At 36.9% G+C, this 60,948-nt stretch overlaps 3 protein-coding genes across 8 annotated transcripts; 2 read left to right on the plus strand and 1 right to left on the minus strand.

Annotated features, from left to right (window-relative positions):
- Positions 1-13,603: 13,603 nt before the first annotated feature.
- On the minus strand, positions 13,604-25,572 carry LOC130654430 (uncharacterized). 3 transcript variants are annotated; one of them, XM_057457007.1, is made up of 5 exons: positions 25,396-25,572; positions 20,960-21,149; positions 19,556-20,328; positions 17,346-19,245; positions 13,604-15,664 (listed from the first exon to the last, which is right to left on the minus strand). In XM_057457007.1, exons 2-5 carry the CDS (start codon positions 21,126-21,128, stop codon positions 14,118-14,120), a joined length of 4,389 nt encoding a protein of 1,462 aa, XP_057312990.1. In that variant the 5' UTR covers positions 21,129-21,149; positions 25,396-25,572; the 3' UTR covers positions 13,604-14,117. The 3 variants fall into 3 exon arrangements, with proteins under 3 accessions (XP_057312990.1, XP_057312991.1, XP_057312989.1); XM_057457008.1 differs by having other exon boundaries at positions 20,960-22,505; XM_057457006.1 differs by having other exon boundaries at positions 20,960-22,624.
- Positions 25,573-35,355: 9,783 nt separating this feature from the next.
- LOC130655235 (uncharacterized) lies at positions 35,356-39,546 on the plus strand. 4 transcript variants are annotated; one of them, XM_057457965.1, is made up of 12 exons: positions 35,356-35,461; positions 35,741-35,828; positions 35,933-36,391; positions 36,548-36,751; positions 36,934-37,044; positions 37,186-37,248; positions 37,457-37,540; positions 37,624-37,733; positions 37,831-37,889; positions 38,146-38,193; positions 38,447-38,583; positions 38,662-39,546. In XM_057457965.1, exons 2-12 carry the CDS (start codon positions 35,750-35,752, stop codon positions 39,399-39,401), a joined length of 2,094 nt encoding a protein of 697 aa, XP_057313948.1. In that variant the 5' UTR covers positions 35,356-35,461; positions 35,741-35,749; the 3' UTR covers positions 39,402-39,546. The 4 variants fall into 4 exon arrangements, with proteins under 4 accessions (XP_057313948.1, XP_057313946.1, XP_057313947.1 ...); XM_057457963.1 differs by having other exon boundaries at positions 38,447-39,546; XM_057457964.1 differs by lacking the exon at positions 37,186-37,248 and having other exon boundaries at positions 38,447-39,546.
- Positions 39,547-41,357: 1,811 nt separating this feature from the next.
- LOC130655686 (uncharacterized) lies at positions 41,358-43,714 on the plus strand. Its single transcript, XM_057458470.1, has 5 exons — positions 41,358-41,672; positions 42,266-42,441; positions 42,560-42,722; positions 43,000-43,216; positions 43,325-43,714. Exons 1-5 carry the CDS (start codon positions 41,411-41,413, stop codon positions 43,596-43,598), a joined length of 1,092 nt encoding a protein of 363 aa, XP_057314453.1. The 5' UTR covers positions 41,358-41,410; the 3' UTR covers positions 43,599-43,714.
- Positions 43,715-60,948: the final 17,234 nt, after the last annotated feature.

Consider the following 60,948-nt stretch of genomic DNA (forward strand, 5'->3'; position numbering starts at 1 on the left):
TGGAGAAGAGCACGGTGATGCTAAAAGACGCGAGACAGACGCTTGTCGGAGCAAGAAAACGTATAGACTGGACCGTATCGTGACAGGCACGAGGCTGTTATACTATCGGCAGATGGGCCTGATCGAAGCTTTGTGTCAGAGGAGTTGATGTTAATACCGGAGGGTGTTGAATTACCTCCGGAGCATGTAAAAGAGTGGTAAATTGTTGATTTTGTGGCTTGTAGGAGCTACAAAAACTGTGACTTAGTCCTCTACTGCTGGGACACCCAGGTCGTACAAGTCGTCTCGACCAAGATCGATAAGCTTGAAGTGGCATATGTATCGCTTCAAGTGTTCTTCTTCGATGAACTTATTGAGGGTGTGTACACCGTTGGGATTGTCAATGACGACAATCTCTTCGGAGTTTGGAAATTTCTCTTTGAACCAACTCCTCATCCTAGGGATATCGTGTCTTTGAATACGCGCTTCATAGTACGGGAAATCGTGGTATTTATCGCCGTTAGGTGTCGTATGCTTGAGAAAAATCATAATAACAATTTCCCCGGACTGTTCTGATTGAATGTATTGATCCAGCCATTCAAGCTCACTAGCCTTTTGTTTAATTAACTGGCGCTGCTCCTCAAGTTTCCTCTGTAATTTTGCAAGATAATACATTTTTATCTTACTGTTTTGGGCCCCGGTTTTGGTACGAATAATCCATGCTACTCCACAAGCTTCCAGGCTCTGGGGTGCTCCAGCCTAACAACCTACAGGCAAGCGTGTTTGGACTTGCGCAGTCCTGCTTTAATCGAACCCCAATCGTTGATCATGTTGGTTTCTTCATCCACCAGCTTCATATCGCTGCGTTCGTGGGGGTACCAAAGGAACAGCTGCTTCTTCTGTCGGCGGAGTTTCTTTGGAAGAGCTGTATACGATTGAGTTAATAGCCATAGACTATGCCTTTTGTGCCTCCCACTTATGGCCAATTCGAGCAGGGGTTGACGACGCTTATCCAGGCTCTCGTCGGCTATTAGATCATCGATGATGAACAGGCTCTCTTCACCGGCTAGGATCCTGGCTAGATGCTCGATCCAGTTAAACAATTGCCCCTCTGGATCAATCATGAACACGTAGTCGTCCCGCGAGAGACATGCCCTTTCCAAGTAAGTGCTATTCCAGTGAATGGTTGGGCATAGGATCACGATATTGTGAAAGTGTCCCCTGTACTCGCCCTCTAACAGGTCGAGTACGCGCTGGGTCTTTCCGCAGCCCATGGGCCCTATGAGAATTGCCATATGCGGGTCTCTGACTATGTCAAGGGTCATTTATTTCACTCGTGTCTGCCGTGGGGCAGACATGAGCCTTATGGGTGCCTACTTGGTTTTTGGCACTAACGAAGCGGGTATCCAGCCTTTTGCTGCTCCCATCTCATGCAAGCCTCTACCTGCTGTGAAATACGCAACCATTTTCAATACGTCGTTAGTATCCATCTTGGTACTGGGGCTCGAAATCCCGAGGAACTTTTTACCTGCCATGGCATATACGAACGTGAACCCAAGGTCCAGTACCGACTCGTATATCATATCGATGATCTCCTTTTGCTGAGGTGTCACGTTTGAACTCATTTATATTATGGATTAGCGCATTCGAAAAATGTCAATATCAGGCTTTGGTTCTGGCTTGGCTTAAGCTTTAAACAGAATGTAAAAATTCGCTATAGAACAAAATTAATTGAATTTTAAGCAGATAGTGGTACATTAGACAAATAAGCAAATATTTATTTGCTGCCATTTTGTTTCTTTTATAACGCACTATAAGTGTGCCAAGTTTGATTCCAATTCGCAATGCTCTTATCATTTTACTTATAAATATTTTTATTACATTTTGTTTTTTGTATTTGTTTTTTGTTTTATTAATTGGTGATTTTTTTTTCGATTTCGATTCTATTTTCTCGATCGGAATTTTTTTCTTTTGTAAATTCGAATTCTATTTTTGAGATTTGAACTATCTTATCTCGATTCAAATTCTTTTTTCTCGCTTTAAACTTTTTTTTAGATGCACTCGCTCGGCCGCCCGTAAATGCGTAATTACACACCATATGCAGGTAAATACACCATATGCAGGCAAACCACAAGCTAGAGATTTTACCGTCCAGGTACAGAAAATGTAACCATGTATCTGATCAATCGACTTGACAGCAATCAAAAACTCAAGGGTAAAAACATCCCATTTGATCGCCTTTAAACAACCTTTATCCTTGCGACATGGCTTCTCACTGAAAGACATGTAACTTGCGTTGGTACCCGGATTACAAACAGAAGGGGTTTACCGAAGGGTATCAAAAACGTTGATAAGCGGGAAGTCCTTTCGACTGAATTTTATTGGGATGACAAGAACGATCTCATCTTGGGTTCGTATGTTGTTAGTACCTCGACAAAAAAAAAGAATGTAATGATCCTTTCCACCTACAGACCCTTTCTTGGCACCACTATTGACGATGGGAAGAACAAAGCTATGCTGTACAAGCTTTACGATTTTACCAAAGGTGGGACAGATATAGTTGATTAACGGATGGAGTTTTACACCAGTAAACTTAAATCGCGAAAATGGTCGCATCTACTTTATTTGCGCTGAATAATAAAATTGATTCTTTGAAACAAGGTTCTTTTGATTTTGGAATGTCCCTTGTTTTCAGTCTTGTTGGTCCTTTCGTCAAGCAACGTGTTCCGGCAAACCTAAAGCCAGGCATCAAACAGAAAACTGCATTGACACTTGCATCAATGGGTATCCCGAATGCCGTGATTCCAACACCGGTCAATGCTAGATTTCCCGCCGTATATAAAAGGAAAAGAAGATGCAAATTTTGTATTGAAGGGATGGAACATGGTGTAACTCAAGACAAATTACTAAGTCAAAAATCGTTATGTCAATCGTGCGGTAATAGTACATGTCAGAAACATCTTGTCCGTATTTGCCATAGTTGTATGGACTAACTTTATCCAGTTGTCTTGTTTTATTTTATTTTACTGCTTTAGTTTTTACTAGTTTTTACTAAATTTCCTCAGCTTTTTATATATTTTACTGATATAAAGTATGGAAATTTACTTCGTTTTACCCTGATTTTCCTACTTTTTACGTATAAAATTTTGGAAATTGTTGATTTATTTGATAACTTTTCAGACTAATTTAGCCTTTCTTGAATCTTGTGGTTTCATTAGGTATTGTGAATACTTCATAAAAAATTCAGGTCTAGAAAAATATTTTTTATTCAGTTGTGGGCCTAATAGTAATGTACCTCAACCGTGCAATATTCATACTTGACCATATAAGTTTTTCATAATTTCTCGCTTTTTCATGAGAGATTTTAGAGGCGTAAAACCACCTTTTCTTGAATCAAATTTGATTTTAGGTTAATTTAGTATATACTATTTGCCTACAACCAAGTTATATTATTTTTTCATTTTTTTTTTTCATCCGTCCTGTTGATTTAAGGATGACATAGATATTTTACTGTTTTCGGCTGACCATGATTACTCACAGGTCATTTTATAGATGATTTTTATTATCTCAAAGGATTCATTTTATGTTAAATAAAGTGTATTCAAAATTTCAAATCAAAAGGACTTGTCGATCCGGCACGGTACCAGTTAGATCCCGGTGACACGGTATGAATGGGGAACAAGAGTTTAAACGTAGAATTATAAATAAAGGAAAAAATCCATAATATATATTAAACAGGCGGGAAATTATGCCCAGTGTGGTAACGTTGAAATTTACATATGGCCATGTCAAAAGAGCTTAACTCCAAAATTTTACTAAATATGCTCAGCATCTGATTCAGAAGATAATCCACCAGCTCAGTTTGTAGAAATATGTCAACTATTTTCCTTATTTTACTTATGTAAACAGAGGTTCTTTTTTATCAATTTTACTTCTCAATTGTTACTAAAGGTTTATGGAGATACATCTTGTGATATAGTGGGCGCAACTTTGACTTGGAGTTAGGTGTTAATCTATAAAGTGACAACAGCAAAACTTTTTGAAAAATTGCACTTAACGGGACTTGCACTTTTGCACGACATATCCTGCAACCTGCTTGCATAGTATAACCTCATCGACAGCACTAGATTGACTGCGTTGTCTGAGCTAGGTAGAAATGGCAGGTTGCGGCCCTAACATATTTATGTCTCAGATTCCGTGACTGCCTAATAGACCGTGCAGACGAAAATGTGTAAATTGGTATAAAGGTAACATCTGCGATGAAGAAGGGTTGTCAATTATGATTTACGACCACAAAATCTCCGTCAATGCGATTTTAGCCGTATTATTATAAACGCTTAAAAAGAAAAGTTTTTTGTAGACTAGAATATTTTCTTTATTTCTGTGACTTCTCGTTTTTTGTATTTACAGTTTGCAGCTATGTATAAAGTAACAAAAATTTTAATATCAATTTAATAGTATTTACCGAAACTGTGCATGGGTAATATTAACTTCTACGATGAAGATCTGTGTCAATTAATCATTGCAAACAATTAAGTCTCCACCAGTGTATTCAGACACATTTGTAAATAAACTTCTTTAAAGAAAACGTTTTATGTAGAAACCAAGTTAAGAGTTGATTATGATGAATATTTTTAGTAATGATTCCATCATTTAAAGGCTTTGTGGCTATCTCTGCTTCTATAGCAGGTATTATTTTACTGTACGCCATCGTTACAACACAACGAAAATTTACCTTGCAGGAAAGTAGATCAAAAATTACGAAATATAAAACTTTCAAATGTTTTAAATGGGTCATGCTTTGCGGCGATTCAAACATGAGGAATATCTATTTTGACTTAATAAAAAATCTTGACAGGAAAATTACTAATAAATATGGCAGCATTAGGTATGTTATAAAATCCCATTTAAACTCTGATGGCGACTCAAGATGGTTTGATCGAGATAAAATCTTTTATATTAAAAACGGTCGTTGTATCCGTGCAAGTTTTAGATTTATGAATGAAGCTGTCACACAATTACGACGAGTAAACAACACATGGTCAACCATAAGACATATCAATGACTTTCCCACAGTACAAGCTGAACAGTTTCGACAAAGTGGACATCCTGATCTTTTTTATTTCACTCACGGTTTATGGGGTATTTATAAAATATCAGAGAAGACAAGCTGCAATGAAAGGTTCCAACTTATAAGTGAGATACTTAAATCATTCTCAATGACGATGAAAGTGATATGGCAAAGTAATCCATCGATTAGTTTTTATGCTAAAATCTCGAATGAACAACTCGTATGGGACGTTAAATGCCAAAGGAGGTTTGCTCGTAACAAACACATTCCTATGTTTAATCTGTTCGAGTATATCAATGATGACAAGGAGGATCGTGTTATTAATCAAGATATTCACGTTGCAAAAAGTACGTCCAAATATGTCGTCAATATGATATGGCAAGAAATGTATCGCAAGAGCACTCTTAAGGCAAATAAATATTTATACCTGTAGACTATTATGCTTGCACCGTAGATAATTTAGGTCTGCTTGGTTTATTCTAATAAATCAGCCAGCAGCAAATTTGTTTTTGAAACACGAACAAATTTCGCGATCATACCCAAACAATATCTATAACGTTTTCCAAAGGATGTGAATATTATTGCAAATAAAAAACTTAAAAATTATTTTCTGTTATAACGCCACTCCCGCTTTGCCCCACATTGGCATGCCACCCTCTCTTTGTGATTTGCAAAATTGTCAGTTGAAACAAAAACATGCTAAAGCCTGTCGTTAAAAAATATTAAAACTGTTGTCTCCTTATTAAAATTGGGACTCTTGTTTAAGTTTATATCACAGTAAAAGGTGTAGCTGCGTTTAGTCTGAGAAAGATATTTCGAAAAATTCTGTTGCAGCCAACTGTATTTGGATACTTCCAATTTTTACCCAAAGGTAACTAACAGCATCCATAATCCAAGGTGTAGTTTAGTAAAATTCAGATTAGTGAAGATAACACAAACATAAACAATATTGGCTAACATAAAAATTGTCTATATAAAACTGAATAAAAGGCTAAAAACAACGTAAATAAACAAGGCTAGCGAGCTAGTTGGTTTTAGGCTGGTCCCCGTAATCTACGTTTGTAGCCGAAATCTTAAAACGGCTTGTTTCAATTAATATATGGCTAAAAAACGTGTCAATATATTTTATCTTATCTGCAAAAAGATATAAAAAACAAACAAGAAGCCATGCGGCTTAAAGATTTCCGCCATTAGCAATAATCAGAACTTTGAAGAAGACTACTGTAAATCATAGCTAACTTAACTTACATAAACTTCATTTCTCTATAAGAACAATTTTAAAAGAAAAATAATAAACCTGAAAATTTATGAACAATAAAAACAAAATAAGAACAGCGGCAAGGCTGAAAATTTATCTATTTTCTCTTTTTCTCTGAAAAACAGCTTGGAAAATATCTTTGAAGGTGGAGCAAATAAATTTTTTACATAATCAGTTACGAAAGGTAACTTTTTTTTATAACACACTTGTCACGATTTTATAGCTATAATACATTATCTTTCACCAAAAATATTCAGCCTCAACAATTCCTCTTTAAATTAAAATTCATGAATAATTAACTAGTTCTGCTGAATATAGCTTTAGTCTACGTGCTTGCAAAGTTGTACAGAATGAAATGACGTAATTGCTAAAGAGAAACGTTAATAACATCGAAGATGGCGCATTATAAGACGATTTTCATTATGCTACACTGAACGAGCTTTAACTTTCGATAGCATATAAACTTAAAATAAAGTATTGTTCATTGGATAATAAAACAATTTTTTGCACTGTTAGGATTCTTATTGGCTTAAAACTCATTTTAGCCTCGTTCTTAGAAAAAAATCTGTCAAAACGAGAATTTAGGCTTTAGCCTGGATAAGTTTCGGGCGTCCAGCCTTGCTGCGCTGTGTCTCTCTATCTATCTATCTCCTCAGACGATTTTAAAGATTTCCGCCTTCGCTGGCGGAAATCAATAAAACTAATACAAAGCTTTATAGGTGGCTGATTAGCTAGCTAGATAGATAGATAACAGGGGATAAACAAAAATGCAAACAAACAAAAAAATGCCCGAAAGGTAGTTTTGAACGAAACTGCAATCATGCTAAACGCGAATAGTGTTTCGCATAGCAAAAAAAAAAAAAAAAAACAGTTAAGAAACTTTTTTTCTTTGTCATTGAGTTGCTTCGATTTTCTTGCAAAATGTCTGACTACTTAAAGCGTAAACAATTTATCAAGGTGTTTGCTAATTGTTTTAACGAAGCAAGAGCAGATATTTGTGCGAATGGTTTCTGGATTACAGATGACGTAACTTGACGGGAGAGCCTTCGACCCTAATGCACAACAATACAAGAATCAATCCATCAAACAGTGCTTTGTAAAAAAAACTGAAAATAAACGCCATTACAATGATAGAATCAAAATTGATTAATGAAGTTTTCAGCGTAAGCGATGGGTGGTGAATGCCGTATGTTTAATTCACGATTAGGTGAGTTATTGGCGATGGAAATTAGAAAATTCGGTTACGAACAAAACTCAACCTTTCATTGTTACGATCAATGTTGCTTTGTTTACGTGTTCTCGTTTCACACGAAAAAAATATTGAAATTGCAGTAAAAACATCGAAAACATTGAATATATTTTGAGTTAAGTAAACCTGCTAAATATGTCTGTAGAAAAGTGTTACAAGCAAATATAACTAACGAAGAGTTTATCAAAAATTGTCCATAAAGCTAAAGCTATGCAAAAAAAATTTCTTAAAGGATTCAAGGCAATTGTAACTGTAATTGTAAACGAAGATGGTCGAGAAGAATTGGGATATGTTTGCGAAAGAAATGAAAGCTTAACACATAAAACCTGCTAAAGACGGACAAAATAAAAATGATCCCAATTAAGGCAGCATTTTGAATTCAAGTTTGCATGCTGGATCAATCATACTAAAGCAGGGCGAGATGATTCTACAGCAACTAAAAAATTTAGCCCTCTATGAAAGCGAATAAGTATGAACGTGTTGGCGCGTAGGAATTCGTAAAATACGAGTATGAAGATGTTTCAATAGAGATCATATAGAAGGCATGTTATAACCATTTTGCTGCCATTCTACCAAACGGCATGGTTCGGCTTTCCAAACGGTCATGGAGCTCCCACCACCGTCGTTCAATCTAGAGTTCAGAAAGAGTATTTAAATAACAAAAAAATGTTTTGTTTTGATCAGAAATAAACAATACACCCAAAGCTTATAGAAAGTCGCTGGCCCATAAATTACTTAATCTGTTGGATCCTCTAAATCCCCATGATCCTTGTCTTAAATAAGCATGCATTGTGGACATCACTACAGTTTGAGTACCTTTGTCAATACGTATATAGGCTGAAATTATGCGATGTTCGTAAAGGATTCTAGATACCATCGGCTGATTAATTCAGGTTTTGAATTGGTTACCCAAACCTTTAACCTTAGAGTCTTTTTGCTTGATGGGTCCATGCAACCACAAATAGTCAAGGGAACCCCATTAACCTATCATGACCATTCAGTGATAATCCTTCTGATCTGGACGCCGCTCCTCTAACTGTTCAGGCACAAATTCAAACATCAAATCCTGAGCCAAATGTCGTGGTACTTTAAGGTCATATTTTTGCCTAAGTTTTTGATGCAAATACGAAGCCATTGAGTTCTCTCTGTATAGTTTGTCTTGCTAAGGCACAGCAATGCCAGCCTTCAGGTATCCCTGAAGATTGTGTTTATTTTGTAGTCTGTATGTAGTTTTATTTCTTTTGTATGTACCTAGCCTAAAGTTTTATGTTAAATGTTACACTTGAGTAACTTTATGTTACTTGTTAGTATTTTAATGTATGTTATTACTGTCTTGTTCTTCTGTTCTCATGTCTGTTAACGACCTATTGTGTTACTTTTAAAGCCCGGAAAAATCCACGGGTTCGCCCTTCCTTCAAGTTTACCCATCACAACAAAGTTGATAAAAATATATCGCATTTGATATTCGTGTTTCCGTGGCACGACTTTTTAACTCAGCGTGGCGACTGCGCAGAGACAGACAAAATACGGCTATTATTAATGATAGTCGTTAGCCCGTACAAAAATCCACGGGGTCGCCTGTCGTTTAAATTAACCCGTTCCAACAAAGTGGACAGAAATATATCGCATTTGGTTTGGTGCGCATTTTAAAAATTTCGTGTTTCCGTTACGGGACGCGGCTTTCGCGGACACACAGTCAGACAGACGACGGCTATTATTAAAGAGACTAGTCGTTGCCCGTGGAAAAATGCACGGCTTCGCCTGGCCATTATATTTAGCCGTCGCAACAAAGTGGATAAAAATATATCGCATTTGATATTCGTGTTTCCGTAACATCATTTTCTAACTTGGCGGGATGTCCGCGCAGAGACAGACGCGCGACGGCTATTATTAAAGAGACTAGTCGTTGCCCGTGGAAAAATGCACGGCTTCGCCCGTCCATTATATTTAGCCGTCGCAACAAAGTGGATAAAAATATATCGCATTTGATATTCGTGTTTCAGTAACATCATTTTCTAACTCAGCAGGGGGTCCGCGCAGAGACAGACAGACGATGGCTAAAATTATAGAGACTAGCCAGTAACCCATGGAAAATCCACGGGGTCGGCCGTCCTTTATATATCGCATTTTGCGTTTCCGCCACGAGAATCGCCTATCGCGGACAGACAGACAAAATACGTCTATTATTAAAGAGACTAGCCGGGAGAACCGGCGTCGAATCGCCGGGTTAATCCACAAGTAGCTGTTGTTGAACGCCCTGAGGAGCGCTTAAAAAGAACAGCAAACTGCGCGACACGGTCAAGTGGAGCCCTGTAGTACGGGTATGCAGTATGTTGTAAATCAAGTGAAGCGCATACACATAGTGTTGCGACTTTAATATATTTTTTAAAAAATAACTTTCCCACAACGATATCTGAAATAAAAACAGAGTTTGCAAACCGTTGTTACTCCGTCATACCCAAAACCATTGGTCAATGTTATTTTAATTTGCGGAATAAGTTTTTGTGAAAATTAAAAAATTAATGGTTACAACAGGCGGAGCACTTACTTAAACAGTGTCGCACAAGCGTATAGGGATAATACCCTTTTGAAAAAAACTTTCTCGCAGACTCTGTTATAATAAAAACAAAACAAACAGTCCATTGCTAACACGGGGGTGAGCGGTTAGTCCAGGTAAACAGTGTTGCACATCCGTACAGGCGTAATTCTCGAGAAAGCTTAAAAATTAATTGTCACAGTGGGTTGACACCTTGGTAGGGGTAAACCACGTGGCACCATGCGCATAGGCGTAACAGCCTTTTTTAAAAAACAATCTGTTGTTAACAATGGGATAAGCGTTTAGTACAGTTAAACAGAGTTGAACAGGCGTATAGGCGTAATACCCTTTTCTAAAAAAACTTCATTGAAACTTCGGTTTATATAAATAAAAACACAAGGAACCAGCCTGTTGTTACCCGTCCAGCTAAAACAATCGCTCAGTCATTTTATTTGCAAAAGTTTTCCGGAAAGCAATAAAAGATGTAGCTATCTAGCTATAACTGCATTTAGCATAATAATTATTGCTTAAGAATATTGTTGTAGCCAAACTGCATTTTTATACTCTCATCTTTTAGCCAAGTATAGGAGCTAGCTAAATGGCTACAGCCTGGACATATTAATAAATGTTGGATGGGGTTTTGGGTAGGGTTGGGTTATACCATTTTTGAAGGCTCTAGCTAGCTAGCGAGCCTTCAAAATTTTCGTTCCTGGCCAAAAATCCTAAAACTGGTGCGTTTAAGAACTGTACGTGACTAAAAAACGTGACAATATATTTATCTTAACATTTTTGAACATACAAAAGAAAATATTGCAAAAAAAATAGAACACGAAAAGGTGAAACAGACCTACAAACAACACCGACCACCATCACTTCGTCATCATGTTCCTTCGTTGGCTTGTCAAGGCTGCGGAAATCTTGGATTGGTTTTTCAAGGAATCAGGCGTTTTGATTGGTGTATAGTACGTGCGAGCGGTCAAAACAAAGTCAGTTAAACTATCAGTAAAATTGTCCGATTTGTTTTCTGTAGCACCTAAGCGGAATCGGCGATTAAGATCACGGTGGTAACTATTGTTAAAAATGGCGTATTAAAATAATTGCATTCCTTTTAATCACTTCATTTATTTTTTATAGTTAAGTTATTACATTAAAGAAATAAATTTATTTCTTAAATTTATTTTAATCAATAATAAGATTTACAGAGAGGACAGTTAAACAGAGTTGAACAGACGTATAGGCGTAATACCCTTTTCCTAAAAAGTTTTATCACAATTTCGGTTAAATAAAAACACATGTAACAGCCAGTCGTTACTTAGTCCAGCTAAAAATATAACTGAGCCATTAAATTTTGTGGTTTATATTATAATATGTTTTCATGACAGTAATAAAAGGTGTAGCTACTTAACTCCTTTAGCATCAGAATTATTGAGAATTTTGTAGTAGCCAAACTGTATTTTGCTACTTTCACTTTTAGTGTCACGGGAACCAAGAGCTAGCTAAATAGCCACAACCTCAAGTACAAATAAATAACAATATACTAGGCTAAATGAAATCAAAATAATCGGAAGAAATAAAGCTAGCTATAGTTAGCTGGCTTTAGCAGGATGCTACTTTGAAATCTACGTTTGTAGCTAGACAAAATCTTAAGATTGGTTTGTTTTAAGATTTATACATGGCTAGAAAACGTGATGAAGTATTTGTCTTAACATGTGAAAACACACAGTAAATAAATAATCCTATAGATTCAAAGTATTTAGAAGAGAAAAGGATCGAAATAGACCTACAAACCTCATACCATCACTTTCTAACCAAAAAAGGCCTTCGTAAGCGTAGCATGTTTTCTCCGTCGGCATTTTGGAGACCGCGAAAAACTTGGATCGTTTATTAGTGAAAATCGAGCCTGTTGATTGGTCAATTACGCCCGAGCGGTCAAAACGAAGCTGCAGGGACGCTGGGATTTTCCATGTGCCTCGCTATTTAAGATGCCATGTTGCGTAAAGACAGCCAAAATACGGCTATTATTAAAGAGATGTGAAACTTAACTATATTTTCCTCCACTGACATAAGACAACGTTGATTGTGTGAAGCTGAACTTTTGAAATTTTAGAATTTACTGCCACTTGCACTACCGTAATTTATCAAGTTCCAACCTCTCTCCCAGAGCGTGTTGCCTATTTTTCATATCCAGACAGCGAGATACACCTTCCCAATAATTTCCTAATTTGCTGTGAAGAGACATTACTGCGCATTAATAAAGGACATTGATTTGGCTAAAATTATCTAAGAAAATATCGTCTTTGTTACAAGACTAAAAATGTGTGTATCTGTTGGTCCAGGGCAAGCAACATGGTGGCTTGAAATATCACTTGTCTCCTCGTGTATTTTTTTTTTTAAGAAGCAATGGCTTTAAGTAAAAAAGAGCATAAGTTCGAGTTCGAGTCCATGGAATATAAAAAGGAGTTAAAAGATGCAAGACTCTGGGTAGAGATTTGGTGATAACAAAGTTCGATTATCTTCATTTTATTTGTCAACCTGGAAAGATGAAACGCGTACGCGATTCATCCTCATATCAAAAAACGCTACAGGCCCTGGGATCGAGGTTGTTTATTTGTGCGTTTTGTCCTTCTCTTTAATGACCTAAGGAACGGACAGACATGAACACAGACTTAGCGTATTAATATATTTAGAGTCGTTGAGTGGCCCGTGGAAAAGGGAAGTAAATAATTACGGAATTATATTTTAAAGACGTCATGAATGACCCGTCTATATACGAAAATAATTTTTTAACCTGTTGTTTTTATGGTGTAGTGCATGAAAGTCTAATCAAATCAATGCATAGAATCATTTGGTTTTGACACAAGGTTAAGGAGAGTCAGTTAAAAGGATTGTCGATGACATCATCCACCCGTTGGGTTTGTTCGGGGAATTGACCCAATTTTGGTCCCAGGTGGTTCCTAATTAACCACGCGGGAGTTAATGTCTGCATTCGTTTCAAAGTTTTTTGTGCCTTAAGTTACAAGCGCAACGCAAAGACAACAATAATTTTTAAAATGCTGTTGACGTCAATCCGTCTTATTGTATCAGTCAACAAAGCAATAATTGTTCAGACTATATCCCCTTTGCTTGTTACGGAATCAAAGATTACTAGAGTCACTGCATTGCGCTTTAAACTTCATGGGCACATAACTGGATGTGAGTTGTTCTGGTGATGTCAGTTGTTTCATCCCAGCGCCAATTTATTTGATTCGGGACAAAAAGCATTTAAAACTCAGCCATTCGACAAAACACAAGTGCTTCATCTAAAAATCTAGTTTTCTGCCATTTCCCTATACTAAATAATGAACTTCTGACTGACGTGCAGGCATATCTAACGTAAAACACCTTTTTCACTTATTTTACAAACATACAAATTCTAGTGAGGAATAAGAAGTAAAAAATAGAGTCACTTTACTTATTTAATCCTTGAGTTGAGCAGCCGGTCATTGCTATGAGGGTAGCAGTTAAACATAATTATTGACAGTAAAAATTATATATATTATTTCATTTAAGGCTATCCGTAAAATCCTTAAAATGTTTACAAAAAAAATTCTGAAACGTATATAACAAAAGTTGACCCTATTCAGGTTGGCGTATTATTTACTCCCGGTTCAACTTATTAGGATGTCAATTAGACAAAAATAAAATAAAATGATACGCCCTATTGTACGTCCTTTAAATACAATTTTTGGTGCATTTTTGCTCCACAGGGCACCAGAATTCACAAAACTAGTAATGTCAGAAAGATATTAACGCCTTTGAGTCTAAACGGGTGTTAGTATGAAAGGGCTTTCAACGAATTTTCAAATGATAAAAAATTAGCTGCTAGAAGTTTCAGGGCCATTCGGTTGACCGTTCTAATGTTAAGCAAAAGTATAGGGCATTTTAGTTCTTTTTCAGTGTTTTCCTTATTTCATACGTCATTTTTGACTAAATCATGGCACTGAATTACTTTCAGTAGCTAAGCAAAAGCCAGAAAATAAAAAAATTATCGCTTAAAAATTATAGTTACAATCACGTCGCCTAATTCGTTTTGCAAACTCTCTGTGAATGATTGCACTAACTTTTTGCTTCCTTCTAAGGACGACGTTCCAAAATATATCGTGTCGCTTAAAACAACTCCAGGATATACTTTCAAACCACGTTGAATTAACGTTCTGATTAGCGTTCCAAGTCGAGCTTCCGCTAGGACCATACCTTTCCACATAGCCACAGGATCCGAAGTAGTCAGTTTGAGACGAATTTCTCCTTTCATTTTGATAGAGGTAGGCGCCGTAAACAATAACTGTTGAATACTTGAACGACTCGACTCTCTGAAACATTCTACTAATGGTTGAATGTAAAGTTCCGGTACAAACCCTTTAAAGAGTGTTTTCCATTCATCTTCATTAACTTCAGAAAGGTACTTAAAAAATTGCAATAGTACTTTTTCGAAACCTTTCATGCTTTCAAAGCCTTTCACAAATAAGTCAATAGATAATTCAAGGATAAATTTTGACAACATGTGAACGAGATGAAATGTGCGAACACAGTGAAAAGCATTACCTTTTAAATGTTTCCTCGATAATACCGCACAGACAACGTCAATAATCATCCCAAAGTCATCTAAACCAATCCTTGATTCTATTGGTCGAACGACGTCTTCTAAGAATATTAACCCATCCAACGCACGCTTACTAGTTTTGTCGTCGCATTGTTTATATAAAGATTTTATGTGTGTTTTACAAGAACTCATAACAGCTGCGATGACAATATCAAACTCAATGGGGCATGAGTTGATGTATTCGAATTTAATTTTCAATCTTGGACAACGAATAGCAGAAGCAACATTGATGTACTTCACGCCATACGTTTTAAGCTTTTCTGCGAGCAACTTAATATAATGATCTACGCTTTTATCGTTAGGAGCTAGAATGCACAAATCAACATCCGTTCTTCGGTTTAGCACATATGAACCAAATGGTAGAATCTCCTTTACTCCGTTGGCCGTACCTGTCACGTCGTTCCATGCTGCAGCAATAAAACTTATCCCTTCGCTAACAGCCAGCTTGTATGCTTCGGTTTGACGACAACCCATACGATCTAGCATACATTCAACGGTCATCTTATATGGATCTGGAAGTTTTTCCCGTACATGAAATAGTTGAAAATCTATGTCCGGATGTGCATAAGCCAAACCACGGACTGAATCCACATTGGTACTTTGATCATCCCAAAATTTTACCTCTTTGACGCTTGGGAATGCTTCAAGCAAACTATTGACGTAATTTCTTTTATATTTACTTACCTCGCCACTATATCTGCTACGAGTAGTTGGTTTGAGCATAAATCTACCAAAGGACATTCCATTCTCAAGCGTGATGCTTTTAACAGCTTGCCTTAGATCTTCGATTCGCGCTGTCAGTAGTACCGACATCGAGCACGCTCGATCTTTGTGATCAAAGTATTCTTTTAAAGACGGACCTGGGTGCACGTGTAGAGGTGATTGAAGAGATTGTATTTTTGACAACCAGCCGTCGTATGGCCAAGGTGTGCCTGCAAAAAAACAATTACAAAAGTAATTGAAAATTAGTACTTATTATACAGCTTCTCCGCGTTAAAATTAAATTTGCCTTTCCAAGGCCCCGGCGTCGAGTCTTTTGTGTGTATAGGGTATTCTTGTTAATTGAGACTGCTACTTTTATTCAGAGGGAAAAATTATTATTAACTAGAACTCGGACAAGTGCTATTCTTTTTCATTTCCTCAGAATATAAAATATCCGCCTAAATGCGACATTTTTTTTACTTGGTTTCTTGGTGGTCTTATTTAACGAAGTATACTGTGATAATCTTGGCATCAGGTTTGCTGGTGCTGTTGAACACGCCATTTTAAAAAATGCACTGGATTTAATTTGATTGTTCTTAACAGTAAGAGAAACAACCCATAAGGAATAAATTTATTCACATCAATGTTAACTTTGTTTAATACCAAAATGATAGAATAGGAAAATAAGATTTAGAATATGTTAAGAGTGTTTGTATGGTAATTTTTTTCAGTTTCAACAAAGTTAACTTTACCCTATTAAGGCCTGAACTTTAGGGGCTCCCCAAATCCAGGGAGAAGGGCTGCTGGCGCTCGCTTTATATCTCCTAAACAAGAAGAATTTAACACAAAACTTGATGACGTCATTGATTTGACGATGACGTCTGCAGTTTTCAAAATCCCTTAATTTTTACCTAATATTTTCCTCAATACTTTACAGTTAAATGGAACGGTCATGCTCAATTAATAAACTCTCCATCAGAGTGAATTTGAAATCACTAGACTCTTTCTCAAGCACAGGGAAGTTGTGAAACTTTATCCTTTAGAATTATTTTGATAGTTCTATCATTACAATTTTATTACTGTGGTTATATTTAGTATATATCTCGAACGTTTATATATATTGGATGAGTTGTAGATTTTGTCGTGTTTTTTTCTTAATATCTCTAAAAACTGCTCTAACTACTTTTCAGGACGTTTGAAGACAAAATTCGAGTAAAAAAAATTTTGATTTTTGGAATCGACACGATCCTACAATTTCCTGTTGCTATGACAACTATAACTACATTTAAAAAAAAGGGGAAAGCTATCCAAAGAGTAAGTCCCTACTAGTTCAAAATTTATTTTAAAAATTCTGAAAAGGGGAGCCTTAACCCTGCTTGAATTGATTTGAAAAAACAATGTTAAGCTTTCAAAGAAAAAACCCGAAAACGTCATGGGACAAGTGTTAAAAAAAAAACATGCGTAGTCGTCCACCAAAGCACCATTTGAGGGGCGTTTATTTATATTTACATTTTTACAACGCATACTTTCATAGATTATGCTTCTCCTTCTCCTTTGTCTTATAAGTTACATTGGTAACGAAAAATTTCGGACGGAATAACTTTCGGATATTTTTTTGTCGGAAAATTTTTCCGTCTGAAATTTGTGTCTGCTGAAAGTTTTTCTGTCCGAAAATTTTGGTTTTTCTATTTTTTTAAAAAAAGGACTAGAGCATAGAAATTATATATAGGGTAATCAGAAAATCAATAAATGCAGTTTTAAAATTATTATTTTCGTTATGATAACGTAAGCTGTTTTGAAGGCTACTCTCGCAAGAGGACGATGCGAAAAGTAACGTTTGTTATTGTGTAGTTTACAATAAACAATAAAGTAATAAACTGGCATGCAGGCAAATAATGTACAAATTATTACCTGTCATTTCTTGATACAGTTTTCTTCCTTCTGTTGGACCAGGCGTATGAAATAAAGTTCCATCGAAATCAAAGATATACAACGACTTCACAACGCGTGGGCCAAAATACATTCCAGCTTCTTTTTCCACATGGTTCTGATTTTCTTCGCCACTCCCATCATTTAAATAATCGATCCCGTCTTCATTCTCAGGCCCGCACAAAGTGCCTAGGAAAACGCTGAATTGTTTAGGGTCGGTACACATTTTACTTACGCTCGCACTGATTGCAATTTGCACCCCAACTACACCAGAAAGAATCACTTCTTCTTCGAGGTTTTTTATAATTTCTTTTTCCAGCCATTTCTGCGCTTGTTTCGCAGGAGTTTTTTTGGCATGTGATATTGTAACATGAGGTAATTTCAATGTGCACAACTTTTCATCCAACTCCTTAACCAGCACAGCTTGAATATAACTGTTTTCAATAAAACCAGTCATTTTTACTCGACTATGCTTTCCGACGGGTGTATTTTTCACATCTGTTAAGGTTGGCGCATGCCTGATTGTCATATGATCTCCAGAAATAACCCTATGATTTGGCGGAAAATGTTTCAGCAACTTTTTTTGGGAACATTCATCTAAGTAAAGAGCGGAATACAAAACATCTTGTGCGGTTGAAGAATGAGTTGATTTCGCTTTGATCTTATTCAAATCTTTTGTCATTATATCAATTATTGAAATATCCGAATTAGAATTTATGTAGGCTGCGTTGTTATCCAGCTCCCATCTTAAAAACATTTCTTTATGGATAACATCAGTAACTTGATGAATTCCACGTTTGCAATATCTTTGTCTCTGTGATTCATCTTCGCATAAGATCTCCACCACACTGCATTTATATCCACACAACAGTGCAAGACGTTCGTATATTTGATACTCCCACCTCTGCGAATGAGTGTTATCCACGATTATTAGGTTAGTCTCCTCTTCCATTCCAGCAACGAACCTATCACGACAATAAGCATGCGCGGCGGAAATTTTTTCACCGGTAAACGCATATGAATCGCTTGTTTTAAAGTACCCGTCAGCATTACACACTTTTATAGATAAGTCATTTTTTTCGGAGTTTAGTAAATGTTGCACAAAATGCGACTTCCCACTACCAGGTAATCCTCTTAAAATAAGTACAGTTCCTTTTGATATTTGTCCAGAATCTATCGAAGAAAGCGACTTCTCAAAAGACAAGGCAGTTTTTTCAAATATTATCTTATCGTGTGAAAGTAACCCCGCCATATATTCATTAGATATTTCCTCTGGAATTAACCGTGTATGTAATAACTTCTTGAGGTACGAATATATTAAAGATGGCAGCTTATCAGATATACAAAACAAGCTATTGTGCAGGTTACCAATGGTAACATAAAAACCATCATCTCCACGCTCTTTTCCTGTTGAGCAAATACGTAGACCATGAACAGCTTGTTCACCAAAATATGTATTCTTGAAATGTTCATACAAAAACGGACTAATTGAATCCATTTCTAGTTGTTTACATAATGGTCGACTAAGCTTCAGCAACGTAATATGTGGTCTGTAGACGTCGTGATTTTCAACTAATCGGATACCAGCGTCTTTTAGCTTAGCTTTGGCAATTTTTGCAAATTTATGAAAAACATTGTGGTGTTGTACTTCAGCGTGAATTACCAGACCACGAAAGTTATTGACACGTTTCACAGTTAATCCAGCTTTATCTAATGGCAGCATACAGACCAAAATATCTTCGAGAGCGATTAATACTTGAGCAGCTTTTTCTTTGTCATCGTCGTTCTCAAGTCGCATCATACATATTGTGATGTGTGCTAAGGAAGTTCTAATGATCCCATCCTCAAGTCGATCATCACACGACAAAATATGATCTTGTACCTAAACATGTATTGATTATTATGCGAAAACGGTAAAAAGCAATTCTTACAAAGCACAAAAAAAATACGAAGTTTTAAAAGATGTTTAAGACACAGGAAGCAACCGTGTGTACAGTAAGCCAACGTAATTAATGTGGTCTGCAATACCAAAGTACGAATAAATAATACTTTTGATTATTAAGTTTTATTCTTAAGTGTGATGATATTTTGTTAAAATGACACCGACATTTAATTTTCAAAACATGGATAAGCAAAAAACATAGACATAAAGACTGCAGCATTAAGGCCTAAATAAAATTAACGATATATACCTTTCGCATATTTTCTTTAATTTCCATGCTGGTGATGGGAAGGCACATAAAGTAATTTGGTCTGTCTTTGTCATTGTATGATTTCGTTTTCTCCTCCACAACTTGATCTTCTGTTTTTTCTACAATGTGTTCCTTGATATCTTTATAACATTCCACTATATCGGTTAGGGTTTCGGTGTGACCAGTTGAGCCATAAACCTTATCCATTCTATCGTTCTTGTCCCATATTTTTGTTTGTTTATATTTGAAATATTGGATTCGATGTTTTGGAATTGCAAGAACATTATAATCCACCGATGCAAGATCCTCCCAAGAAAAAGCTGAAAATGGCTTCTCAATTACACCAATAAATCTGTCTAAATAACCAACTATAAAATCTTCTGTTGGTAATGAGTTGTCCCAGAGAATGCGATTGATAACATCAATAGCTGTCCTCATGGATTTCTTTTTCGTGTTGAAACTCGATTTTTCTTCATTGTTGATATCAATTTTCTTTTTCTTTTTCGTTTTTACTTTTGAATGATGCGCAGGTTTTCTTTCATCCTGGTCATTTTTTTTTACAAATTGTAAAACTTCCACATCCTTTTCTGCATTCTTACCGCTGTTGTTATTATCAAGAGCTGAGTGATCATTCCAATACTCGACAGCAGTGGAAACAAGAGAATATAACATCGGCGTACCAACTCTTTCAGAAGCAGAATCTTCCATTAACTTTATAAGATCATTGTCTTTGTTAGAAGACTTAATAGTCGGGATAGCAATAGGATACTGCTCTAAAATTAAATATTTAGCCATTTTAAATAAAAAAAATGTTTGGCAACATGAAATTTAAAATTGAAGTCACAAGGAAATAAACATTGACTTCGCTATCTCAAAAATTGTATTATATTTGTAGAAAGGCAAATATTAAATAAAACTCGAATGTGCTGAAATTAGTATCAATAGATAAAATAAGAAAATAAATTGAAAAGCGGTTCACCCTAACCCCATTGGACAAAACTCTCCCTTCAAACATCTATACGAATAAAACATATCGGACTCAAAAACATCTAACAAGAGAGGAAAGTTATAACTGAACGCTTTCACAGCATCCGAAGCTGGGTTTGCCTAAAGTTAACATATCTTATTTCTGCACACACCAACAGGTTGTCTATAAAAAAAAGATAAAATTACACTCTTTTTAATTTGTTAATTGTATGCATAGTTTAGGGATAACCGGCTAATGTATCTTATAAAATATGAATCATTAACTGAGCCAAGAAAATCGCACGATCAATTTCTCTGTCCTCCTCAACAAGTAATAACTTTTTTAATCAAGCTAAAGAGCTGTGATTTTCCTCAAAAAGTAGTAGTTATATGTATATCACAGAAGTAGAAATTCAAAATAACAACAAAAGTTCTCACTGGACAAGTAAAAAACAATTTTCTTAGTGTGATCCATTTGATAAATGACCTTAATAACTTCCATCTTTGTTGTATTAATTTTTACTTCATCCATATAAATAGCTTTTAAAGCTTCCAACTCTTCAAATATGCTGCCATCAAAATTAGTTGTCTCGCGCGATTCTGCCATACTGTATATATTTTACAAATGCTAAATAGAAAAAAATATTTTTTTATAATTTAACAGTTAAACTACTGAACAGTTAAATAACCTGTCCTACGATACCTAAAGTACAATACATAATTTTACTTTCATTACAATACGGTAAAAGCATAATAAATCCTATACACAAACTCATATTATTTTTGTACAAAAAGAGATATTTGAAAGAAGAAGCATGAACATTAATAAAAAAGCTTTTTATATATTCATTAAAATTAAATATATTGTATATACTTACAATAACAATAAATACAATAGTGCAAGCCCAGCCTATATTTTTTCCTTGGATAATACCTCTCAATGGAGATAAATAAGACAGTTTATACATTGTCATAATATAGCATTTGATTGTTGCATATTTTCAGCGAAAAAAAAAATGAACAGTATAGTCACAACAGCCGACCCTTTCTAAGTCTAATTCAAACCTCTGTAAATTTTACTGTAAATTCTACTGTAAAATTTTCTTACAAAGCTCTTATGTTTTTCTTCCTGTAAATGGAATTTATCTAACTCAAAGCTTCCATAATTGTTCCAAAATTTCAAATTTTAAAGATTTTTTGTAAAATTAAAATTCTTATTTATATATATATGGACTTACCATAAATCGTGTAACAGGGGCAGATAAAGAAATTTAAACAAGTAAGTCTATTTTTTTAAAAATTTACTAAGAAATGGGCGTTAAAAAACGCAAGGCGTTTAAGGGCGTTTTTAACTTAGCGCATAAAATCCCATTTTAAAAATACATTAAAACAAATATGAGGAAATCCAAGCAGGGACAGGTCTATATATTAGCCAGTTTACTTAAAATGGCATGTTTCATAAAGTGACCAGTTTGCACACCGTGTTGAGGTCAAAATTTCTGCACACAAAATTTCGAGTATTTTAACCCTCTATTCAGGAGGCATTTTTTTAAGAACTACAAATTTTTGTATGCCGCATGGCTTACTCTACGCTGGAGAGCATATTTCAATAGATTTTTGGTGACCAGCTGAATAAGAGTACCGTTTTATGAAAGCGTGTGTGAGAAAAAAAAGCAGAATAAAATTTATACAAGACAACATAAAATTATATTTTATTAAATATAAATTACATTTTTTAAGTGAATAAGCCATTTTCCGTTTTTATATAACTAACAAAAATTTTTATTTCCCAGTGATTTTTTATCTTACTAGTTCAAAAATAGTACGAAAGTTTTTCTGCTCAATTTATCTGCATTCTAACTAGCTAAAAACACATTAGAAACATTACAAAATCTACTTCTATCTAAACACCATGCATCGATAAACAAAGTTCACCAGAAAATAGGATTTTTCGAGGTCTTGTAAAGTAAACCATTCTTTCAATCTAAAATCGTTAATTTAAAAAGAGCAACTTATTCCACTTCACATCTGCTTTTAATTCAAAAATTCGTAATGCCAGGCGCAACAACTTTCTTTATCCAACTTAACCAAGATAGAGCAAAGCTTTAATAAAAAAAAAAACATCATGCGTTTCCTTTCTCCAGCTGACAGAAAAACTTTGTACCAACACCACACATGCTACGGTTTCAAAATTTCGTATTCAGTTCAGAATGAATCTCTTCACAAGTCAGTCACAATAAATTTATCAGGGGGTAGTTGTACAATTTTTGTCAAGTTCTTATTTCTTTGTTGTTTTATGGCCTTAATAACAAATCTTTAAAAGTAAATATGTTGTTTATTATTTTATTTTTGTTGCGGAAAACTATTGTGCAAAAAAGTAAAGCATCAGTTGTTTTTGTTTTTAATGGTATTTCACAAGCCACTACCCCTTAATGAATATTCTCCCCTTATTCCACTTACTTTGTTAAAATTACTGGGGTTGGCTTATGCGTTTTACAGTCACATGTTATCATTATTTATATTCTTTACCCCCTAATACAACAAATAATTCACAGTACTGTTGTATCTTATTTCGTATTGTAAATGTAGAATAAATATATATAGCTAGCAGTAAAAAGACCTTCGTTACTTCTCCGCCATATTCTCGTAAACTAACATGCGACAAGAACAAATGCAACATAAATCATAATATGCAAAGTGGACATAATTCGGGAGATGGCAGACACAGTAATGATCGCACGGATGTACAGTATACCACAAGTACAGCGAGATTAAAATAGGATACACTACAATTTTTACACTACAATTTTGTGCCCCCCTAATAAAACAACTCACAGGATAATTAAGCAGCTTCTTACTTATTTACGTCATATCATTGACGAATATGCGCTCCACTATATAATACATGCATGTGTGTATTTGTGTAGAAATTCTATAGAAATTCAACCCAGAACATATTACGAAAGCCACCCTGGAATATTTTTATGCTCAAACGAAATACTTTTTTGAAATTGCAACAACAAGCCTTTTGACAAAAATTAAGTACGTCCACCAGACTAGCTTGACATACCCTAAATCCGCCACTGTGTAAACTGGCCCTTTATTAAATTGTGAACATTTTAATAATTTGGTCTGAGAACACCCAATAAAATTACAGTGACATTAAAAATTGGTACATTAGATGTGCCACTTACAAGAGGATAAAAAACCATTAATGTAAAAATAAACCATTAATGTAAAAATAATTTTGAGGTCCAAAATAAAGTTGCACACAGCAGTAACACAGTGAAAACTTCTAAATTAAACTACACCTCTTGATTAGATGTCTGTTACATCCTATAAGACACAAATCGCTTGTTTAAACTGTTAAAAGCAAAATATTCCAAAATTAACACACTTAAGTTGAAATTTGCATCTTCTTTTAATTAAGCTTTATATACCTTGACTGAAAATGTGATCTATCTTATAAACCGTTTTTTGAAAAAACATGGCATATGTTCCAACCCTCCTGTTTTGAGCAGGAAACTCCCGGTTTTGAACATACCCTCCCGTACTCCTTAAAAGAATATAGATATATATATGTGCATATTTTACTTGGCTAGCCGCACAAATATGGAGAGTCCTAGAGTATTCAATGCTCATTTTGAGCTACACAGACCCAATTAGGGCCTGCGCTCTACTAGACAACTCCCGGCAACATCCCACGGCCCACACAGTGTGCCATCTCCGCAATTTTCCTCACATGGCTTGGGTTAACCAAGTCTATGGTAACTAGCTATAGTAACTTTCACTCGCCCATGTTGAATCATTGTCAAGAGGAATCGAACCCCGGTCTCCCGCACAGACTACAAGAGCTATAACCACTAATCTACAGTGCCGTTTAAAAGAATATTCTCCCGTTTAAGCAGCATTTACCTTCAAAAAATTTTAAAATCAATGTAAAATAATTCAAAAAAAATCTTCCTGCATTCAGCCAGACCAGGAAACTTGTTGATTCTCTCGCAATTCAGTTACCATTTTGTCTCTGTTTACGTAGGTAACTCATGTATGCGATAAAATTGCATAAAAACCATACATTTACGTTAGGTAAGTTCACCCAGCCAAAATTTAAATTCTTAAAATAATGTGCAATCATATTCATTCTTCTTTAATGACTAGAACATCTCCAACCTTGTTACCGCTTGAAAATACCTGATGATTTATTAAAACAATGTAAATCTGCATGTAGTCAATACAATCTAGCTCATTTATCTAAGGAATATATAACATCATCATTTGTTAGTTTTACATTTACGTTAACCATTTCATTGCTTAATGTTGTAAAGTGGTCGCAAACTATACAGCAGTAATTATTATAGCAGGATTTTATTAATATGTACTTACGCTATGAGATTTGTGTGGTGTAAAACAGCCCTAAACACCTTGGCAATTCTGGGAAATGCATTTTCCTAGCATCTAGAGGCTCTCAAAATCTCAAAATTTTCTCTAAATTCTGAACTAAGTTCACTCAATCTCCCATTTTAGAGGATTCCAAGGTTGGAAGGCATGACATGGTTTTATCAACATAGGCCACCATCAAAAATATGTTGTGTTCGCGTCCTGAAGACCCTGAAAAAATGAGGCGTTGGGGCGGTCGGGTGCCCTCTAAAAAAAGTTTAACAGTTCTGGTGCTAAATATACATAGCTAATGCATACAGCAATGCTTTTTTTCTGAACCGATCTAGCTACTTATAAAAGAAAGTACAACCATGGTGTCAGGGCAGTTACAGTGGCAAGAGCTTAAGAGCTGCAGCTAGCAATAATACGAAAAAATGTCCAGTGTTTGTTGCATATCAGAATCAAAAGGAAGTGGTATATACTTGTTATTCTTTTACCTCTACTTAACCACAAATCAATTTAACCACCAATCAATCTTTTTCGATTTTCTTTAAGTTTGTTGTAACAGCATTAAATCTACTTGATATATATATATGAAGGTATGTGTAGGTGTAATAACTACGAAATTTAATGGGCCGTTTGAGGATGGTGCAATCAGTTGTAAACAACGACGCCATTATAGTTGTTTTGCTTTCGTTTTTATTTCGCACCTGGGCCGGGACCTCGAGGTCCCCAGAAAACCCATTATTTTGGAGCGATCCGCAATCTGGTCCCTGCCATTTGCATGCGATTTTTTCTATTCTAACACGTATTTTCTTGTTTAAGCATGTATTCACAAGGTCGTTTAATACCTCGTTAATAAAATTATTTTCTTAATCGTATTAATTTTCACGGTTTTTTTGGTTTTTGCCCACAATCGCAAAAATTTGTAATTATGTTATAACCGCGAAAATTAGTACCCACAAAAAATTAAAAAGAAACGAATTTCTTAAAAAAATTTCACTCTTCTGCCAAAGTGCGGTTAAAAACAAAAATACAAATTAATTGAATTTACAAATTAATTGATATATGCTTTTTTCCTAATCAATTACCCCTTCACGCAAAATAGCTTATATCTTTCTACAATTATATGACTACTTACGTAGGGACAAATCTCTTCCTCAGGGGTTAAGTAGGCGCTAGGGGCTTTTACATCAGGGGGACGAGGATGCGAAGGGGCAAGACGTAATTGCTTTCTTGTTTCCACAAGACCTCAAACTGATGGAGGGTTGATGATGTAAGGGATGATGAATCAGAATAGGGGTGTGAAGATATCACAGCTGTAGCATTTGATGCCGATGATGACGTAAGCGGTACCAATGGAGAAGGACGCATCGGATTTGATTTATTTTGATAACCAATATAAACTTTTTAAAGACAAGTAAAGAGATACAGTTGAACTCATATAATTCGAACTCCTGTAATTTGAATAATTATGTAAAACTAGTCGATAAAGGCAGGATAACAATGAAAAAGAAGCTTCATTTGAATTTTGATGCATCAGCAACCAATCCACAAAAAAATTTAGAACCTTGTTTTCACGTTGCCTCTATTGTGGAGAGCTCAAACTGCTGATCAAGAAAATATATGTGATCATGTGCTTTTAACGAACGGTTAATGAGATTTAAGGGTTTAAGAATGTTGCCGACGTCAGCAATTGCCCGGGAAGACCCAAAATATTTTCAGAAATTTTGTACCTGTTGCCTTCATCGTATAGATCTTGAAACGCTGATCAAGAAAATGAATAGGATTAAATGTTTTTGACAAACGGTTGCAGAGATATTAAGGTTTGAAGGTTTTTCGATGACGTCATTAACCCGTCCATTCCGAAACGGATTTGGGGACCCAAGTTTGGGAAACTTACCCAAATTGGTCCTAGGTGGTCCCTAGTTAACCTACGCGGTGAAAAATCCCTGACGTCACCACTTCGTTTCCAAGTTATTTGGCCTCAAATTTTAAAGTAGTGTTAGTGACGTCGCGCCGTAACGTCAAAGAAATTAACATATTAGACATAACTTTTTCGGCAACATCAAAGGAGAATGAACAAATCCACTTTACCTGTCACAGCCAGACGGACACACTCTCCGTATTATTAAGAGAAGGTGAAACAGATTCTTGGATTCGAACGTTTTACGTTTTCGATTTTTTTTATGCTACTCACCAACATCTGAATTCTGTAAAAAAACGCCCATTAACAAATAATGACAAATCAATTTTTACAGATTCAAAAATTGATTTTAATAAGCCGAAAATCAATCAACAGGACAATGAAGGGAAATTGGCCGAGGAATCTTACACGGGGTTTGATATGTATATTTTCGTTAAATAGACATACACGTGGTCACTCTTTAAATATTTTTTTGGTAATAATTGTGTTGAGCATTCAAATATGAAAACTACTATCTTAGAAAAGGCATAACTGAGTTTGTTAAAGGAGGGAACAGTTAAAAAGAAACATCTGATACTTTAACCTTAAAATTCTGGTGTTGCAAGAGGTAAACGATCAGTTTGTTGTTTTGGTTGTGTGAAAGAAGTTAATAAATCAAAGTTATTTAACGAGGAGCATTTAGATACCGATGTTTCTGCTGGTGTTGCAAAGGTTGTGTAATTTTGTGACATTTTTACACAAAATAGAATTGAAAACAAAATGTTATAAACTATTTAGCTATCTTCTTTTTAAAGTTGGGAGATTAAAGTTGGAAAATCGTTAAAAGGGTTGAACCCGGTTGCACATCAAAGAAGAAGTGAAAGCTTAGGATTCTCTCGGAATTTCAAATGTTTTCGTGCCGATTATTTTGGGCATGAAGTCCATGTTGATCAAAATGAAAAATTAGTTACGTACGTTACACATGTAGCTCATGATCTCATGATGGGTACTCTTGCATGATTGTGACGAACACGACTATGCCTGTAAAAAATAACGCCTTGATAAATAAAATAATTTTCAGTAAGTTGCAACACAAATATTGCAAGTTAAATGGTGAAATAATAAATGGAATATGTGGGATCAAATTTATATCGTCAGAGGTGGAGAATTTAAACTTATTTGTCATTCAAAACAAATGCGTCGATTTAACCTTTTAAAAGCACAAAATCGACCGAGGTAAGTATAATTTGCCTCACTCTGGGTAATACATAATGGACGATGAATGACCAGTGTTTTAAGGCAAATTATGCAAACTGAAAATTTGATTCCATCAAATATTTTGTTGCTATGTTTGATGGAATGTTTGAAAAGAATTTGAATGTTTGATGGAATAGAATTTTCCCTTTGCGTATTTTGATCAAACATTTTTAGTAGTTTGATAGTTTTCATTTCCATCATGAAAATGGATGGTAAAGCATCAATGGCGGTGCTGGTCGTTTTAAACAAGTTAGTAGATTCTGACGACGAAAAAAACACACGAGAAAAACAAAGGAACGCGTTTAAAGAAAAAGACAATATGGATTTTACAATAACATTGTTCAAGAACTAAAAATGGAGGACCGATTCAATTTCAAGGAGATGTTACGGTTCGTAGCAAATGAATAAAAACGTTCAAAAGTCGAAACGTTTGATAAAAAACTCTATCAAACCGATCAAACATCAAATTTTCCTATTTTAATAAAGAAAAATGTTTGAAAATATGTTCAGGAACATTTTTTTATCTAACACCATCATAAACGATTTTTCCTTATTTTACAAAAAAAATGAGAAATTATGCATATATACGCAAACCGATCAAACATTCCATCAAACATCAGAAAATGTCGTTGTTTGATGAAATCTTTGATCAGTTTGCGCCGGCCTTTAGGGCAACTTTTTCCTAATTTCCGCTAACTACAAATTACCAAGCCAAGGACCATATCTAAAGAAGCAACGAGCATGTCAAGCATGCGATTAGAGGCAAATTAGGCGGAAACACCTTGCATACACAGCAAGAAAAACTTTCATTCAAAGTATTTAAAAATTCAATCTCCAAGTTACGCCTTCTTGATGTAATTTTTCGGATTAATTTGCTGTCTGCCTGGTATATTTGGAATAATTCGCTTCCTTAGTCGATGTTGTGCAAAGATCAGACAATATTTCAATTTTCTCTTTCCGCACAGCATATATCTACCACGAACCAACTTTCCAAAAAGCGATGCTTGTTAAAAATAATATGTGAATTATTATTTTTTCAACAGTAACTGCAAATTGTTATACATAACCTACCTTTTGTACATTCTTCATCATAATACCTCATGCCATTTAGGCCCACAATTTCCAAGTCGCTTTTTTCACATTTGAGTACGCACATTCAGAACTATATAAAGTATATTTGCTTGATCGTCGTTGTAAATAGGACCGTGCGTTGTTAGATTATATTGATGGCAACGCGGGTTAAAAAAAGTGTTAGGTGAGTCACCTGGCTTTTGCTGGTTGGTGTTCACCACAACACGAACACGACTTTCAGTCTTACACTCATTTAAACAAAATATTCGGCTGGAATTGTCAGAAAACTTCTTCTGCAACATGTATTTCGGTTGAATCAGCAAACTAAAAGTAAAATTATTGTGTCAGAAGAGAAAAAATGAAGAATGTAACTACACGCTCATTTATATAAGAATGATTTGATACAAACACGAGCCTCAGATTTCGCCAACGAAGGGATCAAGTCATTCCCTTGTAAAAATTGAGACGAATTGACTCATCGAGACAAAAATGGACACATCTTTTTCTAATAATCATGATGTTTTGTAAATTTTTACTTGTCTAAACTTTAATTTGAACTTTTCAAAATGCGATGACATTTAAAAACGAATAAGAAAAACCAAAGTATAACCTAAGTAATGAGTTTCTAGTGTCTGATAATCGAGCCTCGAATTATTTTTAAAATTTTGAAACTTGAGCCTTGATGATTCTTTTACAAAGAAATCTAATAAAAGAATGTGTGTATTAATCGTGTACTAATACCAACTTTCTTCCCAGTGCTCATTGTCTCCACGCTTAAAAATGAGACAAAGGGACCTTGGAACGTGGTTGGTGATAATGCGATTTTGTGGAAAAATACTAAAATGTTTTTATAGATATTTCCCTGAATATTGCTTTTCCTGTTTAAGTTTTTATTTTAGACTTAGTCTACGTCTAAACATTTTAAAAAACACCAATCAAATATCATAGGACTTAAAAAAGACTCTTATAGACCAAGACTGTTAGACTATTAATCATCTTGAACGTGTTTTTATGTCTGAATTTGCTTCAAAGAGTGCAAAAAAAAGATCTGCAATAATTTCCTCGCAGTAAAAATTTTTGGATTTTTTTAAACAATAAAAACCATATAGGAGTAATTATGGCCTGAATTTAAACGATTTCATTTTTTGTCATAAACACAGGCTCGATCATTGGGCTCCAAAAATGTTTCTATATATTTCGTGGATGGCAACACAATTTTGAATTTCCTGCTTTGGTAATGCATCTCCGGACAGCTGTGGTATCTTTAAATCAAAACATTAGGAGAAATCAGAAGACAACGTCGATTTTGAAGCTTGAAGGTTTGCTTATACTTGGATTTTTGGAAAATCAGAATTAATGATCGTTGTGTTGTTGGAGCTTCTAACAATGCTCAAAAATATAAGAAAAATACGTAATTCAGACACAAATCTCTGCCTAAGATGACAGTCTTGAGCTAAAATTTTGGAAGTGTCCTGATTCGAAGTTTTATTTCAAATTTTATTTTTAAGAAGTACAGTGTTATATGTCCGATCATTTTGAACATGGGAGACCCACTGATGTTATCTAACAGCCTACACTATATTTGAAATGATGTGTTGAAGAGCCAAAAAAGCAGGTTTTACATCCAAAAAGCGAGACCTACAAAAAAGAAGCATCGGTAGAACCAGCCGGTGAAGAAGTTGCTTTATTGAGGCTGAGACATGAGGCACAGAAAATTTATTTCAGGTAAAATTTTATCAGGAGTGGGAGGAGAGCAGCTGGTCTAATTTCTATTGTATGTAATTACTGTCGCACATAGAAACATACTCAACAATTTCATTTAAACATCTTTGCATATATATTCAGTGGCTATTTATCCACTAAACATCTCCGGAAGTATATATGCTCCAGAAAATTGTTCCAAGCGTGACACTGATTTATTTGAATAAACATTATCTTTTCCACTCTAATTGTGCATGATTCTTGTGGTAAATAAACAACAAAGTTAGCATAAGTTATTCCAGTTACATACATTTGATGCTGAATTTGTGTACAATAAGGATGGCTAGGTTTAAAGGTATAGACAAGCTCAGGTGTATCAGACATGACATTAATGCAAGAGTTATACCATGTAACATAATCAAGCATACTTTTATCGGGGGTATGATTTCCACCCCCCCCCCCTTCATTTTAATTTTATTTTTATTTTTTATTAAGGAAATATTTTTACTGGGTACACATGTCAACTAAAAGCTGTTATAAATATGTGTCTAGTTAAAATATATAAAAAGTCATTATACCTTAATATATATACATAAATGATAAAACCAAGTATGATGGACACACGAGAAAGTTAAGGACTGGTCAAAAATAAAGAAGTCAGGTGAAAAGGAGGTTAAAATAACTAGGAAAAAATAGATTGAAAGCAGAGAAAAACTGGAAAACTTAAACCAATCAATTATATCAAATATTAGTTGCACAAAATAAAATAATAAACAAACGAAATAAATAATTAGTACCTAAATTATTACATAAAAATAAGCCTTGCGAAAAAAACCAATTTAAAAGACTGTAGAAATGTCTAAAAGACCTAAGTATTATTAAGTAACTAATTGAATTCATTTAAAAATGTTTTAAAATCAGACATGCCTAAAGAACGGGCCTCTAGAGAAAGCGTTTTATAAATTTTTGCTCCGATAAAATAAAAGCTTTTTCTGGCATACTCCGGTTTTATTTTATTATTATTTCTCGTGTTTATTTCATGATCTTGAGCATTTACTATTGATTTAAGCCGATTGTTCGGATCACTATAATCTCTAAACTATACACAACACACAAAGCTCTCCTGTGCAGGAAATCCATTTTGTTATGCGAGTGTTTGTGAGTGCCTAGAGACGCAACCCCACAATAGATGAACGTTGGCATCACCATACTTTGATAAATTGATTTGGCGGTTGCAAGTTCGACTTCGTATATGATTTTCGACAAAAGGTTTAAACGGGATGAGGCTTTCTTATAACATTTTCCAAAGAAAGTATTCATCGAGAGCGAACTTTCGATAAGGACACCAAGATACTTATATTCCTTTGCTATCAAGACGTTCTGATGGTCAACTGTGATGTTAAAGTTGACAAGCTGATTTTTTACTTTCTTTGATATTAAAAATAATAGAGCCTCAGTTTTTTTTCTTTCTTCAGATTAATTATAAGTTCGTTTTCTTTGCACTACGATGAAACGGCATCGAGATTTGCGTTCATCTTCAATCAGCATATTTAATGAGCTTTGAATATTTAGTGACATTGCCAAGATCATTGAAAATCATTAAAAACAAAAAAAGACCAAGGATAGACCCTTGCGGTACTCCAGAACAAATACCAAAGCTTTCGGATTCACATTTGAAGTTTGACATTTTCTGTACGACAAAAAAGACAATCTGTAAACCAATCTAGTTTTACAATCATGTATTCCATATTTCGGAAGTTTCGATAGCAATTTAGAATGACTAATTGTGTCAAGATCTATAAAACATGCACCAACCATATCTTCTTTATCAACATGTGAACAAAATGTCATCTAATAATATGGTAACTGCTTGTTCGGTTGACATACCTTTACAAAAACCAAATTGACGTGAATACAATAGTTCGTTTTCCTCCAAATAGCTGTAAAGCTGACTATGAACAATTTTCTCAAGAATTTTGGAAAGAATTGGTAAGATTGATATTGGTCGATAATTGTCAAAAGTAGATCGAGTACAAGATTTGTAAACCGGTATAATTTTGGCAACCTTCCAGGCAGTTGGTATAATCCCAGTTGATATCGATAGATTTATAATGTCGCATAAATGATGTTTTATTGAATTGATAATAAACGATAAAATTTGTTGAATTCAATATTAATCGATTTCGACAAAATGCATCCTGCATATATCGTCTACAGGTTTTACAGTCATGTATCGCCTGCTTAGTACGTTACTTGTTTAATAAAGATATCAAAAGCGAGCTTGATTAAATTTATATACATATTTATATATATAATAAAACTTGTGCATCACATGGTACTGATTTGTATCTTTTTAATTCCATCTTAAATCAAAGAGACAAAGAGAAGTTAAAGAGATAATTAAACAACCTGTTGTTAATCCAGTTTATGGTAAAATTGTATTCATGTTTCTCATTTTTTAAACGTACTTTCTTTCTTAGATCAGCTGTTATCCAACCATGCGCCATCAGCTTTTTCAAAGAATCGTTAACAAGAGAGTAAATTTTGAAGGCCTAAAAACTAAAATATTCAAATTCTAATATGTATTTATTGCTGAATTAATTGAATAATAATTCATTAAAATTAAACTTGTTTAAAAGTTATTATATTTGAATCATGTTCATACATAACAAGATTTGTATCCTGGAATTTCCAGAATTTTCCAGCCGCAGGGCTTTTTGTTTTCTATTTGAAGTGTTTATACGGGGGTGCAATATTTATGAGAATGTTTCGTTTCTGTTATCAATGTCTAAAACGTCTGTATACGAGGTTGTTTTTTGTTTCCGTTTAAACCTATTTCAGGGTTCGCAAAGCCCGTTTTAGCGAAAGCTTCTGGGGCGCCGCCTGAGGCCCTGCTTGGGGGGCTTAAGCGCTTCCCAAGGCCCCCAGCTGTATATTCAAATTTTCTTAGTAGGTCATGATGCTGCGCATCATGACCTACTTAGAACATTTGCTAGATCCGCCCTGATTTCTCCTTTATATGTACGAAATACCCAGTATTTATACGTTATATTAGTTAAGAAATGTTTGGAGGAAAGAGTATTTAAATTTATGTGAAGCTGAATGAGCATACACAGATCTAAAAAAATCTTATACTTTTTAAGGGATTACAAAGCCTTACATAAAAGGATTACAAACAAAATGGGATTACAAAGTGCGATAAAATGAGTTACAAATTGCGATGGGATTACAAAGAACGACAAAATGGGTTACAAATTGCGATTGGACTACAAAGTGCGACAAAATTGGATTACAAAGTGAGATAGCAATGTGCGATAGAATTGCAAATTGATACGCTACAACATTAAATATGAAACCTTTGTGAGAGATTTTATTGGTTGTTAAACAAGTTTTCCGTCTGGTGAACGCCTGCAAGTCGTTTCGTGTTAACTTTTAAAGCTGCCAAAATACAGGCGTCAGAAAAATTCTAATGCGCAGGTACTTCGTCTTTTTTCTAAAAAAAAATATTAAAAGTGCTAAAAATAGGACTAATCTTCTGGCTTTAAAAAAAAAATGTCGTGGAAAAATAAAATTGTCTAGAAAGACCTTTTGATAAAAAACAGGCTTTAAGAAGCAGTAAACTTAGAGTTGAGTCTTGTTGTTCGTATTTTATGAGGCTGGGAGATTTCTATGCAGTTCCTAAGAAAGTAATGAGATTAACCAATGTCTACCAGCAGAACCAATATTTTGTATTATAGCCATTTAATTTTTTGTAGCACTAGCGTTTAGTCTACGTTTGGAACTTTATAATATTGAAAAATGTTTATCACCGACTGTGAAATCTTCCCTCGTAAATAATTTCCACCAAATCTTTCTGTTGTAGAGATGCCAAGGAATTTGTCGGCTATTAACTGCAATGATCATTAAAATTCTTATTTTATTTTGATCACCAAATAACTTGTAATTTAATATTTTACCCTAATGAAAGTCAAAATAATTATTCAGTTCAAAATCGGGAAAAATGGACTGTTCTATAAATGAGTATAAACTATTATTTTAGGAATTCCAAACAATGTTAAAAGTCAAAATCGTTAAAACTGTTAAAATGTGCGAAAAAACCACACGCGAGAATAAGGTTGTTCCTAACTTGTTCTTATCTACCATGATGTAAGGAAATTGTAGCATCTCGCAAATCATTTAAAGCTCCTCTCAATATCATCGTATTATTTTGTACTCCTGCTGGTTTAAAGATAAAAATCTTCTATTGATCTTCATTTAATGCGCTATTAAGTGGTGTGTTTTCAAAGTGTTAAGTCGCTCTGAGCTTTAACAAAGGCGTGTGTTTCTCTAACAAACTGGTGCTCCCATTGTTGAGCTTAGGCAAATATGAAAGCTGTTTAAAAACTCAAACGAACGTTTCAGGTTATTCTGTATGATTCGATACTTGCCATCAGCTTCTGCATGATATTATTAACTATGTTTAGCGTTGCCGTAACAGCTGTTGCTTGTTTCAAACATCAATTATTCATAAGACTCGCTTTTGGTGTACTCATGCGAGGCCTAAAAATATAAACATAAATAATATGCTATAAATCGATCAAGCACCCACTGGGAAGGGTTGACCATCAATCAGTAGATTATTTTTATAGGTAAGTCGATTAAAAATGTGATATGGATATGTTTTTGATACTGCATCAATAAAAGGTTTAAGACATAAAAGTTACAGTTTCACATAGTTTATGGTTTTAATTAAAGAGTTTCGCGTAGGTTCTACAAGCCGCATAGGTGGCGATCTTGTTGAAAACAAAGTTAAGTTGGTATGGTGCAAAAAGGCAAAGATGATAAAACAAAATGATAGCTTGTCGAACCGGGCGCCTGAATGGGATACTTGTTTTGGTATAACGTAGATTTATGGAATTTTACTTTAGATTTCCATCATGAAGTGGTACCTCGCTCTGTTAATAGTATATCTTATACAATATGCATCTTTGAAACCGCTAGATGATGATAACCAAGGTAACCTTATTTTTTCTGCATGGATGTCTAAAGATTGACCGAAATGAATTTGATTATTTTAATACGATAGTACGAAGCAATCAATTTACTGATTGTTTTTTAAGTACAAGAAGGTGATGACAAACGAGACAAAATCAGTACAGAGCCTGAGAAACCTAGTCCTGCCGACATCCCAGCTGACGATAGTGCTGCAGCTGTTGATGCACCATCAGATTCATCGCAAGGTGATCCTTCTGCAGCTCTAGAAAAGCTTGGTTCCGAAGGCGATGATGCCACGAAACCTACTGAAGGTGCTGAAAAAAAAGACAACACTGGCGACTCGGACACAGCAAACGCTGACGCAGTAAAGAAGGACACCGCTGGTGATGCCGATGCTGCCAAAAAAGACGATACAGGTGACGCAGTAACTTCCCCCGCTCCTACTACTGTGGTTGTTACTACAGGCAAGATTGATGGAGGTGCAACAACTACCGCTACTCCTTCAAAAGAGGTAACAGCTACGGATGCTCCTTCCAAAGAAGGGACTGCTACGGATGCACCTGCAACAACAGTCAAACCGTCAGGTAAGATGAAGTGCAAATTTTTTTAGGCGGTAATTTTTAGGTGCTAAAAAAGCATCAATATTTAAATAAACTTGCTCAAAAGAAATAGAACTTGAAAAACTTACTACTATCATTATACACAATTGATGCTTGAAAACAATTTTTGCTTGATGACAGGGTCAAGCACAGTAGGAATTAAAAAAGATACTATAACAGCACCAACACCTAGCAACAGACCTTCAACTTTACCAAGTACGTCAAACAAACCTCCGACTACTGTGCCAACTACAGTAATACCAACAACGGTCAAGAAGACCACCAAACATGCGAGCACAACAAAAAAACATCACTCCACCGCTGCACCAACCAAGAAGAAAGAAGGTAACTTTCAGATTAAACAAGAACGTTGTATTCAAGTATTACACATGAATACTTGTTGTATGTTCCACTATCAACTTTCAACAACCGCATCTACACACATTCAGAAGATCATCATAAACACAAACACACGCATACGTACACATATATCAAGCAGTATAAATTTAATACGCTATCGTATTTAGTGGGAGCTTCACAAGCAATAAAAAGATCTGGTTTGGTTACTCGCCGTACGACTACTCATAAACCAACGACATCAATATTTGACTTACCTTCGAAACGACATACTACTTCAGGTAAAAAAAAATGTGTGCAAAACCTGTCGGAAAAACCGAACAATACGGATTTCCGAAGTTGTGAAACAAACACGCAAACACGCATTTCTGCTCACAAGATCGTGTCTGAACTGACTTGAAAGCTCGCGCCTTGTTTGATAGGTAATGCTGTAAAGAAAGACAAAAGTAAGCCGAACCCCACGACTAAACCACATCTAATAAAAGGTAAAACAGGATCGTCGGCAGGTTTACTCTGCTGTCTGCAGACCTTAATGTTTAAACATTGAACAACGTGTTTGTAATCTTGTTGTCATTGTTTTTTTTAGAAATATGTTGTTGTTTGTTTGTTTTGTTGTTATTCTCGGCGTAGTTGTTTATAATTGTTGTTGTTGTTTTTTTTTAATTTCTCTTTTCTTTTTCGTTTACTTTTTAGCAACCACAGGTGCACCAACGAGTACCAGTCCGCCAGAAAAAAAAACCGTCGAAAAATCTGACAATAACACTTTGACAATGAAAGGTTTGTTGTGCATATTGAACGCTAAGATATCTGCAGCTGCTATTCTGGAGTGCTTTTTTCCTTATTTATAACATGTTTTTCAGGCACAACCTTTCATGTTGGTGTTAGATTTTTGGACGAAAAATTTACAGACGATTTAAATTTCCCAAAAAACCCAGTTTATCAAAGTTTAAAGAAACATGTTATGACAACTGTAAGTAGCTGGATGAGCAAGTTAAATTCTAAGTAGCGGAATCAACGAGTCGAGTTTTCAGTAGCTGAATGACAAATCAAACTCCTTCTTCCTATAGGTCGCAGAGGTATACAAGAACTACAAAGATTATAAACAAGTTGTGGTGATTAAATTTAGGTATGTTGTGGTAGGGTGTTTGTTTTAACTTCTTCCAGTCCCATACCTAGCCGTGCCAGAATTTATTTATAGTGTTTACCGATCTCTTCTGCTTCGCAGTCAGCATAAAAAAGGATTAATATTCTACGCTGGTGTGGTTACCCGACCTGGTTTCTATTTTGACTCCACAATCATAAATTTATAAAAATCGAAAAAGTGAAACTTATGGACCCGCAAAAAATAGTACCCGTTATTTATGTTTTTCCATACCTTTTAGTGACAGCGAGAAAAAAGATACATCCGGTGGCGATGATAAAAGAGACGAGTATGTATTTATTTATTAATTTATTTTCTCTTAAATCTTAATTATAACTGCATCTAAAGTGAATTAGGGTTGGGATTAGGGATCAAATCAAATTTGTTATTAATATTTCAGTAATTATATTATGTCGGGGGTTGCAGCTGCATGTGTCATAGTTGAAATTTAGTTTAATTTATTTCAATCACTTCGACTTGATCTCTGCACGCTTGAAATGACATTTGTTATCCATCCTGATAATATATATTTTTTGTGACAGCATTGGCAATCCTGGAGTAATTGTCGACTTTTACCTTCGTTTCTACACTGCGTCTACCCATTTGGACAAGTTAACTGAAGCACTGCAATCAGGCAAACTTGGCACGCATCCTGTCTCTCCACTATTTGTGAGGGCATGTAAGTATAATGTATGTTTAAGTGGTTCATCACATAACATTTCAAGTTATATAACTTCCTGTGTGGTTTCATATTTAGATATTGCTGAGCCAAAAGGTCGTGTTTGTACTCCTGACTGTAAGATTCAATGCTATTCGTATTGCGATGCAGGATGTTGTAATCTTCATGTTATTCAGCACATTGATATGCCAACACAATCTCCAGTAGATGCTTTAATTCAGCAGCAACAGCAACAACTGCAACAGCCATGCCAAGGAGCTACTTGTACCTCAAGTCCTCCCCCTCCACAAACTCCTTGTGAAGGTTCTTCATGTCAACCAGCCATGCCACAAATGCCATGTCAAGGAGCTTCTTGTGCACCACAAATGCCTATGCCTCAGATGCCTTGCCTAGGGCCTTCATGCCAACCAGCCATGCCTCAGATGCCCTGCCAAGGAGCTTCATGCCAACCAGCTATGCCTCCGGTACCCTGCCAAGGAGCTTCATGTCAACAAGCCATGCCTCAGATGCCCTGCCAGGGGGCTTCATGTGCTCCACAAATGCAGCAGATGCCATGTCAAGGAATGTCATGCCAACCCCAAATAAACCCTTGTAGGGGCTCATCCTGCACACCTCCACCACAAATGATGCCTCAACCCATGCCTTTCATAAACTATGCCCCAATGCCACCTCCCATGATGCAGCAGTGCCCTCCATCATGCAGTCAAATTTGTGCACCATCATGTCCAAACCAATGTTGTGGCATGCCGCCACAAATGCCAATGCAACAAATGCAATCACCTTACGGTGCTGCACGATGTGGACCAAGAGGTTGTTAATATGAATGAAGCACCAAATAACAACGTACGCACGTTAACGCAGTTATCTTACATTTTTGTATCTAACCGAACGTCTGTATATAAACATATTTTTATATAAAAATACCATGTATGTATTTTAACACTTAACTTTTTCTAAGCTGAATTCTTGTTTTGATTTTCGCTGGCGCTGCAGAATCTTTAAAATCACTTGATGAAAAAAAGAAATTTATTGATTCTGTAACTGATTGAAAGCTGGACTATAAAGTTAAAAAAAAATGTTTAGATGAAACAACTTTTATTTTTATTTTTTACGTTTCTAAGAAATAATTATCAACCTCGTTCCAAGGGCAATTTTTCGTTTTTTTTTATATCATTTCTTCTCGCCGTCCGAGATTATCAAAAAGAGAAAATGTGCCTGGGGACGAGGTTGAAATAATTATTTATCGGTGGATTGTGATAAATTCCGGTTATTATGCGTAATAACATAAAGAAAGATCTTTTTTTATTATCTTTTCTGAGCCCAATCTATTATTTTTTAAAGCTTATGATTTATTTTAGAACGTTTGGCAACCTGAAAAAGTCTCTTCGTGATAAACATTTTCGCGTTTTCACAGCCTACAGACATTGATAGTATTTTCCCGTGCGGTTTTCCGTGCTCGATATATAAAAACAGTAAGTGACAATAATACGGCCTCCGATGACTATATTCACTTCATTGTATTGATACTCCCCCAAGTCTCAAATGGTCAATTCGTCTTAATACCCGATAAAAGAAAAGTACCGTTGTGATCAATGCGGAAAGTGTGTATCAAACCGTAAAAGTTGCTAAGAAAGAAGAATGATACGCTCCTATTTCCAACAAACGAACTCGCGTCCGCAGATGAATAACCATAACGCATACACAATACGCATGCTTTTATAAGCAACATTTTAAATGCGATATTCTGACCCAACTTAGAACATGGACGGGACGGACCATCCTTTAACACGGTGGCCCAATTTTGACATGCTGCTCTGGCAATTGACAGGCCAGGACCAACTTTAAACATGGCGGTTAAATTTATTTGAATGCATTAAGACCTTATTAACATCATGAGAACTAGAAGATCTGTGTCTTCTGTTACAAATACAACATCTTCTATGCAACAGTAATCCAGAACTGTCTTTGCGATGAGAACATCTGCATTACCAACACTCTTTTCTATGCCTCAGACAACCTTTTCGTTACCCTGAGATTCCCCCACCATTACCAGGGTACAGACTCAGTGACGTTGAGCTTTCGCCGCAGTAGGAATAGACAATTTTGGACCTCTGTACGTTAATAACATTTACAACAATGCCAATGAAAGACCAGTTATGAATAAAGCGTGGGTAACCTTGTTCACCTGCGCATCGAGCAAAGCCTTGGTGTTAGATCTAGTTCCTAGGCCCGATATTCGTCATCATTCATTAGTAGCTTTCGAAGATTCATTTCGAGACGTGTTTGTCCAGATCATATAATCTCAGACAATGGTAGAAATTTTATTTCAGGTGATACGCAAACTTATATTTCAAATCTAAAAATAAATTGGCATTTTAACCTCCCTCTTGCTCCATGCACGGAGGTTTTTTCGAAAGACTTGTGCGCAGTACAAAGGAACTATTAAGAAAGCATTTAAGGTCGACTAAACTCTCATTTGAAGAGATGCAAACAGTTTTGTATGAGATCGAGTGCTTATTAATCATTGAACACTTTAGAATAAAATCCGCGTCCAATTTTTTTCTATGCCAGATCTGTCATAAACGCGTAAATACTATATACTTATTTTAACGGCCCTACGAGCAGTAAGTTATTCGAGTATTTAAAATTATACGGACGTTAAAAAGAATATTGAATCATAATCTAAAAAAATAGGCGTTGTTTTCTTTCAAAGTCAGTGAGCATAAAATGTACCAGCTTTTATGCTCAAAAGACTAATGCGCAAAAATAATTTGTAAGTAACTACGATAGCAATCGCACGCGTTTAAATCCAAGAAAATCAAAAACTATGAGGCTACTATTTTTCATGTTCTTTGGGGTGCTGCATGGTCTGCAGTTACCATTTCTCAACATGGGAATAAGTTTGCCATCTATACCAAGAATTGGCTTTTCGTTGCCAGATCCGCTATTCAACCAGCAAGATGATGGCATGCTAGATGCGAGGGATGAGGATGGCATGATAGATGGAATGATACCAAATTTCCCATTTAGAGAGGGAAAAATGTTAAATGAAAAAGACGTCAAAACCAAAAATAACACATTTGTTAAAGGTCAGGACGAGATTAGATCAAACTTTATCGAGTTCGTCTTTTTTTTTTGACATTGCCTGCATTTTCTGCATTAGCTATTCGGACAGGTATTCGGACAGATAGATTTAGTAGCAAACGTTTTAATGCTATTATTTAACTTCAGTATCTCTATACAGCTAGCTGTTAACTATGATTATGATATTTTCTCATAGCTAATTTTAGGACTAGCTATATTTCTTCAAGAATAATGTTCGCCAAAGCTTCTTTTTTATAGCAGAATAAACTTTTATGATGTGTAATGAGTTGGATGTGCAATGAGTTGGATGTACAATGAGTTGGATTAGTTCCAAATACAAATAATACTCAATCTGCATGAAAGATCATTTTGTAAAGCCGCTCTTTCACGATCAACTTTTATATAATAATGAGCATATAAACCACCTGTTTTTCATTTCTCCCAACCATCAAATAAATTCAACCCTGTGAATTTTAATTTCCTTTCCTGACATTTTTTATTAATGAAATATTTTGTCTCTTTCTCTCTCTCTCGTGTATGTTTCTTTCACGTTTACATGCTTTGGTACCATGTAACAATGCGTCGACTCTCTTTTTAGATGGCTACAAATATACAACAATTAACAAAACAGGACCTGGTTTTTTCTCCTATATGACTGAGGTTGTTGATGATGGCAAGAAAGGAAACAAATCCAAATTTGATATCTCCTCGAAACTTTTCAAGGGCGGAAGTCTTCTTAATTTGATAAACGGCGGAGTTATGACAGATGGAAAGGTTGGTCGTTACGATTTTAAAATTCTTTTTAAGAACCTAAAAGTAATTACTTGTATGCAGGTACTTGAACAGCTTTTACAAACCTTTAATTTTTCGTAATTATTTTTTTTTTTTTTAGAAAAAATGTAAGAAATGTTCGCCTGGTAAATATTGTGATCCAATGTTTGGCAAATGTCGTAAACAGTTAAGTGAAGGGAATATATGCATGCTCATTAATCAATGCGAGAAAGGTCTGAGATGTGTGTGGGGAAGATGCAACAGAGCTGAGGCTGGTGCACCAGGTAACTTTTTCAACAGCTTATGTAGATCCGCAAAATAATTCTTGACAAACAAACTTAAAAAGGTCTATTCGTGAAAAAAAGACTTGCGAAATATTTCAAAATCACTGATTCTCAAAAAATAAGGTAAAAATATAGAAAGCGTAAGACAGAAAAAATCATATAAAAAAATGTTTTGCAAGCAATGTAATTTCTAGGATTGTAATAATCGCTTATAGAGAAAAAGAGAGGTTACCTATATTTTCTTGGTGCCCTGATTGGTGTAAAACTGTATTTGCAGGAACATTTTGCAAGAAGAAGGATCAATGTGACGGGGATGCATGTTGCATTAGGACTGAAGGAAGCTTCCATGCTATGTGCATCCCCCCTCTTGATGAAGGTGCTGTGTGCGGACAGCAAAGTGAAAACAGTTTCATGAACCTGCTTTCTCCTGAACGGAATAAGGAAGATAAGCAATGCAGCCCATGTAAGCCAGGCCTTAAATGTGGCGGAGTTGGGTAAGAAGTAGTATTTTTTATTTCAGTTCTTGTTTGAATATTATGTTTTAAAACACGAAAATGTCAATGCGATAATCATATTTTGAGTTTTTTATTTCTATTCTAAAGAAATATGCACTACAAAAAATGTGTTCCACTAAGTTACTCCGAGGAACCTAAAGAAGCAAATAATGATAGCAGTGGTGACAAAGATGATGAAGAGAAAAAACAAAAAGATGACAAAATTGACAATGATGAGGATGATAACAGCGGGATGAAGGAAAGTTCAAAAGATGATGATGATGATGATGACAATAATGATGATGTCGATCCGAAAGAGGAAGGGATACCAGTTCAAACCAAGCCGAAGAAAAAGAAGAAACAGAGGGGCGAGAAAGTATAAACTTGGCGAGAAAGTGTAAACGTGGCAAAGTGTAAATTCAAATTTTAAGAAAACTATTTGTACGTACTTGTGACAGAAAAATAATATTTGTTTATATCATTCCCGACGGGTAAAAAGTGATGAAATTTTCAATTTCTTTACGACTTTCGAAGTTCGCTACCACAAGTAATTGCGTAGGCTATTTCTTTATTAGATTTAGACATTTTGAACTTGTAAATGTTCAGAGTGGACTTAGAACTTCTTAAAATGTGAATTCTTAGAAAATGCTAATTGTAACCGACGTCAGCAATTCACCAATTTCGGGTTCTTCGTGTATTATTTCGGTGTGCGGGCGTGCTAAAGAATGTGGCTAGCAACTTTTCAACGCTGTCTGCCTGTGTGCAAAAGTAGTGACTTTGCTACCGGCTGTAGAGCATTGACTGTTTGATAGTTTTGTCCATATTTTGATAATAAGAAGGAAAAAATGCCTTCGTCTCAATATTTTTTCCACGATTGTAGTGTTTATTGAAAACCGATTTTCAGAGCCTTTCTTTAAGTCTTTTTGCAAGAAACTGCCCTGTTTTAGCCTGATTATTGTCCAAGAAATTGTGAATCAGTTCCCTGTAAGATGATTTCGTTCACTACACGCTCGTCACGCTTAAGAAACATGAATGGCGGAAAAACCCGTTTTGAATTCACAAACGTTCTAGGCAGCATTGCTCATAACAATAATATTGTAATACTATCACAAAAATATGCACTGGAATCATCAATTCAAACGCCAGAATACTACCACATTTTATTTCATCAGGATGTTATAACGCAGCACAACAACTCCATCAACTCCAACAACAGAAGCACCAGACAATTAGATTAGAAAATTCACTAAAAACATCGGTTTGAGCAACAGAATCATCAAAATATTTGTCATTCCCCAAACCGTTTTTATTGCAAAACGCGTCAGCTTTTTTATTACAAAACGAGCCGATAATTTTTTACAAAACGCGGCACAAGCTTAATATCTTTCGCAAAATATGTCGGAAATCAAAAAGTATGACGAAGGTGGAATTACAAAGTGCGACAGATCGAAGGATTACAAATTGCGATAGGTCGAAGGATTACAAAGTGCCACTAAATGGGTTACAAATTCCAGTGAGATTTCAAAGTTACACCTACAAATGCAATAGAAACCGAGCATATTGAACACGGGTGTTTCCCTCATCTAGTCTACAAATACAAAAATACTATTTTTAGTGGCAGTATCGGAAAAATAAAAAATTGTAAAATTAAACTGTACATAAAAACGGTTAAACCAGTTGCACAAAGAGGAGAGAGAGGAGAACCTCTTCACTTTATGAAAAGAACGAACTGAACAGACTAGATAAACAAGGAATAATAGAAGATGTTACTAAGTACCCCACTGCATGGCTCAACCCATTAGTAATTGCACCTAAAGACAACAATAACGTAGGAGTTTGCATAGACATGCGTTTTGCAATAAGTCGATAACCAGAAGATGTTTTCCATTCCCCACCATAGACGACCTGTTAGTACAGGGTTCAGGGTTCAAGCGTATTTGTTAGATCAGAACAGTGCTTTTTACTAGTAAGAATTAGAAGAGAATTCAAAATATATCACCGAATTCCAGTCAGCCAACAAAACAACATGCCATAAGAACGGTTTTAGCGGGATTTAGTGGAACATTGAATATCGCGGATGATATTTTAATTTTTGCTTAATGCGCAACATGATGAAATTTTAGGAAAAGTTTTAACGCTTAGAGGAAAGAGGTGTCACATTAAATCTAAACAAATGTTTATTTTGCAAAGAAACACTTGACTTTGGTGGCTACACCTTTACAAAAGATGGCATAAAACCGAGCGAAAATAAATTAAATGCAATTAAAAATGTAACTCGCCTAGAACATCAAAAATCTATCTGAAGGTTTCTTCGGTAATGTAATTACTTAGAAATGTTTATAGCAGATTTCAGTAAAACACGTGCGCTTAGACAACTGATAAATTACGATGCGGAGTGGACCGACGAATGTGAAAATGCATTCTGCAATTTGAAAAATAAATTAAGTAGCGAGAGTTGCATAGCCTATTTTAACGAAAAACACGAACATGTTTTATATACAGATGCCAATCCCTACGAAGTTTGCGCCATTTTACTTAAAAAAGATAAGAAAAAAGGTTTGGAAAGTAGTCTCCTATGCGTCACGTGCTCTAACTGAAATTAAGCAAAGGTACTCACAGATGGAGCGTGAAAAACATCGTGTATACCGGCGAGAATTTACGATATTTCATGTTCAAAAAGCGTTATACCACATCTTGGATAATTTAAAATGCCAAGTGCCTTTACGAATTTAGAGATTTTTATTACGTCTGCAACCACATATTTCAAATTTCCTTTACATAAAAGGAGAAAACAATACATCGGACTATACCAGTCGCCATCCTGTGGTTTTCATTAAACGATAGTAAGATTGAGACAAAGAGATAAAATTTTACAGAACTTAACTAAATTGATTCGTTCCAGTCAACGGTACAAATTAGATAAACCAGATAATTACCCAGAGCTTAAACCCAGTAACATAGAAACGCTGAAACAGTATCGTAAAATAAAAGATGAGTTAACAGTAGCGCGAGGGGATGAATTATTCCTTTCTTCCTCCAAGCTTAGTCTTATTCCGACAGAGGATAATTATGCCACGAGTCTTTCAAGACGTATCAGTTAAGCTGACACATATTTAGAATAAACAGGACTCAAGTTTTATTACGTACGAAGTTATTCCTTCTTGGGAATGGATCAAACTAACGAAACAAAAGAATCAACAACCGTTAAACGTCATGCTTATACCCAAAAAAGAAAAAGTAAATATGGATTATTTAGGTCCTTTTCCTAATAGACAGTACATATTTGTCGCAAGTGATCAACGATCTAGATTTCCTGGAGTGAAGTGGAGTTTACAAATCCTACGTCTGCTAGCAAGTTATTAAGCACTCTAGATATTTAGTACATACGGTATTCCAAATGTCATTGCATAAGACAATGGGCTACCATTTAAATCACATGAAATCAAAGAGTATTTACAATCAAAAAGAATTGTACACCATTAAACAAAATAGCACGGGGAGAGTTTATCGAATGAATGAATTGAAAACAGAAAACATACAATTTCCTTTTTGCCTATCGCAATAGGCCTCACTTCACAACCATGGTACCATCAAAGTTACGTTACAAATAACCATTCGCGAGTACTAAAATATAAAACGATCTGCACCAACAAGAAGACCAACGAAAGAAACTCTGACAAGTGACATCACGCAAAACCACACAATGTCAATATTAAGACATTTATTGTCAAACAATATAAAAAGAACAAGCTGTCACCTTTATTTGAACCACACCCTTACAAGAGGACTGCAACAAAAGGCAGAGGAGATGAAACGCTTTTCCATACAAACAACTCTTTTAGGACTGGAAACTTAGTACTATGTGGTATATTACTGAGTTTCCAGTCATAAAAGAGGAAGAGTTTAAAGCTACCAATTTTAAAAGAATGTATTTTGTTCGTTTTTGTTTATGTTATAGAAGCCATTTTGACTTTAAATCGACGTGTATATAATATGGCGATGGAAAGATTTTCTTTCATGTTTTATGTTGCGTACAAAATTTTATTTTAAAGGACAGAAAAGATGATAAAAAACGATTTTTATGCAAGAACATTATTTGTATTTAAAACAAGTCTATAAAATTTAACCTAGTTTTCTTTGTGATCTTCTTCGTCAGTAATCATGTCGAAAGCGTTTCTGTTGTAATAATGTAATTGATGTTTTGTTTGAGCACCTAATTTAGAGATTTCAGACCATGTTTTTCGATTGGGTGTCCCTACTCTCCAGTAGAGAATTCGAAGTTTTGTATATAGAGGAAGGACGTGTGTGGGTAAAAGCATGACCTAACAAACAAAGGCTTCATCAGACGCACAGGCTTTGTTTCTTATACCGTTCTCTGCTCGGGTAGCGAAATTGATCCATGATAGAATCAAAACAACCCGACCTGGCCTCCGCGGCCGGTCATTATGAAGGGTCTGCTTATAAGGAAAGGGTTACCTCTATATATATCTTTCGCGATTTGTTTGTTGGCCATGCTTAACAGATTTGGTAAGTAATCGATAACAAACCACGTGCGATTATTAGCGAGGTGAAAAAGGAAAGGGAAAAAATGTGCTGTCTCGTTGCTAAAGAAGACTAAGTCACGTGATTTTGTGGGTTGAGAGCACCACTGCGCCTCGGGTAAGTGACGTAATGTACAGTTTGTGAGTAGCGAATATAAAACAAGGCAGATGAGGGGCAGTGCTAAAGGCGTGGATCACGTGCGCCTGGAGTAATCTGGATGAATAGAAAACTAGGCTAACGGCCGAGCTAACGTGTATGTACAGTGCTAACAGTCGATAAGTGTGCACAAAGTTAGAGTCTTCATTGTAAAGGGGTAAAGAAAATGGTGAAGGTACTCATACACCCTTCCCTCCCGTGTATACGTACTCTCGAAACGCGGGTCCACGGTAAAGCTGGCTGTATTTGCTGGAGTAAAATGTTTTCTTTGGCAAACGCACATGGGATTGTTGAACTACGCGGTGAGTGGGGTCTGTTCAGGGCCAAGTGCGTAAGAAAGGGCCGCGCGAACTGAAATTAAAATAGCCAAAGGAGCAATTTAAAACCAAAAATACGACTAAAAACATAAGGGGTTGATATCGAATATTGATGAAATAACAAAAGTTGTATTGACAGTCGTGTTTCATATGTAATATGCATAACATGTTAATTCGTTACAAATAGAACAATATCTATTTTATTTTATCCGTACCACATGGTAGCGTTAATTGTTTGTAATACATTCTATTTCATAAGGATACAGCCGGTATCGCAATAGGTTACTTCGGTAAAACATCCAGTGATGGTGGTTAGCTAGGTTACATTCTCATGTTAAAAAACGCAATATTGCTGTTTCCCAGGTGTTTTAAAACTGTTCTTTTTTCGTATTACGGTGGGTTACGTCGGTAAAACTTCCAAAGTGGTTGCGGTTAGCTTAGTTGGGTACTCATGTTGTTTTAGTACAAAAAATCGCAATATCGCTGTTTCCCACGTGTTTCATAACAGTGTTTTCGTATTGTTGTCTAGTGTCGTAATAACTTATTTGATACAGGTCTAGCAAAACAAACGACATTAGGCGATTGGACTTCAAAATTCCGCCATTATTATTACGTCATTGTTTATTTTTACCAACATGATAGTCGGTTTTTTGCATCACAATTTTTAATTCGATTGGTAACGAAGATGTATGTGCCAATGTCGAGGGATCCATATCGGTAAATCAGAGGCAAACAACGTGTTGAAACAAGGGCCTAAAAAGAGAAAAAGGGATCATCCTTACAGAAGATATGGTAACCGATCTGTTCTAGCATGATAACTAGTAAAGGGATTGGTAGGGACGGGGGCCTAAAAAGAGGGAGAAAGGGATGTTTCTTACAGAAGATATGGTTACCCATCTTTTCTGGCATGACAACTAGTTATGTAAATACAAAGGGATTGGTAGGTGGTTCGTGTTAGAGGAAATAATAATCTTGTAAAGTAAATAATGATCTTGAAAATTTTCAGGTTTATAAGTCTTAAATCATTTTGGGTTTGAGTGCTAGTGAGAACCTTACGGTTGCTTATACAACCCTTGCCTTGACAAGTAAATCCTTGATATTTTTATGCCACATATTTTCAATAACGGGAAATAATTTTTTTGATTGTAGTATTGTCCTTGGAATAGTGTGTGAGGAAAACTAGATACCTAGATACCTTTGAGTATTATCTGTTTTAGTAGGTCTTTTATTTTTTTCATGTTTTCTTGTATTAGTTTTTTGGGGTATCCTCGGTTTTTAAGGACCCATTCCAAATTTTTTAATGCTTTCTTGAGCATATCATCCTTGGTAATAAGCATTCTGTATCTTAGGGATTGGGAGTATATAATGGAGGATTTCGTAAATGCTGGACGGAAGGAGTTGTAGTGGAGGAGGCTAAATGTATCCGTGGGATTGGTGTACAAATAATTTACCAAAAGTACTTGTCAATTTTTCGAGATAGAATCAAATGGTGGCAGAGTAAACTGTTTATGATAGTTTTATTGGGTTTAGAATATGGATTTACTTCAAACGACCCTGGTAAACTGTGATGATGATGATAATGATGATGATGATGATGATGACGATGATTAGGTCAACTAAGCTAGTTATTTAATCAGCAAAAAATAAAGTTAGTAGTAGCAAGGAATGAACATAAGTGGTTTTGACCTCCTTTGACACCTTTACCCCCTCAAAACCCTGCCTCCACCACCTCCACCCCCACCCCAGCCCTACCCTCCCAAAATCGGAAAATCCGACGGCATCCGAAAAAAAATCCGATAGCATCCCGAAACCCGATAAATCTAACGAATGCGCACACGCCGATAGTAATAATGCTGACATCAACAAAAACTAACGCATGCACAATAGGAGAAAGTCCCGTACTCGATGGCCGTGCTATTTGAAGTCTACATTGGAGGTGTAAAAAGAAGAATGGAACGCTCAAAATGCCCACAATGTAGACAATTTTTACCCATGGATAAATTCAGGCTTAAGGATGATGGGCAGAGGACAAAATCCTGCATCTGGTGCCTTAAGGCTAGACAGGCTGCCGCCCTCGAAGAACGTCGGAAAAAATATGGTAATGGTAAAATGTGCCTCTGTTGCGGGGAGCTTAAATTTGACTTCGAGTATAGGATACTAAACAAAAAGAGCCCAAGATTTAGCACAAATTGTATCGAGTGCCTGCTCAAGAACGCTTACAGGGATGAGCAAATCCGAAAAAGGTATTTCGATTGGTTATATCGTGGAAAAGAATGTACCCCATTATAATACCGTTACTTACTACTATAACAAAGCGAAGGAGCAAATCTCGAGAGGTTCGACGCTCCACGATGAAGTCCAGCAGATCACCATCGAAGATAAATAACAGGGAATCACCGACCTCAAACACATGTTCGCAAAGGAATCTAAGCAACCCACGAACCCCGAAGGTATAGAGGATATCCAGCACATATTCGATGAACATGACGCACAGATGTTAGAAGACGGAAATCGTGTCAAGACATGGCGATTCAATAAGAATCTAAACCAACCACTGACAGATGCGATAATGCAAAAAATCACGCCTCATATCGATTTGAGAGTCACTGAGGTCTGCAGTTTCAACTGTGATATTCACAAAGGTGGTGGTGACGTGTCTGATTACCACAAGTCCAAGAGCGCCAAGTCATTATCGAGCATTGCAGAAATCGAAGCCTTCATAGAGCAATGCGAGATGAAGCGTTTGGATCTGGAAGATGCGGAGATTTTGACAAGGCCTATCTACCACCCGACAGAACCATCGAAACCCCGGGATCGTACGAGGGCAAAATTGTCTTCAAGCACTTGCAGATCAAAATAATTTCATCAAGAGAGCCCCTACTTGGATGTGAACCTCTTCCGGACTGGTTGTGCGGCAAAAGGTGCATCTACAGCTTTGACAAGACAGACGAAAGAACAGACAGCTTGTGCTTCTGGAGATGCCTAGCCGTTCATTACCGGGAAGAGCGAACGCAGCGTGAAATGTTCATCACAAGGCCAGCCCTCAAACTGGCTCGTGAGTACTACGAGGACCCCAAGCTGTAGGCACTTCAAGTCACGTGACAATTCCCGTTGATCAAAAATTGCGCAATTTCACGGGAAATTCTGACGGGAAATTTTCTGTGATTTATTTTTGTTATCACATTTATATATAAACATCTGGGCACCTTCGGCACCTCTAGAAGTATAAACTTGGGCAGATATTGAAACTAGGCACATACGAGTTTATATAACGACCTGAGCCAATATTGGAGAAGCAGATATGTTGTTGTGGGGCCGAAGAGAAGACGAAAAAAGCTGATATTTGGAGGTAAAACTAAATTTAAGGAGTTGGCTCACCTTTCAAATGTATTTTTAACTATCTGTTTACCAAGTATTTGTTATTTTGTGTACTCTAGACTTTTCTTAGTGCAGCAGTTTCGTGTTTATAAAAACTGTATATTTACTTTTTCTCCTAAAACGCATATTTAGTAAAGGCCAACCGCCATTTTAGGTTTGTTACTTTACTTTAGTTACTTTAGCTAGTTTTATTATTCTTATTTGGTAAAGCTGTTTTATATGTAGTTATAACTAGCTTAGCTAAGTGAAGCTCTCCTCAAGCACTAGCTAGAAAACATTTTTCAAATTTCAGCTTAATATTTAGCTAGCTAGAGCTTAACCAGTTTTATAAATAACTTTTTTTATAGACAGAATATAACAAATCATGAGTTTGACAAATAGAGATGTAATTGAGTGGTTTAAGACATTCAAAATGTATGTGAACAGTTTTGTAGCAATTTTCTGAAAGATAGGACAATGTTTAATGATAAAACACTCTTTAATAAAATTAAGAGAGTCGTCGACAAGGACAGATTTTTTAAAAGGAAAAATGGTAATTTTAAAGAATTTGGTGATACTGCTTTTTCGTTGCCTCTTATTGCCACACACGTTTCTCTTTCTGCTACAAATAAAGAAAGGACATTAATGCAGAAAGTAAACGTACTTAAAGAAGAAGGAAGGGATTTAAAAAGAAAGTTAAGTGAACTTGAAGGTGTAGAAAAAGTAGTGCAAACATATGCTAGCCAAATAACAGCTTTAGAAGAAGTAAATAAAAAATTGAAATCGGTAGCTTTGGATACTTCCCACGATGGACATGTTTTCGAAAGAAAATATACTATCTTAAAGAAAGATTATAATGAACAGGAAAAAAAACTTGAGAAGTCAGAAAGAAAATTCAGTTGTTTTGTTGAAAAGTATGGTAGTGAGAGAATAAGAAACTTGAATAAAAAATAAAACGTAGAGATGAAAACATTGCTGAAAAAACAAAAAAAATAGACGAATTGAATTCTGAAAAAAGTGAATGCGAAAGAAGAAAAGGAGAATGAATTTGTATCTGTAATAGACGAGTTGAACTCTGAAAGAAAATCGTTAAAAAAGAAAGCATGGTATTTAAATAAAAAGCTAAGTGAAAGTGTGACTAATCACGGTGACCTTAAAGATCTTTCAGGAAAATTTTGGACACATCCATTACTTATATATTAGTTTTCTAAGCAGTAACTTTCATAAAACAATTCAAATATATGTTTTATTGGTATTTTTATTAGTTTTAACCATATTTGGTCATTATGTTTTCACAAATCTGGTCTGTAAAATACACACTTTTATCACGTGATAATCTTTCAGGAAAATTTTGGGCACATCCTTTACCTATATATTGGTTTTCTGAGCAGTAACTTTTATGAAAACACTTCGAGTAATGTTTTATTGGTATTTTTATTAGTTTTAACCATATTTGGTCATTTCCATAATGGCAGAGTTGTGACGTGATATTTTGAATAATAAAAATGATGATAAAAAATATACGTGTTTATTAATATCCTCTAAAAATTTAAAGTTATTCCTAATTCTAGAACGAAAGATATGAGAATTTCAGTTCAGGCGATTTTGTCGTTAAAACGGACTTTTTTATACCCTGTTTTTTGTGCCATTTTATTTCCCCTTTTTCTGCAGAATATTGCAATGGAATTGTTCAAAAAATGCCATCAATTGCACATACTAAAATGTCCATAACTTTGGTTCTACTCAACATACAGAGGTCATTGACCTCTCGTTGGATTTTTCTTAGTCTGTAGAACAATCTTAATTTGCTTTAGTGCTTGATTTGGGATTCAACAAAAATGCCCTGAAGTGCCTAGCTAAAGCGTGAAGATGTGCGCCCTACAAAGCTGGTGGACTTCGAGGGTATTGTCAAGCACTCCAAGATCAACATCAGAGTCTTTGAGCCAAACGAACTCGGAAAAGGCCCCATGGCGGCTAGTCTATGGTCAGAATCAGTACAAGAAGGGGTTCGACACGATCAACCTTGGTATGCTAGAGGGTCACTGCTACTACATCAAGAAGATGGATGTTTTGACTCAACACTGGGAATGCCAGGCCTTTAAATCAACGCTTTACGCAAAGCAACAACCTCGCGCGACACAAGAATAACGATTGTGAAGGTGTCAAGACGACAATCATTTGCAAAGGCAAAAAGGTCGAGCGCATGCCGAGCAAATCAGAAAAGGTCTTTTACCCCGATAAGGGTTTCAGCTACGCAGCGTGTCAATGGATAGAAGCCATGTCAGAGCAAACCGGAAATCATATACACCACGCGCTCTGTGGGCATGGCGGAGAGCAAGTGATTCGTTACGAGAAGAGAGACAACGATTTCTACAAGGTAGACGACTATGAACCCTAGACCAAAACAGTCTACGAATATCACGGCTGCAAGTGGCATGGATGCACCTGTCAACCGTAGAGAACCAAAGCAGATAAGAATCGGTACTCCGCGACTCTGGATAAAAAAGAGTCTATCCAAAAACTTGGCTACAACCTGGTCACCACATGGGAGTGCGAGAACCCCCCAAATGTTAAGAGGCTCTTCAAGAAAGAATTTCCACCCTATCCCCACTTCATTGCCTTTGACTTTGAAGCTCTCCTGGCACCATTACACCAGCAGCAAACGGCCGATCTAACATACCTTTCAGAGCATATCCCGTTAAGTATTGCCATTCATGATAGTCTTCAAGAACATCCAACGTTCATCATTCATGAAAGCCCCAAGGCGTTGGTGCGGAAAGTTGTTGAGCAACTCGAGCAGAGGCAAGCCCGCATAGTTAAAGAGGTGAGGTCGAAAGGCTGCACCCCAAGCCCAATGCTGTTCTTACGCTCCCGAACCAAACCCAAAAAGCTTGGAACGAATGGTTGAACCAAGTGACGGTAATAGGTTACAACAGCGGCAAGTATGATATCAACCTGATCAAGCGGTACTTTGTCGAGCGAATTGCGGATGATGACGAGGATCAAAGTGGCAAAGAAGGATAACGACTACATGTTCCTCACCACTTCAAAGTTCAAATTCCTAGACATTAAAAACTTTCTTTCGCCAGGGATGAGCTATGAAGGTTGGTGCAAGTCATTGGATTGCAACCTCAAAAAGCTGGTGTTCCCGTACGAGTGGTTGTCGAGATATGACAAGCTGAATCATATCGGCCCCGTCGATCATGAGGCCTTCTATAGCAACCTCAGCGGTAAAAACACCCTCTCACCCGAAGATTGCCAGGCGTTGCGGGATGAGTTTTACAAGAGGGGGTGTGTTACTATGATGGACTGGTTGGCCGAGTACAACCTGGCGGACGTGGTACCCTTTGTCGAAGCTGTCAATAAGACGAGAACTACATACTACGAGGATGAGATTGACATTCTGAAGGACGCCGTGAGTATACCAGGTGTATCGATCCGCTACGTTCTGAACAAATCCCTGTGCCTGAACCCCGAAATAGAGCTTTATGCACCGGGGGACCCCTGCATGCACAAGTGCCAAGACAACTGCGTCAAAAACCGATGCAAGGCCTGCATCGAGATCAAAAAAGCATGCGATGAGTGCACCAGGAATGAGGCTTATGATCTCCTGCAAACAGGCATGATAGGTGGCCCCGCTATCGTCTTCTGTAGGTATCATGAGCGAAATGTGATAGCCATAAGATCTCACATCCATGACAGCCCACGCAGGTGCAAGATCATACTAGGTTATGACGCGACCATGCTCTACCCTAGCACCCTGCTGCAGGACTTCCCTTGTGGGAAGGAGAAGCTGATAAAGATGGCCGACCCCGTTGGAGGATTGGAAGCTCTGGTGCAAGGTGTTCTGGATGGATCGCTCTTTAGTTTTGCCCAAGTTGACGTCGAAGTGCCTGCCGAGCTGTACGACAAGTTCAGCGAAATGGCCCCGCTATTTGTGGTGAAGGAGATCCCTGATAGCCAAATACCTCAGCATATGCACGAGTATTTGACCAAGACCGGGCGGAAACGTATCCCCGGCACTAGGAAGCTCCTGGGGTTGATGAAAGCGGAGAAGATCCTGCTGTGTACAGCCCTGCTCAAGTGGTATCTGGAGAGTGGGTTAGTAGTCACGGCATGTTACCAGTTCCTCAAGTACTCCAGGGGCAAGCCATTCGCGTGGTTCCCGGAAGAGATTGCGGATGCGGAGATACAGCAAAGTTGAAAGGCAACAGCTTCTAGGGAAAAATAATCGAAGACCTGGCAGGGCATGCCAACACCACCTTTACCAGGGACGAGAAGGTGGTAGATGCGGCAATGAGGAGCCCATACCTGGAAGATTTGGAAGAGATTGGAGACGCGTACGAGGTGAGAAGGTGAGAAGCAAGGGGTTGCCATCAATCGCGCCTATCAATGTGGGATATATGTTTACCAATTAACCAAGTTGTGCATGCTGGAGTTCTATTATGATTTTCTGGATCGGTACGTCGATCGCCGGGATTTTGAGTACATATATATGGATACGGATAGCGCTTATTTTGCCATCTCTGGAGATGAGCTACGTGATGTCGTTCGCCATGAACTCCTAGAGCAGTACGACGCTGATGTGAAAAATTGGCTAGTCACCGACAGATACTCGAGTCGGACGGGAGGTCTGTTCAAACCCGAATTCATCGGGTCTCGAATGATCGCTTTGACCGCCAAGTGCTATTTCGTTGAAAGCAAGGAGGGTTAGAAATTCTCCTGCAAAGGAATGTTGAAAGGGCAGAATGAAGTAACTTGGTCAAGGTATATGGAAGCACTGAACGGCGAGCTAAATACCGCTAAAAATGTAGGCTTCCGGGTTCATAACCATGGCATGGTGACGTATGAGCAGAACAAGCTGGGGCTCTCAGCGTTCTATGGTAAGCGGAAGGTGCTCGAGGACCGTATACATACGGTGCCTTTAGAATTGTAAGTCGAGTGTTAGCTGTGTCCGCACGTTGTTGTCTACTGGGTGTAGACAACAACAAAAATGAATGTCAGGTGCTGTTCAAACTGTAATCAACCTTTATGTTTGAATAATTTCAAATTAGACAAAAGAGGACAACTGACAAAACAATGCATCAAATGCCTGGATAGTAAGAAGGCGTCATATGAAAGTACAAGGTGCCCGCATCAAAAACGAAAGATCCAGTGCAAGGATTGTGATTTCCCTGGTTATCAGCATAACCTTATTCTAGCCAGGATTCATTATGCTTTAAACCATGACACGGAGCCTCTACTGAGTACCTGGGGTGCGGCATTTGCACCCTTATAGGGTATATCCAAGACCAATTCAAAGATGGGATGTGCTGGGGGAACCGAGGGCAGTGGCAGTTTGACCACAAAATCCCACTCAAGTATCAAGAGAATGGGGAATATCCCAGCGAAGATGTGCAACTCGAGAGACTCCATTACACCAACCTGCAACCAATGTGGATCGCGGATAATCAAAGCAAGGGCCATCGATATATATCTGAGTAAAGTAAGTCGCGTTGAATAGATTTGTGTTTTTCTCAAAACTTTGAGTCACTCCTCTTCAGTATGAATCGGTAAAAACAAGAACAAACTCATTTGCCCCATCTATTCAAAAATGATAAACATTTCTGAATGATCAAGATGTATGTATGATGTGTAAACGACCTAACCGGTGATGCGTGAATTTTCACACAGGTAATACCCAAGGTGATACTGAATAGCTATATACGAAGCTCGATATATATTAAAATTGTGGTAGCAGGCTTAGACCTGGCTGAAGGGTACGGATGGGCGGGCAAGACCATGCCTTACCTGGAGTCGGCTGTCTCGCCCCGGTTTCTACCACACACTGTGCCAGTCGGAAAAGATTGTGCCAAAATGCCTGTTAAATGTCAGTACGCTAGGCCTGCAAAGCAGAACAGCACTGAAAATCACCTCGGATATGGAAAACAAAAGGCTCTGAGTGGGTATACTCGCAGAATCAAAACCCCTCTGGGTTCAAACAACATCAACAAAAAAACAACAGCAAAGCACCCAGAGGAATCCCTTACGAGGGTTTTGCTTTGAAAAAACATGCCATACGAAATATGCCTATATATCGTTGTACTCCTGCCATACGTCTTGATACTCGCTTTCCTCTATCGCTATCGACGCATAATAAAGAGAATGTCAGATCTCGCTGATATATTTGATGTAGTCGACACACCAGCGCCAGAGCAACGTGACAAACCTGTCGGCAAGCGTCAAGCTTTGAAGGATGCTATACGTAGAGGGCAAAAGCATCTCTTGCCGAAAAAGTGCACAGAGGCCTTTGTTGACAAGGCCCCTGAGGTGATCGAAAAAGCTTATACGGACTTTGTTCAACGTGAGCTCCGGGAGAAGGGTGAAAAGACGGCCAAAGCCCTATCATCACAAGCCATTAACATGTACACCAAGGTTGTGGGGCGCATTGTACAGCTCGACAGCGAACAAGCCCTGTTCAAAGACATTGAGGACGACCCCATAATCAAGGATTCCATCGCTGATCTTGGCTTACTAGTATATTCCGCCTTTGGTAAATTCCTAACTCCTCTTCTAGTTGCGGCGCACACCTTGAATCACACTCAGTTATCCGCGTCCATGGTACCTGAAGAGATAGCTGATGAAGAACAAGAGAACAATGGGGAACAATTTATCAAAGATACGATTGGATAATTTATGAACGATCGAGAAATTTGCCCCACAAGTTATACAGAATGTCACCCATAGGCTATTCGGATTGGTGCAGCATGACGGGGGACTGTGGTATACACGATTGCGAAATATTGACACCAGTGGCCGATAGATTCCCATCACACGTGTCCATTCTAGAGACAAGGGGATATATGAACAAGAGCGTGTATAAAGGTCGATATTAGATCCGGGTTCTTTTGGTAGGTTTTCAACCTACAAGAGATGAACGAAGAACAAGCACAAAAAGTGAGGGTAATTACAAAGCCAGTAAAGCACCCGGGCAGAGTAGCACAGGGCCACAAGTTGGCTGAAATCATGAAGAGCAGGAACAAAGAAAAGAAAGCGGCCAAAGCAAGTACTGGTACCAGTCGCGTACAGTCAGGTGCCCTTGTCGGTCGAGGCCTCCTTGCCCTTCTCGCAGGGTGTCTTGGTGTATTCTACATCTTCCGTAAAAAGCCGATCCAGCAGCCGGCTGAAGCATTGGAGCCACAGACAGCCAGGCCAGAACCAAAGCCTGATATTGACATTTTTCGAATGCGCTAAGCCATAACATAAATGAGTTCAAACGTGTCACCTCAGCAAAAGGAGATCATCGATATGATCTACGAAACAGTCGTGGACCTTAGGTTCACCTTTGCCTATGGCATGGTGGGGAAGAAATACCTCGGGATCTCGAGCCCCAGCACCAAGATGGATACTAACGATGTTATGAAAATGGTGGTATACTTCACAGCAGGTAGAGGCTCGCGCGAAATGGCTGTCAGCAAGGGTTTGGATCCCTGCATCCATAGTTTCAAAGCCGAAATAAGCAGCTATGTGTTTGTGTGTACCCCGGTACACATAAGCCTGAAATAAAATGACTCTAGGCATCGTTAAGGACCCGCCTACGGCGATCTTCACAGGGCCTACAAGCTGCGGGAAAACTCAGCGCGTCTTGGATCTGCTTGAGCACGAGTACAGACACCACTATCACAACATTGTCATCCTTTGTCCTACCCTCCGCTAGAACAAGACTTATCTAGATAGAGCGTCGCTATGGGAAGATGACTATGTGTTCCTCATAAATCCCGGAGATTTACTCCTGGAGTGGGTAGAAAAATTGTCAGGCTTGCTGGTAGCTGGGGAGACACTCTTCATTGTAGACGATATGATCGCTGACGAAAGGCTCGATAAACGTCGCCAGCCTCTCTTAAAGCTCGCAATTTCGGGGAGACACCGAAGACATTAGGTGTGGTTACTGAACCAATAGTATACTGCGTTACCAAAGAACCTACGAAGGCAAAAGAAGCAATTGTTTATATGGTACCCCACGAAAGGAGCGACATGAAGCTGGTGGATGTGGAAACCAACATGATCTCGGATTGAGAGAGCATCAAGACCCAGCTGAAAAAGTCCCAGCATGCGTGCTTGTATGTGAGATTGGAACACCGTCGGACTTGGACTTGGACTAAATCAGCTAAATAAATATGTCTTCTATCGAAAAATTACGAGAGGAAGATATCCGAAAATTGGAGGAAACAATCAAGGACTTGGAAGCAGATCTCGAGGAAAGAAATTGGGAGCTATATAGGATAAATCTGAGGGATAAATACAACAGCCGGTTCGCTTTAATCGCCTGCGCCTCGTCGCTGGCTCTTACCATGATCCACTATATGATGAAATATTAAGACCATTTCACGTCATGAAAATAGGTGGTCTTAGTAAGACCACCCTGTCTGGTATGCTAGGAGGAGGAAGTACAAAATGTGGCTTGGTGACGCTATTACTGGTTCCAGGGGTGTACTCAGATCTGAGTACACCCAACCAAACACAGTTTTACCGACGGAACCAGGAGCCACGTGGTCAAAATATGTGTCGGTGGCACCGACACATATTAAACTGACCGGTTCGCCCGCTGCAGGTGAACCGGTAAAATGACCATCTGGCTCGAGAAATTTACTATTCTTTAACATGCTCCGGAGGTACTTCAATACCCTCGGGTACTAGCATCAACTCCTCCGCCACAAAGCTTCGATCAGGCCCACCATCGAGATAGTGTAACAACCTCGTGCCTGTCACGATACGATCAAGTCTATACGTTTTCTTGCTCCACCATGCGTCTGTCGCGCGTTTTTTAGCATCTCCGTGTTCTTCTCCAGGTTGCAGCAAGTACAAGTATAAGCCATCATCGGGTAGAGGCTTTTCCTCCGGGTGCTGCTCACTTTTCATAAGCGGGACTTCATCCAGCATGATGGCTTTCGAAGGTTTCATGTCGATCATGACGGTCTTGCTATTGTTCAGACTTTTCACTATAGTGTACAAGTGCTTGACCCATATGGTACTAGTTTCGTTAGAGGCAAGCTCTTGCGCATCTTGGGGCTTGAACAGTCTCTGCGCGAGCACCTTGTTGTAGGACTCTACAAAAGCTGTTAAAGTGTGGTGGTACTTCGTAGTCGCTCGCTTGATCTCGACCCCTTTACCTTCTAGCAGCTTGCTCACGTCCGACTTGAACTCACTACCGTTGTCGCATTGGAAGGTCTTTGGATAGCGGAGAGGTCCCGCTTTGTAAATATCCTTGATCATGTCAGCGACTTCGCTGGCTTTTTTTGGTTCTCAAGGGTCTAGCTACTTTGTAGCGCGAAGCTACATCGATGCCTGTGAGGTTATATTTGTACGTATTGCCGTAGACCT

The sequence above is a fragment of the Hydractinia symbiolongicarpus genome, chromosome 8, assembly GCF_029227915.1.
Source record: "Hydractinia symbiolongicarpus strain clone_291-10 chromosome 8, HSymV2.1, whole genome shotgun sequence".
In the NCBI taxonomy this organism is placed as follows: Eukaryota; Metazoa; Cnidaria; class Hydrozoa; order Anthoathecata; family Hydractiniidae; genus Hydractinia; species Hydractinia symbiolongicarpus.

What these genes read in the sequence shown, in the direction of transcription:
- LOC130654430 (XM_057457007.1), bottom strand. Translation starts at nt 21,128, where the DNA reads ATGGCAGAATCGCGCGAGACAACTAATTTTGATGGCAGCATATTTGAA. An exon ending in AATTGTTTTTTACTTGTCCA is followed by an intron (nt 20,329 to 20,959) that starts GTGAGAACTTTT and finishes ATTTAATTTTAG; the next exon opens with AGCAGTATCCTATTGCTATC. An exon ending in ACTGTATCAAGAAATGACAG is followed by an intron (nt 15,665 to 17,345) that starts GTAATAATTTGT and finishes GTTTTTTTGCAG; the next exon opens with GCACACCTTGGCCATACGAC.
- LOC130655686 (XM_057458470.1), top strand. Translation starts at nt 41,411, where the DNA reads ATGAGGCTACTATTTTTCATGTTCTTTGGGGTGCTGCATGGTCTGCAG. An exon ending in GAGTTATGACAGATGGAAAG is followed by an intron (nt 42,442 to 42,559) that starts GTTGGTCGTTAC and finishes TTTTTTTTTTAG; the next exon opens with AAAAAATGTAAGAAATGTTC. An exon ending in AGCTGAGGCTGGTGCACCAG is followed by an intron (nt 42,723 to 42,999) that starts GTAACTTTTTCA and finishes CTGTATTTGCAG; the next exon opens with GAACATTTTGCAAGAAGAAG.
- LOC130655235 (XM_057457963.1), top strand. Translation starts at nt 35,750, where the DNA reads ATGAAGTGGTACCTCGCTCTGTTAATAGTATATCTTATACAATATGCA. An exon ending in AACAACAGTCAAACCGTCAG is followed by an intron (nt 36,392 to 36,547) that starts GTAAGATGAAGT and finishes GCTTGATGACAG; the next exon opens with GGTCAAGCACAGTAGGAATT. An exon ending in GGCGATGATAAAAGAGACGA is followed by an intron (nt 38,194 to 38,446) that starts GTATGTATTTAT and finishes TTTTTGTGACAG; the next exon opens with CATTGGCAATCCTGGAGTAA.